This window comes from Lactuca saligna, chromosome 4, assembly GCF_052625555.1.
Source record: "Lactuca saligna cultivar CGN05327 chromosome 4, ASM5262555v1, whole genome shotgun sequence".
NCBI classification, from domain to species: Eukaryota; Viridiplantae; Streptophyta; class Magnoliopsida; order Asterales; family Asteraceae; genus Lactuca; species Lactuca saligna.
Genome location: NC_136420.1, coordinates 203006983 through 203079071, shown reverse-complemented (window position 1 = coordinate 203079071; position 72089 = coordinate 203006983). Strand labels below are relative to the sequence as shown.

Here is a 72089-nt window from a genome sequence, read left to right as displayed (position 1 = left end):
CGTATGTGCGTAAGGTGTATATTGGGGAACTCACTAAGCTTCGTGCTTACAGTGTTTTATGTATGTTGTTTCAGGTTATTTAGTAACGCGGGATGGCACCGGCTCGATTGTACACACCAGAGAAAGAGTTGTATTTTGGAGGATCCTGGTTTTCCATTCAAGTGAAAATGAAGCTATGTTTTGTAATTCAATTATGAATGAGATTTTAAACAAGTGTTTAATATTAAAAATGATTATTTTAAATGAAAATTTTGTCTTTAAATTTACGGTGTTACATTAACACTTAAAAGGGAGTTTACGGCCACACCATAAGATTTTACGGCCGTAAACTCACCCATGGCCAAGAAAAATGGATTTAAGCTACAAAGGACAATCACATGTGATTCTAGTTAATTTTCCAAGCCTTGTTATGAATTTAGAACACCATTAAACATACTTTAGGAGTATACGGCCTAGAGGCATGTTCAATGGCCGTAAACTCTCTTATACTCATGAAAAGTTAGTTTTTGATGCTTAAAAACAATCACATGTGATTCTAGAAATTTTTGCAAACCATTAGAGTGTATTTGATGCATCATTAACAAGGTTTTATGAGTTTACGGCCAAGGGTATGTTCCTAGGCCGTAAACTCCTATAAATGACATTTTTGATATGTTTCAAACCCTTAAACTATTTTTAGATGCATCTAGATTTTACCACAAGGCCACTGGTTGAGTTTCAAGGCATTTGAACATGTGTAAAGGCTCTTAATCCCCATTTAAGAGGAGTTTACGGCCCAAGAATGAGTCATGGCCATAAAATCTCTTATGTCCCATATAATTCATATTTAATGTGTTTCAAGTCCCAATTAGCAAGCCTTAATGTTATATCTAAGTCCCAACTATGATTTGGAAGGGTAATTTGGCTCAAAAACCCCATTTTGAGGAGTTTACGGCCCAAGCATGATCCTTGGCTGTAAACTCATATTCTTGGTCCCAAAACATAATTTAAACATCAATTTGAAGGCTAAAGAGGTTGAATAACAAGTTAGGGGTGTTACCTCTTTGATTGGAAACCTTAAATCTTTGTTTTGGACCTTTGATTATGGATGAGGAGAGAGGTTGGGAGAGTTTAATGAGAAATTGGCCAAAGGCTTCAATTGGAGTCTTAAAACACTTTATATAGTGTCTAAGTTTTGGACACGGTGGAATTCTACCCAATACCGGCGTTAGACGAGGTTTTTGGTCGTACCCGATTAGGTTCCCGTAACCTGATATGGTAAATTCTAGAAATATTCCGATCACTAAAGTTGGGTGTTAAAATGATTTCTAAATGTATTAAGACACCCATTATGTCATTTTAAATACATACCAGTTAATGACTTAATTAAACGGAAGATCGGAAATCGAATTTGGAAACGACGATTGGTTACGTGAATTGTACTATGAGAGAGTTACAAGGAATGATACGAAAATTGCGGGTTGATACAGTATTGATCTTTGAAGATGGAACAGACAGTAGGGACAGCGACCCCTGTACGGCATGTCACGCGAGTTCTTTGACCTATGGGACGGAGGACCGGCTGATCGAGCCCTTCCAATCGTGGTGAGACGGTTACGGAACACTGGAGACCTTGCTCAGGGAACTGCTGATCAGGTACGCCAGATGTGGACTAGGGTCGAGCGTGCAGAACAGGAGACACGTGACGTCCTTCGAGAGTTCCGCATGACGCAGGTTAGGTGGGAGTCTCGACTCCAGGATGCAGAACGACAGGTGGCTCGTCTTCAGGGAGCATCCACATCCTCAGCACCACCCCCAGACACAACTCATCGTGGTTAGGGGTAGACTTATCTTACTAGATCATTAGGAACTATGCTATGTACCTCGACTCTATGTTTAAGTGACTACACTACTCATAGAGCCCTTATACTGTCAAACTAGTGTCACTCATGTATGCTCTTACGAGCAAAATTTTCATGTATCAAATGCGGATAATATTAGTAAACTTTTACTTGTTTTGTTATGATATTACAAATTGGTATGCAATGCGAATATATGATTGTATGCTGAGTTGTAGAAGTACTTAAACTCGTACCATGCACCTAGTCAGTAGGATCACAACCTCACAGAAACCCCAAACACTCAACATCTTTCCGTTTCATGACAGAAAGATGCCTCACCGACCTACTCGCGGAAACCCTGGACCAACCCCACCCGAAGTTGACTCCACTGCATTCCAGGCGGCCGTATCTCCTGCGGTCACTGCAGCTATGGCACAAATTCACCAAGGGAACAACGGAGGAGGCAACGGGCAAGGCGCTGGGAGTTCGAACAACGGAATGAATCAAGGACCCACCAAAACGTGTACCTACAAGGACTTCACAAACGCCAATCCACGATCCTTTAATGGTACTGGAGGAGTGATCACCCTGAAGCGATGGATCAAGAAGGTGTAATCGGTATTCGAGATATGCGATTGTCCTGAGGGGATAAAGGTGAAGTTTGCAGCCTACACTTTTGTTGATCAAGCACTCACCTGGTGGAACGGACACGTGGAAGCCATGACACTTCCTGTAGGCAACTCCATGTCGTGGACAGAAATGAAAGAAATGCTGATGGCTGAGTACTGTCCTCGTGGTGAGATTCAGAAAATGGAACAATAACTGTGGAACCTCACTGTACGGAATGCTGATATCGATGCCTACATAGCAAGATTTAGTGAACTATCTCTGTTATGTCCGAGCATGATCACCTCGGAAGGAAAGAAGATCGAGCGATTCATCTAGGGACTAACCTCTCCGATCCAAGGAAATGTGATAGCTGCAGGTACCGAAACTTTCGACAGTGCCAAGAAATTGGCGAAGAAGCTGTACGACCACAACAACAAGAAGGGTGAGAGGCCAACGGAGACTGAGGCCAAGAAGGAAAATGATGGCAAGAAGGGGAAGAACAACAAAAGAAAGGCGCGTCAAGGCTCCGAGACATCCAAGAAGCAGCAGATAGTGGCGATCAATGTTGCCACCGCGCAAGTTCCAGCTACACCACATGCTCCAGCCTCAGCTGCTCCAAATGCTCCTACACCTTATTCCGTTAATCTTCCCAAGGGCAACAAGTGCGGTTTCCATCATAATGGAGAATGCAAGGAGCTACAGTGCACCAGTTGCAATTGGAAGGGGCACATGAAAAGGTACTGCAGGACTTACCCTCCTCAAAATCAACAATAGGGAAGCAATAACAACAACAACCGCAACAACAACAACACTAACGCTAGCGACAACAATGTCGAACCTAGCCACACCTGCTATGGTTGTGGAAGGACTGGGCATTTCCGTCGAAACTTCCCCAACAACAATAATCCCGAAAATGGAGGAACCGGAAGAGTGCTGGCTATGGGTCCGGGGGAGGCAATTTAGGATCCCGCTGTTGTTACCAGTACGTTTCCCCTAAACTACACATATGCATAAATCCTATTTGACACCGGAGCGGAGCGAAGTTTTGTGAGCAATAAGTTTAAGCATTTGTTAAAACAACAACCCCAGAAGCTCAATGAAACCTTTATGATGGAAATAGCCAATGGGAAAACCGAATCCACTGGGGAAATCTGCATCGGATGTACTCTAACTCTAAATCAACACGTATTTCAAACAGACTTGATGCCTGTTTCCATTAGGAGTTTCGATGTGATTATTGGCATGGACTGGTTAAGCCCCCACCATGCTGAAATTATGTGTCACGAGAAGGCCGTTCGCCTTCATCTTCCCAATCACAAAACCCTAGTTATTTAAGGAGACAAACCTAGCACGAACCTCCGCATCATCTCGTGCGTCCAGGCACAGAAATATCTACGAAAGAAATATTTGACATTTCTGGCTCACATAGTGGATAAAACCAAGGAAGAGACTAACATTCGAGATATTCCAGTAGCACGTGAATTCCCAGACGTATTTCCTGAAGATCTTCCTGGAGTACCCCCAGAGAGACAAGTTGATTTCCCAATTGACCTCGTTCCAGGAGCAACCCCTCTTGCTAAATCGCCCTACCGGCTAGCTCCTGCTGAAATGCAGGAATTGTTCAGTCAACTCAGCGATCTCCTGGGCAAGGGATTCATCCGACCTAGTTACTCGCTGTGGGGAGCTCCGGTTCTGTTTGTCAAAAAGAAGGACGGATCTTTTTGGATGTGCATCGATTACAGAGAGTTAAACAAACTCACTATCAAAAATCGCTATCCACTCCCACGAATCGACGATCTATTTGACCAGCTCCAAGGAGCTAGTTACTTCTCTAAGATAGATCTACGGTCCGGATACCATCAACTCCAAGTCCGGGAAGAGGATATTCCAAAAACCGCTTTCCGAACTCGTTACAAACGTTATGAATTTGTCGTAATGCCCTTTGGTCTAACAAATGCCCATGCCGCATTTATGGATCTGATGAACCGAATCTGTCGACCATTCCTCGACAACTTTGTTATCGTCTTCATTGATGACATCCTAGTCTATTCCCGAAGCAAAGAAGATCATGGTCAACATCTCCGACAAATTCTAGAAACTCTGCGATCGGAAAAGCTATACGCAAAACTCTCCAAGTGTGAGTTCCGGCTCCGTAGTGTGAATTTCCTAGGTCATGTTGTTAGCCAAGATGGAATTCATGTGGATCCCTCTAAGGTCAAAGTTGTCGAAGGATGGGCAGTCCCGACAACACCCACGAAAATCCGCCAATTTTTAGGTCTACCAGGCTATTATAGGAGGTTCATTCAAAACTTCTCTAAGATCGCCAAGCCACTTACCTCACTTACACAAAAGGGCATACCATTCAAATGGACGGACAAAAAAGAGATTGCGTTTCAAACCCTGAAGCAAGCCCTTTGTAGCGCCCCGATACTATCTCTACCGAAGGGAATGGAATATTTCGTGGTCTACTGTGACACTTCAAATCAGGGCTTAGGTTGTGTTCTCATGCAGTGTGGAAGGGTGATAGCTTATGTATCCCGCCAACTAAAGGCGCACGAAGTGAATTATACAACCCATGATTTGGAATTAGGAGCAGTAGCCTTTGCTCTGAAGATTTGGAGGCATTACCTTTATAGTACGAAGTGCACCCTCTTCACGGACCACAAAAGTCTCCAGCACATCTTGAACCGGAAAGAGTTGAACATGAGGCAACGAAGATGGGTTGAATTATTAAACGATTACGAGTGTGAAATCAAGTACCACCCAGGCAAGGCCAACGTGGTAGCTGATGCATTAATTCAGAAGGAGTAATCTAATCGTCGTGCGAAAACTATCTCAATAACCATCCAATCCCACCTAACCACTCAGATTGGGGTAGCCCAGTCGGAGGCCATGAAGACGGAAAACAGAGCAAGTGAAGCATTACGCGGAATGGAGAAGAATCTAGAGGCGAAAGAGGACAGAGTATACTATTTCATGAATCGTATTTGGGTCCCTAAACTCGGAGGATTTAGGGAGGTAGTCATGAAGGAAGCCCACAAGACGTGATACTCCATCTATCGCAGCTCAGACAAGATGTATTTGGATATTAAACAACACTATTGGTGGGCTAACATGAAGGCGGAAATTGCCACCTATGTTAGTAAGTGCCTTACTTGTGCCAAGGTAATGGTGGAGTACCAGAAGCCCTTAGGGTTATTACAGCAACCGGTAATCCCTGAGTGGAAATGGGAAGGGATTTCTATGGATTTCATGACCAAGCTACCCAAGACGTCGGATGGACTAGACACCATATGGGTAATAGTCGACCGAGTGATGAAATCTGCCCATTTCCTGCCAATAAAATAATCCTACAAGATGGAGAGATTGACACGTTTATACATTCGATAAATCATGAGACTCCACGGAGTACCAGTGTCTATTATCTCGGATAGAGAGAGTAGGTTCACTTCACGTTTTTGGTAATCACTCCAGAAAGCACTGGGAACTCATCTCGACATGAGCACCGCTTATCATCCACAAACGGATGGTCAAAGTGAACGAACCATTCAAACGCTCGAACACATGGTTGGCGCATGTGTGATAGACTTTGGGAACTCTTGGGATACACACTTACCTTTAGTCGAATTCTCGTATAACAACAGTTATCACTCGAGCATCAAGGTCGCTCCTTTTGAAGCACTATACGAACATTAGTGTAGATCACTGTTATGTTGGGCTGAGGTGGGCGACACCCAGCTAGCAAAAACACTCGCATCGCACAAGGCGCTAACGGGACCGTAGATCATTCGTGAAACCATGGAAAAGGTCATTCAAATCAGAGCTCGATTACAAGCATCGCGCGAGCGACAAAAGAGCTACGCCGACAAACGGCGAAAGCCGTTAGAATTTCAGGTCGGGGATCGAGTACTGTTAAAACTCTCACCTTGGAAAGGAGTCATTCATTTTGGGAAACGGGGAAAACTGAACCCACGATACATTGGACCTTTTGAAATCGTCGCCCAAATAGGTCCAATGGCATATAAACTGCAACTACCCGTAGTGCTAAACAGTGTACACCCCATGTTCCATGTCTCTAATCTAAAGAAGTGTCTACCGGATGAAACACTCATCATTCCCCTTGACGAGATTGAAATCAATGAGAATCTCCTGTTCATTGAAGAACCGGTTGAAATTATGAACAGGGAGGTGAAGCGTACTAAGCAAAGTCGCATCCCGATCGTGAAAGTACGGTGGAATGCGAAGCGTGGGCCAGAATTCACGTGGGAACGCGAAGATCAAATGAAGCAAAAGTACCCTCACCTATTCCAACATTCTCAAATCTAGATTTCAAACAGAATTTTGGGACGAAATTCCCTCTAACGGGGGGATGATGTCACAACTAGAAATTTTGTGCCTTGTAACTACAATACTTAAGTAAAAATTTTGAATCAAAAACTTAAGAGCATGTAAGATGCTTACTTTATGACAGCAAAATTTCAATCAAATACACCATACAAGCATTACAAATAGTCAACAAGTAATTGGAAACCCTCGAAGTTCTTGTTTAGGTCCATTTTGGACTAGGACTTCCTTATTGGGCCCAATGGACCAATAAGCTTCCAATTTGACTATCTTGGGCTTAGAATCCTTAAATGGGCTCTAACTGGACCCACTTCCATCTATTTCAACATTTTGGGCCATATTGGGCCTAAAATGAAATAAATTAAATATTATGAACCATTATGGACCATAATTAACCTAAACTAGCCTATTAAAGTATAAAAATCACACTTATATTTTATAGGGCCAATAATCATTCAACCTAACTCTAATATGGGCTTAGGGGCAATAAAGCCCAAACATCTCCTTTTTCATGTCCAAATCTCGGCCCAAGCCCAAACCCAAGGGATGAAGAGTTGACTTGTGACATTGCCACCTCATTTACACATCCTATACCTCCATGCATGGACCAACGTGCATCTAGGTTAGTCATCTCAACTCTCTCTCTCTCTCTCTCTTCTTCTTCTTCTTGATTCTCGGCCGAGAGCTCCCAAACACACATACTTCATCCACTTTTTGTGTAGCAAACTCTCTCAAGGAACACCCTCACCTTTCTTCATCAAATTTTCGAGACTTAAGAGCTTTTCAAAGAGATTTTCCACAAGAATCATCATCTAAGGTAAGTTTATACTTAAATATATGATCTAGGTTCCTTGTTATATCAAACATCTCATCTTAACTCATGTAAATTTATGGTCTAACTCCCTAGAACCATCTATGTTCGAAAACCTCCTCAAGAAGTTGCTAGAGCTGAAAACAGCATCAAACTTCTTCCAAACTCCTTCAAAACCGAAACCCAACTCAAGGTGAGCTTCATACGTCCTATTTTTTGGTTTTATAAGTTTTGTGGGGGGGGGGGGAGAATACAAGCAAATGTGTAGATGTATGTGTATATGTATGCTTTGTGTGATTTCTATGTTTATATTTATGTTCTTATGTGATTATGGTGTTGGATCTAGTCAAAAAGTCCTTAAAACCAAGATTTACATTAGGTTGTATGAAATTAGTATAAATGATATTATTACATACAAATCATTTCTAGAAAAATAACCAAGTTGTTAATATGAACTTCTTTGGACTAAAAACCCATTTTTGGACTCAAAATGTTAAAAATATAAAATTAAAGGGCCCAAAATGACAAAATATGAATTCTGATGGTTGAGATGGGACAAAACAGTTTCAACAAAGTATTTTCTGGAAATATACTTGTTTGAAGGATTAAAATGTAAAATTTTAAGCATAATGGGCCAAAAATGAACTTTTCGGCCCAATAAAGCCCAAATTGCGAGATTTTCAAAATTGAGGGGCTGAAACTGTACTTTTTTGTAAAAGAGGGGACTACTAGTGCTCCAAGTCCATTTCAAGGGTCAAAAATGCTTTTCATATATAAAAAGGACAAAAGATAGAAAAATTTTCTGTTGTGGGCCAAAAGTGTAAAAATTGCGAAAAATGAGGTTTCAACTGAGAAAATTTCATTTTGACGGACTAAAACTGTTTTTCAAATAAATTTGAGCTGAACAATACCTTTTCAACAAGTTTTGATACTAAAGTGTCAAGAAAAATGGTTTAAGGACTAAAATTGAAATTCTATTATACAAAGGGCCAATATTGTAATTTATCCAATAGAAAGGGGTGGCAAAAAGAAAAATTCTAGTGTTTTTAAACGATAAATCTGTTATGATAAAATACTAGTACCACAACTACCGGCGAAATATAATACAAATTCAACACCAAAATCGTTATCAAACGAACTAATTCGGTCTCGCATCAACAACGAATCCGAAATTAATAACACGACGATACTTCAATACACACGCGGAAAATTTCGGGAAGTCAACACATACGTAGGAATACACCAGACGTCGATACACCATCTTTGGGCCCGAAAGTTTCAAATCGTGCTTGTTGGGCCTAGCTAGCCCAATGACATGATCTTTAGGCCCGAAGGAAACTCGCTTACATGATGTTGGGTCTTATATGACCTAATTTCGTGTAAAAGGACTTTCAATGGCTTTTGTGCTGTTGGGTCCCAAGGGTCCTTTAGTGCTGCTAGTAAAGTCAAGAATTCACAAATGCGAGTCGAGCCAAGGGACCTTCGCATTCACGATAGCCTTGAACGACTTATGGAAATATCGGGGGCTTCGCACCCTCTTTTCTCCACGGTTGTGGGGCTATGGGAAGTTAGGGTGGTTGGATTAAGTGAATAGTACAGACGACGCCTAAGGGATTGTTTGTATAGTTGTAAACCAGTCGTTTTCATTAATGCGTGTTTATAACAATTCACAACCCATAATTAATCCAATGTCACCTGGAATTATCGAATACACACGTCGCAATCGGTATAACAACCATATAAAATGCCTAATTCAAAGTATTAGGAAAACTTCGGGTTTTCCTATGGTTTTCAATTCATACACCTACGAGATGCATACCAAGTACAACAATTCTTTTTACATTTACAGAAACAAACAAGCATACTTACGGATCTTCACACTTTTTATACAATACTCTTTTCAGAAAATATCGGATTTTCTGGTGGTTTTCAAAACAATACAAAACAATATATTTCAAACATTACTTATGAACTCACCAACATTTCATATGTTGACTTTTTTCAAAATGCTTGTATTCTCATGTAACGGGTAAATGGAAGGGAAAAATGTACTCAGTGATATCTTATTGTTTGTTTAACTAGTATTGAACAATCTACTTTTTGGGAATGTAATGTTTTGAAACAATATACTAAATGCAAACACTACCAGTTGTACTATTCCAATGCATGTTGATGAATGATGTTATGTTTCATGTATATTCACTGTGATGGTATTCAATTAAGTCACTACAGCCCTCAGACATTTCCGCTGTTTGGTTCGGGGGTGTGACACCATATATATGAGTTTATATGAGGAAGTTATGATTTTTCGAAGTTTCAAACGTAGCAGTAAACAACTAAAAACTCGAAATCGAGATCGAGTGGATTTTCGCCAACATGACCTAAACGAGAATCGAAGATCTCATCAATGGTATTACAACGGCAAAAAGTCTGGCTAAAACAGACATCAGATGAAGGTCTTATGGAATTTTAACGGACTTTACCTGTCCTGGCCTATTAAAAATATATTATTAAAAATAAATTCAAAATTAGCCTACAGAGTCAAAATGAAAGTTGTAAATCGTGGTCTCACCTACGCGTGGATATAAAGAACGTCAAAAATGGAGTTCGTATGAGGAAGATATGAATTTTTGAAGTTTCCTAAATAATTAAAATATAAATTTATTTCAAAATCCGGTATTATCCGAAGTAGGAGTCATCAGACCAATCCAGGTTACACCCAGCGTACCCTCATACTCGTATGCTAGGCTCCGGCTCGTCCACATCGCTCCGATGCTTCAACCGAGGATATGGTCATGCATAACGAATGAGTACGCCCCACGTACTCTCGTACGCCCAGCGTACCGAGGACCTCAAGCCACTATAAATAGAATGCGAGGATGCCGGCCATTTTGGCTCAATTCTTCCCTTTCTCGCATCAATGCTCTGCGTTTCAACCCTCGGATTCATCCTAATGTCCCGGTTTTCATATCTAAGTTTGGAAGGAAGTTTTACGCTCCCGAGAATCCCGAGAAATCCACTTTCTCGAGTAGAAGTTCATCTCGGTTTTCGTCTCGCTTTCTTCAATCTATCAAGTGAGTTTATACCCCTACAAACACACTTTAAATGCTTTTTAAATACTTTTAAGGGGTGGAATACAAGTAAACATACGATTAACCTTGTACAAAAAACATCAATCTTTTGCTATACTTGCTGTTAATTAATCAAGCATATGGGATTTATAACCAGTATACAAATGGAGTTACTACACATTTAGCAGTTTTACCAAACATATTACTTCAAATGATTTTTTTAAACATTTTTATATGTTTAAAACTCTTTATCAAACTGTCTTACACACTGTAAGTTCCTTTCAAACTCTGTTACAAAGGTGTTTTCAAAAAAAGGTTTTCCTTTTACTTAAACTGTCTTATCAAACAAAATACTTTCAACCGTTTTATAGACTAACATCAAGTCGACCTTTTCTTAGATATTAATCTTTTTCAATGATTTTACAAAACTTCTTTTATGTTTTTATATTATCAAATGCATGCCCATATATGTATAGTTATATAAGTAATGATTAAAGGACTTAGGGAGGCTAACTCAGTCTATTTCCTTTTCCTCGTTGGGATATGGCTATGGGATATCAGTTATCTGTCCGAATTTCATATGAATATTAGTTATATATCATGTGTACATATGTAGACATAAAAGTTTTCCTCAGTCAGTTCAGTACCTTTGGGTAGCAAAGGCATACTTCAGGTTATACACGTACATGTTAGTAACTATTATAGGTATAGTTAGGAGATACCACTTAATATTCCAAGTATAGGGAAATCACACAAGAGTCAGCTCATTCATGAGTCTATACTAGTACATTACATGATACATGAGTACATTACATGATACATGAGTACGTTTACATAGATACGCTTACATGAGTACTTTTAAATGAATACCTTTTACAGAAATACTTTTACATGGATACTATATGATAAGATACTATTACATATTATTAGTGTAGATATTATTAGATTAGATCTATCGATCCTAGTACCAAAGGATACTATAAGGGTTTAACCACTCCTAATCCCTCAGTTAGCTACAGAGGTAAATGCACATCTACCAATGTCTACGGTTGATACCATTACAGGTATACTTTAAGGGACTAACTATTCCTTCACCCAACTCTTAGCTACAGAGGTAAATATACATCTACGGATTTCTTAAGTTAACACTGTTAATTATCCTAGTACAAAAGGATAATACTTAGGTAATTATATTATTTTTTCCTTTACTTTGTGACACATTCACATGATCGACGAGGTAGGATATATCTGATATAGATAACTAATTACCTTATTACCTTTATAATGTGACTCATACACATAAACGATGAGGTATACTATAGTTTTATACTAATAGTTAAAACAGGGAAAAACCATCACATTTACAGAGATGCTGTGACAACCCGATATTTCATCTACATGTAAATGACCTAAAAAGTCAAGTATTGTAACCATGTTAGTTGTAATAAAATTAACTTTGAAAATAAAATTTCCAAAAATCACTAATTAAATTACCTATTATGTTAGAAGTCATTAAACCGTGATCGTACGTAAAAAGAACGCACAAATCCAACTTCATATAAGAAAGTTAGGAATTTTCAAGTTCGTCTTAACAACAGACGACTAAAAACTCGAATCAGAGATTGAGCGACTTTTGACTGGAATGACCTAAACGAGAATCGAAGGTCTCAACAATGGTATTTCAGCGGTAAAAAGTCTAGCAAAAATCGACGTCAGATAAAGAAGTTATGAATTTCTAAAGAAATTTTCTTACTGCGACCTTTTAAAAAAATAAAATAAATAAATAATAAAAATAATTTCGAAATTTGCCAACGGGATCTAAACGAAAGTTCTAGAGTATGGTCTCACCTTTGTGTGGATATAAAGAACATCGAAAACAGAGTTCGTATGAAGAAGATATGAAATTTTGAAGTGTGCTAAATAATTAATATATAAATTTAATTCAAAAATCGGTATTATCCGAAGGGTGAGTCACCGGGTCCATCCGAGTTACGTGCGGCGTATGCCCTACGTACTCAAGGCCTAGACTCAGGTGCGTCCACGTCGCCCCTATGCGAGACAACCCCGTCCCGTCCCATCCGAAGCCTAGGCAGTCGAGGACTCGTTCATGTATAACGCACGAGTACGCCCCGCGTACCGAGGCCTCTCAGCCCCTATAAAAGCGTTGCGAAGGTTCCGGGGAAACTTGCTCATTTTCTCTTGTTTTTCTTGCATTTTGCCTCGTTTTCCGTGCAATAATTATCCCGAAGCCCCGGTTCCCATACTCAAGCCCCGAAGGAAGTTTCACGCTCCCGAGATTCCCGAGAATTCCGAGAGAATCCGCTTTTTCAAGCCAAAGTTCTGCTCGGTTTCCGACACACATTCTTCAATCTATCAAGTGAGTTTATAGCCCTATAATTCACACTTTTAAATGTTTTATGAGTACTTTTACATGCTTTTAAGGGGGGAATACAAGTAAAACACTCGATTATTATCGTGTGTTATATAAACTTTCACTATACGCCTTTTATCAAAGGAATCATATGTGATTTAAAACTATTATAGGGAAACTTTCATATGCAAATTATACCACGACAACATTTTATCTTTTGAAATGAGAAACGATTTATGTATTTATATAAATCATATACTTTGCTTATACTACAATTCTGTGTGTCGGTTTTGGCACTACAAAAACTACACTTTTCATAACAAGTGAACATTTTCACTAAGGGTTTATTTTACAAACGAAACACACTTTTAGGAAACTATAATAGGTATAGTTTTACTAGAATACTATGAACTTTTACATACATGGAAATACTATTTCAAGAAGCTACTTTCATATACAATAATGAACAAACGTTTTCACACATAAATCTGTTTTATACTAAGTTTTGTGAGACATTAGCTTCACGGACATTCGAGTACACATTTCAAGTCCTATATTATATACCAGAATCCCTTGGAGGGGGAACATGGTGTTTGTGTACAGATCTATACGGGCTTGACAACCCGTGCCCTGACTGTTAGCTACATTCCACCATTTGGGGTGAAAAACGTCAGAACATTCCAACGCCTGAAGAACGTTGTGTATAGGCATTCCTTGTCAATAATATGGTAATAAAAAACTCACATAAGAGTATTAAAAACACAATGATTTACGGGGTTTTTCAGACGTATTGGAAATTTTATACATACATACATTTACTAGAAACAAACATTGGTCTTGAAAGAAGGCTACATTTAGTAGAAAATATAGGATTTTCTAGGAATAAACAAACAAGAACAAAAACATTTCATTTCATACAAACATTGTCATTAAATACTTATGAAACTCACCAGCTTAAATGCTAATCTACTCTTTCAAAACTACTTGTATGTCCCAGGGATTCAGTAATTACCGGTAACAAACAGGTTTTGGAGAAGGGACATTGCGGCGCTAGTTTAATTTCATATTTTGACATCATATTGTAATTGGTCTTGAACATGTACTCTTTTAAACAATAAAAACTTTCAATTATATATATGATGGTTGTATTGCTTTCTTTACTATGTATTCATTTGTTACGTTACCACATGAAGTCATCCGCCCCCGAACGTTTCCACCGTTCCGATTTGGGGGTGTGACAGATTGGTATCAGAGCAATGTTGATAGTGAACTAAGTATATCGAATCTCATAATATATACAAACTATAAATGCTTAGGGACTCAAAGTCTCTGACAAAAGTTTTCGTACCTAAAATCCTTATTTCATTTAAATAGATTATTTTAGGTCATGAAAAATCCAAAATACATACATACAACGACATATTTTCATGATGAGAACTATACAAAAGTATTAAGACAAGTTGGACACTACAATTAGTTGTCGAGATATGTAATCAAATTTGGGACGAATATAGCCTGATCAACTATGTTTATCCGAAATTAGACTAACGTATATCGAGGAATGATTGTAGTGAGCAACAAGTCAAAACTTACCAAAAATAGACATTAGTGTCAAACATACAATTTAAATTCTATAGGAGTATTTGGTGCATACAATAGATTAATTAGTATTACATGTCTCAAGTTTTGTTCAAATCTTATAACCCTATTCTTGTATAGTCAAATGGCTGGATTTCACCCACATGGGGACCCCTACTACCCGAACCTAGGCAACGGAGGATGGCTAGAGGAAGAACCAGAAGATGATCACCCAATCCCTTTAGATGACCACCAAGCTGAGGGTTTTTCCGATAGTTCAGACTCGGAGGCTGAAGTCAACAACCTACCCCTAGCTGCTCAAAACCCAAACCTGAACCCCCGTCCCGCATTTCAAGGACCCACACCTCTATGTGCCACAAAATTGAATACATGGAGCCAGGAACAAGGTCAACCCATTCCCTACAATGGAGATCGAAGTTTCTACAACCTCACTGAAGGAGGTTCTGCTGACAGAGTCCTACCAATCATGGTTCGTACGATTTCTCGAAACACGATAATGGCTCAAGCAACTATCAACCAAGTCTTGGAGGTTGATGACAACTCTGGCGTTAACATTGTCCGCATTCGCCAACTGGAGTCTGCTTACGAAAGAACTCTGGCCCGCATTATAGCTCTGCAGAGGGAACTTACTGAAACATGAGCTGAAGTTAGGGAACTTCGAGCTCAGTAATCAAGAACTGACAGGCTTATGACGGACATGGCACGTCTACTATCAGGATCAAGGACTCATGCTAGCAGCTCTCGTCGCCGATAGAATCTCATCGACTCATCTTTTGGATATAACCTAGTTTGGCTAAAAACTTTGGTCTAATTTCCTATCTTTGTAAATCTTAGACCTGTTAGGTCTTGATCTAGTCATAGTTCTGTCAAGAATTTTCCTATCTTGGTTGATGTAAGGCCTACTTGTAGGCCATTTTCCTGAACTTGTTACATCTGTAATCCCAGTATTATTGACAGATATCTAATCATATGGAAATTATTATCCAAATGTAGTCATCTTCATTTAGTCATACTATTCATTTTGTTGTTGGACTATGGGGAGTTAGTCCATGAGACACATTCATTATTCATTTATTCTTATCCATATCGTCATCTTTTAAACGTATAGTTAAAGATGCTGCCATGCAGGAATCCCAGGCATAACCCTAACAACGAAACACCGACACCACCACCTCCACCTCCTCAATTTGATGCTGTCATGTTCCAGACAGCAGTCACTGCAGCCGTGGCAGCTGCCATGTCACAGATCAATACCCCTATTACTACCGGTTCAGGAATTGGCATACATCCCTCCAACCATGGCGATAGTCATGGGCAACCCCGGGAGTGCACCTATAAAGACTTTATGAATGCTAAGCCCCAGATGTTTAATGGAACGGGTGGTGTGATGGTTTTAAGGCAGTGGATTGAAAGAACAGAATCAGTATTTGAAATCTGCTCCTGCCTCGAGCACAACAAAGTCAAGTTTGCAACTTACACATTTACTGATAGGGCTTTCACTTGGTGGAATGGCCACGTTAAGGTACTTACCCTGATAGTGGCAAACTCGATAAGCTGGGAGACCTTGAAGATCATGTTGATGAGAGAGTACTGTCCACGAGGAGAGATTCAAAAACTTGAGCACGAACTCTGGACTCTAGGAATCATTGGTACCGACATAGCAACTTATACCAATAGATTCTGCGAGCTGGCAATCCTTTGCCCAGATATGATTGCTCCCGAGAGCAAGAAAATAGAGCGATACATTTGGGGACTGTCGCCCCAAATTCAGTAAAGCGTGTTAGCTTCAAAACCTGACACTTTTTAAAGTGCCAAGGAGCTGGCACAATCGCTTATTAATCACAAAAATCATCAAAACTCAACAACTTTTGCACCAGAACCACACAAAGGAAACAACAATAACAACAACAACAACAAGAGAGGGTGGAATAAAGGGAAGGGTGGGTCTTCCCAACAATCCTCGAAGAAACAACAACTGGTTGCTGTAAATGTTGCGACGGTACCTACTACGGTTCCTACAAATCTCTACCCAACAAAGCCTTATGTGGGCAACCTTCCAAAGTGCACCAAGTGCAATTACCACTACCACGGACCTTGTCGGGAGATGCAGTGCTCCAACTGCAACAGAAAGTGGCACATTGTCCATTTCTGCAAGGCCCCTGCAAAACAAATCACTCAAGTTCCCGGTGCTGGTGTAGGCCAAGCATGCTACGGTTGTGGCGAGGTGGGCCACTACAAAAGAAACTGCCCAAAGGCAGCAAATACCGGCGGATTGGGACGAGTATTAGATATTGGTCACGAGGAAGCCGTAGCTGATCCTACAGTAGTTGCTGGTACGTTTCTTCTCGATAATTCATATGCATGCATCCTATTCGATAGCGGAGTAGAGAGAAGCTTTGTGAGCCAAAACTTTATTCACTTACTTAAACGTAAACCTAGCATGTTAGAAGAATCATTCACTGTAGAAATGGAAAATGGGAAAACGATGAACACTAATTGCATATACATGGGTTGTACATTAACTTTAAACGGTCACTCTTTCCCAATCAACCTTATGCCAGTCCAAATAAAAAGTTTCGACGTTATAGTTGGCATGGATTGGTTAAGTCCTCTTCGCGCCGACATCATGTGATTTGAAAAATACGTTCGTCTAAATCTCCCTAACCATGAAACATTAGTGATCTACGGCGACAAATCAAGTACAAACCTCCGCATCATTTCGTGCATCCAAGCTCGAAAGTGTTTGCGGAAGGATTATCAGGCATTTCTTGCACACATCGTCGATATGAGTCGGGAGGTAAAGGATATAAACAGCATCCCAGAGGTACGGGATTTCCCCGATATCTTCCCAAAAGAACTACCGGGATTACCACCACAACGCCAAGTCGAGTTCAGAATCGACTTAATCCCAGGGGCTACTCCTGTAGCAAAATCGCCTTATCGTCTGGAACCAGCAGAGATGCAAGAACTTTCTAGTCAGCTTTAACAAACTTCACCAAAAAGGATACATTAGACCAAGTGTCTCACCTTGGGGAGCACCGGTCTTTGTAAAGAAGAAAGGCGGATCGTTCCGGATGTGCATCGACTACCGAGAGCTGAACAAACTCACTGTCAAAATTCGTTACCCTCTACCCCGCATTGACGACCTATTTAATCAACTTCAAGGAGCGAGCCACTAATCGAAGATAGACCTACGATCCGGATATCACCAATTACGAGTGCTAGAGGAAGACGTTCCCAAGACAGCCTTCCGAACCCGTTATGGACACTACGAATTTGTAGTGACGCCGTTCGGATTAACCAACGCACCAACAGTATTCATGGACCAAATGAATAGAGTGTGCCGTCCTTACTTGGATCAATTCATCATCATATTCATCGATGATATACTTATCTACTCCCGAAGTAAGGAAGAACATAGTCAACACCTACTGAGGGTCTTAGAAACACTACGATCAGAGAAACTCTATGCGAAATTCTCTAAATGTGAATTTTGGATTCAAAGAGTCGAATTTTTGGGCCATGTTGTTAGCGGAAAAGGGATACACGTGTACCCCTCCAAAATTAAGGCCATTAAGAACTGGTCAGCACCAAAGACACCTATAGTGATTCATTAATTTCTAGGTCTAGATGGCTACTATCGCAGATTCATAAAGAACTTCTCTAGCATCGCGAAACCTCTTACTACATTAACCCAGAAAGGCATGGTCTTTAACTAGGAAGCAAAACAAGAGAAGGCGTTCCAAACTCTGAAACAAGCCTTATGCACCGCACCAATACTATCCCTCCTCGAAGGGATAGAAGATTTTGTAGTGTATTGCGATGCATCGAATCAGGGGCTTGGTTGTGTTCTTATGCAACGAGGGAAGGTTATTGCTTATGCCTCCCGTCAGCTTAAGACACACGAAGTAAACTATACGACACATGATCTCGATCTAGGAGCAGTGGTATTTGCTTTAAAGATCTGGAGACACTACCTGTACGGAACAAAGAGTACTATTTACACCGACCACAAGAGCCTTCAACACATTTTCGATAAGAAGGAGCCCAACATGCGACAACGACGATGGGTCGAGTTACTCAATGATTACGAATACGAGATTCATTATCATCCTGGCAAGGCCAATGTAGTAGGTGACGCCCTCAGTCGAAAAGAATACACTGGTCGGAGAGTCAAATCTCTGAATATGACCATCCATTCCAACTTATCCACACAAATTAAAGAGGCTCAACTGGAAGCTTTACAACCCAAGCATGCGACATACATAGCACATAAGACCTTCCGGTCAACTCATAATACCACTCTAGGTAACGTATAGTGAGAAGACTCACCTGGTGTAACTCGGTAACTCCGAAATCTTGGATTCCGTGAAATAGGATCTAGCCTACACCTAATCATATGAAAACAAACACTCGGCATCAACACATTTCCCAAGGCTAGACCATTCCCTCTGTTAGCACTCTTAGGAGGGTAAAAGACCATTTTACCCCTCTCAAGGCTCAACTACTCTAAAGTTGACCAAACCTTAAAAGTCAAAAAAAGTCAATAGGCAACCCTTTAACCAAACTCGTCGAGTGCACAATTGTGACTCGGCGAGTTGAGTCGTGAACTCACGTCCTCAAAATCCCCAATGACTCACTAAGTCACTTCCCAAACTCAGCGAGTTACCATCTGCATGATTTATGGGGGAAAAATCATCCGACTCGCCGAGTCTATTCTTGGACTCGGCGAGTTTAAGCCATGCTCAAACTCAAATGACCTCCTGAGGTCAGATCCGTTCCTCTAACCCATAGATCTGGCCTCCTTAAGCAAAATAAACGTGTAAAGTTTTGATCTTGATGCCCATGCGAAGACCAAATGGCTCTATTTGAAGAAATTGCCCCAATATGCCATCCCAAACTCTTATCTCCCAAAGACACTCATAAAGATCGAGGAGTTAAGGTATCTGGACCACTTTGGATCCAGATCCAAAGTCTCAACACAAGAAGGGACCAATTTCACCACAATCCATACTCGAAAGGGGCTAGAAACCCTAACTCTCAAAGATTAACACCAAACTGAAGAAGGATCGAAATCTATACCTCAAAACGAAGTCCCTAATCTCTGAAATCCACAGAATATCGCCCTCTTTAGTTCCCTCTTTCCTTGGCCACCTTCTTCTTACAAAAACACCCACACAAAGATCAAAAATGACCTCTTCTTCCTCACAAACGCTCTGGATCTCTTAGGGTTCCTCTCAGGGGTCTGGTAGCCGCAAATGATGGCTATAAGCCCCTTTAAGTAGGTCCCAAACCCCGGGGATTAGGGTTTCATTAAACAGCATCAACTCACCGAGTCCACGAATGGACTCGCCGATTCCACCATGAAATCAGTCCGACCATCCACGATCCTACTCGGCAAGTCTGAGCGCCTACTCGCTGAGTCACTCTCCAAAAACACAATATAATGCATAAAATAAGATACCTGGGGGTGCGGATGTTACATTGCCACTCTTTTCTAGACCAAGTTAGTGTGTCGGTTGACCACACACACTCCACTAACGACTCGAAAAAGTGCAATGTGCAATTTCATGGATTAGCATCAAATTCACATTTTCCTAAGGTAATTAAGATTGGGAATTTATAAAAACATTTGGTTACTTTCTATTTATCGTTATACATATTAATGAGAGAATTAATGTCCTATCCTACCTGTTCAGCTAACGACCCTCCACCAATCAGGGAAGCGGTGGGTAAGAGTAGACACCCATTCAACCGCCATTTTATATGCAGATTCGTTACAACCCCTTATAGATCGAGTTCATGAATGAGGACTACTAATGGTAATACTGGCTCCTCTTCTATGTGACAACCCGAAATTTCCATTCTATACAAACTATATCAAGTCAATAGAAGTTAGAATAGTTACAGTTATGTTCCAGACTCTTGAGTATAAGTTTGACAGTTCTTCAGGATTTACACTTAAGGAGATATCAGGAGAGTGGATGCACTAGGGTTTTGTGCAACACGTTTATTCCAAAACTCTGTGATATTAAATTTCATTACGGGAATAAAATATTTTCTGCCAAAAATCCCAGGACTATATATAGAAATCTGAACCATATTCAGTCATTAGTTACAATTCCAACTAGAGAAAATCCAAATACTCTCTCATAGATCTTCGAGTTTTCATCCCAAATTGTGAGTACTTCTATCTAGTTGTATTATATAGCTTAGATTGTGTTTAATAACATCAAAATCATAGCAAAACAACAACATTCGAGAGTTTACCGCGCAAGAGTACCTTGAGGAGTAAACTCTTTTATAAGGGCCAAAGTGTGCCCAATGTCCCTCCAAGCCTTGGAACTCAACCTAGAAACTACAATGACATGTTTAGACCACAAAATCATTAAGAAACAATGGCTAGAAGTGAGTTCACGACCAAGGATGTTCTTGGGCCGTGAACTCCATTTTTAGGTGCCAAAACACCCTAAAAGCCTTGCTTAAGCCAAGAGACTAGTTTAGACATGTACCCTAATGAGTTTAGGAACAGCAAACACCCTTAGAACACAAAGAGTAAGGTGTTCACGGCCCAAGAAGTTCCAGGGCCGTGAACTCCAAACAATAGTGCCGAATGGTGCTATAAACTCTTCTAAAGCCTTGTACAATAGCCTAGTTTAGTTCCTAGTTAAACTAGGGACTTGAAAACAACAAAAACACCCATCCAAAGGAGATTACGGCCGTAATCTCCATGGGATTTGGTCCTAGGGCCGTGAACTCCTAAAACGAGTTATAAAATGCCCTAAACTCTTCTAAAGACCAAGCCATTAAGTAGAATCGCTTATTAGGGTCTTATAGAGCCTCAAACATAAATTAGCCAAGTAAGTGTGAGCTTACAGCCGTAAACTCATGAGTTTACGACCGTAAACTCAATAATTGGTGACATTAGAGTCGTGAACTCCATAAGGGAGTTACCCTTTATCCCTACAGACACTAGCTTGTTCCTACACTTGATAAAGGTGTTTAGCATGTCCTAGGGCATCTTGACTTGTTTATTAGTTGTTTATAGACTAATTTTTTACATATATGTGATATTATATGTTAACTAGGATCATAGAGTGTGTTCAAGACTTCACTTGACACCTAGCAGTCCTACCTCTTCTGTTCATCCGTATCACCCACAACAGGTGAGTTCATACCCCTTAATCAATGTTTTAAATGTTTTATGGGGGGATACAAGTAGAATCATGCTAGTTATTATATCAATCACATGTGATTAATAAGCAGCATTCAAATGATTTACTACACATTAGTTGTTTTACCAAACAATTGTTATTCAAAGGATTTTCATATACGTTTTATATATTTAAAACTCCTGATTTTATTGTTCATTATACACTGTATGTTTCATTTAAAACTCATTTATAATTGTGTTTCAAAAAAATATTTCTTTGTATTTAAAACGGTTTTGTTAGATAAATACTTCCAACCCGTTTTATAGATTGACATCAAGTCAATCTTTTCTTAAATAAGAATCATGTTCAAAAGGTTTTACAAAACTTATTTTATGCGTTTATATTGTCAATTGCATGCCTATATATGTATGGTTTTATAATAAATGTTTAAAGAACTTAGGAAGGCTATTCACCCTTTTTCCTTTTCACGCTTGAGATGTGGTCTGGTGGGATATCGGGTATCCGTCCGAAGGTTGTTTAAATATTAGTTATATATCATGTGTACATATATAGTCATAAAGGTTCTTCCAGTTCAGTTCAATACCCTTGGGTAGGAAGGGTACACATCCATGTTCATACGTACCAGTTACATTACTAGTAAACTACCATATGGGTAGTTTAGGAAGATACTAGGACTATTACTAGAACGTGATATCATACAATGAGTCAGTTCATTCATGAGTCAATACTTGCTAGATAGAGAGAACATACATTTCGGCTAGTACACACAGTACATTACTATACATGCTAGATAGAGAGAGAACACATGTTAGAGCTAGCACACGCAGAATATCATAGTACATTACTATACTATTACATAGATATGTTTTACATGATTACGCTTACATGAGTACGTTTAGATATATACGTTTACATGAGTGCGGTTACATATACTTTGATAGGACAGACATCACTAGGTGCTATAGCATAAAACAAGTTCAGGATCTAACTATACCGATGAATCACAAAGCATTGTGATAGTTATATCGGGTATACATGATCATAGTAATGTGGATGTTCACGACTTGCATACAGGAAGGGGTCGTGTAAATGTCCCAAAATCCCTTTGACAGCGGAGCGTTTAGCCTGGGATCTAGCCATCATATTAGGCCTTATCCCTCAAATAAGGCAATAGGAGTACCAAGGTAGTCACTTATTACAAATATTGCAGTACTTACGAGATTACCCTAGACTTAAGGTAATTAGTACGGTTGTAGTTCAACACTACACCATAGTACTATTTCATTTTCCCATTACATTCACTTTGTGAACATTCACACGACGCACGGTAATGCAGAAACTATATTTTTGGTTAATGATAGTCAGATTTGGGAAAATACACACTCTTACAAGAGCCACACACACAAATACTAGATGCCTTAGTAGAAGGATACGATTAGTAGGAAACATAGGGCTTCCTAGGATCATTCATATACATACAAATTAAGACACTAAAATGCTTATGATCTCACCAGCTTTAAAGCTGATACTCGCTTTCAAAATAACTTGTATCCTCAGGTCAACCATAGACAGGTACCGATGCAAGGTTCAGAGAAGGTGGTGCTCGTTCAAGACTCATCTTTCATTTTGATTTATACTTTAGTGTCTATTATAATTTGACAGAACACACTTGTATTAAAATTATATTATTAATGCAATGGATTATGTTGTTGCTTGTTTACTACTTTTCATTGTTGTGATACTATACATGACGTCCTCCGCTCCAGAACGTTTCCGCCATTCATGGTTTTGGGGTGTGACAAATTGGTATTAGAGCATTGTTTATAGTGAATTAAGTATATCAACCCATAAAAGATATACATACTATAAATACAATGGGATTATATAATAAAATATTTAATTAAGTATATGTGTTGCATTCATACTAAAATTTGTGTCACTAGGATGGTACAAAAGAATTACGATTGTTGGGCAACACAGGTGGACTTAGAGACATATAGTCAAAACTTGGAAGATATAGCTTGATCAACTATATTATCCGAGGGTTGACTAGAATGTGCCTAAGTGTAGTTGTGTGGTTGCAACAAGTCTAAAATCTTACCAACAATACCACAATGAGAATAGTAGAACATAACATTAAACTTAAAATACTATAGGAGTATTTGGTGTTACTATAAGTACTTTACACATGAGAACTAAAACATGATCTTCATTACTAAGTTGATAGTTTTTAAGTGGATACACTAAGGCTGTATGTAATTAGGATGTTATAGACTTAGAATCTGTGAAAATTTTACTTTACCCCTATTCTGTGTGAATTTGGAATTAAGGTCACTTATTCAAAGGGCTATACTATTTTGATTACATATAACTGGTATGCACTTCAGAAATAGCAATGTAACTAATGAAGATTTTCTAATAATTATCTAGACAGTTCATCTAATAGTTATTTTCTTACCCTAATTATCATGTAGATAACGTGGTTGGACTCCATCCCTACGACAACCAGTACCTTCCGAATGAGGACATTGTTGGATGGTTTGAAGAACCAGTTAATGATCATCCTATCCCTTTGAATGATCACCATGATGAAAACCTTTCGGATGGTGCTAATTCCAAACCCGAGGTTGAGAACCTACCCCAGGCAACTCCCATTCCAATTCCTAACCCTCGTCCGGCTTTTCGTGGCCCGACGCCTCCATGGGTTGAATGTTTGGAAGCATGGAAAGAAGATCAAGATCAACCTAGGTCGTTTAATGGAGACCGAAGCTTTTACAACGTAAATGAAGGGAGCACAGCAGACAGAGATCTACCAATCCTGATCCGTAGAGTTGCCCGAAACGAAATTCAGGGCATGACAGCTCTACATCGTATCACGGAAGTTGACACCAATGGACAGATGCATATCCTTCGCACCAATAGCCTTGAACATGCTCGTGAGAGATCTGAGAGAGACCACGAAACCCTACTACAAGCACTATCTAAAACCCGAGCTGAAGTTATAGAGCTCTGAGTACGTCAGAGGGTATACGAAAGATACCTGCTTGATATGGAACGTCAACTGGCTGAACTGAAAGTTCACTAAAGGGATGACGGTCTCTAGTAGTAGATGTTGTACTTTATTTTTACTTCTTAAAAAGGAATCGTTTTTTTCTTCTATGCTCGATGTGGTATTTTCTATGAAACTATCTTGTACTGTAAGTACTTTTGGTTAGGTCTTTATGCTGTTAAGGACTATCTTCTCTGGATATGACGTAAGACCTTTGTACAAGGTCATTTTCTAGAATTTTACATCATGAATATCAAAGATATTGATACTCGGCTAGCTTCTGTGTCATTCTTTATTCAAGTACTCTTATCATACTTTCATTTGAGTCTATCTAAAACATGCTTTAGTCGAGTCATTGGACTATAGTAAGTTAGCTCCGGAGACATTTCCAAGTCTCTTTTAGTGGTTGGGTCATGTTATTCACAAACCATCGATAACTCGGCTTGAACGACGAACATCTTGAGACCATTCTACGAACTACTTCCACTCATTACTAGGACTGCATCATAGGGATGTAGGTCAACCCTTCAAGAACACACTTCCACTCAGTACTAAGACTCCATCATAAGGATGTAGGTCAAACCTTCGCGAACGTACTTCCATTTCGTACTAGGACTGCATCATAGGGATGTAGGTCAAACTTCCTAGAACATACTCTTACTCTTTTATTGAGCAATCGAAGTACATCTAGGATCAACCAAAATCGCTCACAAAATCCTTATCTTTCGTATTGCAGAATCATGCCTCCATCCGGAAATAGTCACCCGAACAACAAAACCCCTACCCTTTATATTGATGCAGCTACCTTTCTAGTCGCAGTCTTAACTGCCGTGGTAGCTATTCTGACCCACCTTAACACTAACAATGCAAATGTTAGCGGAATGGGTATCAACGATTCCAATCCAAGAGACAACCAAGTACACCCAGGAGCAACGAACTACCGCAACACTCCGAATCGTAAGCCGAAGAATAGCAAACGAAAGTTTAGGGATGGAGTCAAGGGAAAATCACACCAAGGGACGAGCAAAAGACAGCACCCAGTGACAGCCTTAATAGCCACGACATCTACACCTTCCACTGCCATTCTTTCTGGTATCCCAGTTAACCCAGTAAGACCTTATGCTGGAAAACTCCCAAAATGCATCAAATGCAATTACCACCACCATGGACTCTGTTAGGAAATGCAGTGCTTAAACTGCAACAAAAAGGGACATACCATCCGTTACTGCAATACTCTGATCCAACACATTACTTCAACCATAAATGTCGGAACTTCTCGGATATGCCATCTATGTGGTGTAATGGGACACCTCAAGAGGGAATTCCCATCAGAGAAGATGGTGCTCGTTTAAGACTCATCTTTCATTTTGATTTATACTTTAGTGTCTATTATAATTTGACAGAACACACTTGTATTAAAATTATATTATTAATGCAATGGATGATGTTGTTGCTTGTTTACTACTTTTCGTTGTTGTGATATTGTACATGATGTCCTCCGCTGTAGAACGTTTCCTCCGTTCATGGTTTTGGGGTCATCGGTATTAGAGAAGAACAACAGCGAATTTGGAGGAGTTTGACCTCAGAATGAAAAGAGGAAGTTAAGGACCCTACTATAGTATAGGTTCCCTTCCAATCGTTAGTATTTTGTATGTTTAAAACTAGTGCAAGTAGAATCTTACCTTCTGCGAGATCCTGTCGGTATAGGGATGCTCGTGCTGCGTATACTTGTCTTTTGTAGTATACCTCATTCGCAGCAATGGTCTTGTAGTAAGTCTAAAGTACTGTAACTCTATTGATGGTTGCACGGTTGTGTTTGTCTGTAATGCCTTATGTTCAGATATATTGTCTTTAATTTTCTTTATGATTCCGACATTATCATACAACTAGTTTCAATTTGATCCGCACCATACCAACTTCATAAGTACATCTCTTTCTCAGTAAACGTCTTTTAGCGAAGCCGTCATTTCAGAACACCGAATTACTCATGCATAGAGTAACTCATAGTTCTTTTCCTTCCGAAGAAATCCCCGAAGTACCACTCGTACAGTACGTCAAGTTCAAATTCAAAGATCCATACAATTGACCTGTTGCTGAAGAATGTATACATAAGGGTGATATATAATCAAGGTTCTACACGTTTAGAATTGATGATTCCGCTTTAACTTCTTTTTCCTCGATAGGATGTGAGCTTAAAGAAGAATTAGTTATTTGACTATCTTTTCAATCTTAATTATATACGACTCGTATACACGAGATTGTGATCGTTGAAACAAGTATGGATTCTAAAATGAACTTCAGGACAGAGAACTGCCCAAGACTACGAGTAATCGCATCCTCATGTGAACAAACTTAGAACCCAGTAAGACTTCTATAAACAGATTTCCCTTTAGTCTAAACACCTACGGAACTACAAGAACAGTCCGGAAAACATAGCAAACTAAACAGAAATATAATTGGAAGACTAGACTTCTCACCCTGGAGAACTCCGGTCTTATTCTTCCAGAGATCGATGGATTACATCATATGGTAAGAATGTTTATAAATTTATTGCTTTTTGAATTGGTGAATAGGCTTATAGATCTAGATATGAGTCATTATTTTATATATTTTAGTAGTCGGTTTAAAAAAACTGCTTATTGATTATAAAAGTAAAGCGATTGAATTTGCTTACATGTGAGTCATTTAAAAAATATTTGATGTTGGAATTGAGGTATTTTTCATTTTTAGTATTATTATGATATTATCACAATCTATATAACTCTTAGGATTTTTTTTCAATTTGCATTTATATCTTGAATTTTATCTATTTCGTAGGCCCTTCAAGCTCTTTCCATACAATATGGGGTATTCCAGTCAATTTACAGTTACTGGAAAGAAAAGGTATCTCATTTTTTTTTAACAATTAGTACTCTTAGTTTTATGTTTCTTAATTTTTGCTTGCAAATTTATCATCATGAAAGATGGCTTCAACCCATTCTACGCCGCCTATAGGTTAGTTTCCTCTTTCAAATGACCATTTTGCCCCTGAACGGTAAAAAACTTTTTTTTTCCTTTTTGTTGTTATTATAGCCACCCCCTGCAGTTAATGACACCAACTCATACAATGTATTTAGACCAAGGGAGAAAGCTCATAGACTTCATAAAAGATGGGTAAGTTTGTCAATTCTTCATATTTTTACATAATCTAAGGTATTAAAAAATATTTATATATTTTTAGATGCAAAGAAGAGAAAACAATGTCCAATCATTTGAAAAGCTTCGCCAGGTAAGCTTTTTCACCCATATATGCTCTCATTCTACTTCTTAATGTTACATTGTATTTTTCAATCAGGTGAGACACAACCTTGATCAAACCAAAAACTTACTAGAAGCTTTAATCAAGGTACCTTCATTCACACACACATTTCTTTTTATTTTTCATTTTTATTTTGGTAGTGATAATGACTAGATGAAGAATATGTGCAACAGAGAGAGAGGAGAAAAAGGGAGATATTTACCTTTTAAGAATCATCGTTCACAGAAGAACCTCATCCCTTTCAACTTTCAAATTTCACCTCTATGTTGGTTGGTTGAACACAAGTTTACCCTTGGAAACAATTGAATTTACTTTTAATCCGCAGCGATCTTTATATGTTTGTTTTCTGAAATATTGGATAAAATATATGGATTTTGTTTTTTAAAAGTGACATTTAATTTTTCATATTATAAATGTGAAGATTTATTTGCTTATTGTTGTTGTATTGTAAAAATTTATAGGATTGATTTTTCTTTTGTCTAATTGGATATTGTTATATTTCATATTAAAAATGACATTTGATATTTCAATAATTTCTTAATTACTGACCCCTTTTTTTGTCTAATATGATAAATCAGTGACGACCTGATATAGTCACTAATTAGATAAACCAGTGACCACTTTCTATGATCACTAATCGGATAAAACAATGACGACTTTTATTGGTCACTAAGTAGATAAAATAGTGACGACTTTCGTTGATTAGTGACAACATTTAGTGACGAAGTGGCTCATCACAGATTTAGCGACAAGTATATTTTAGTCACTGTTTAGTGACCATATTTATATTTGGTCACTAAATCGGTTTTGTGACGGACCTATAGTGACAAAAGTGACTACCGGAATTTTGATCACTAAATCGATTAGTAAGAACTCATTTTATTGTTAGTGACCATTTTGTTTTGGTCACTAATTGGCATTTTTTTATGGTGATATTATATATGACCATCTTAAATATCAAAATATTGTATATGCACATTTTAAATATTATAATGTCAATAGTTTCCATCTACAACATGATAATAATCAATATCAACAAAAACAAAACAATCAAAATATATACATTTTATAGAGAGGGTTGGAGATTAATAATTTTGTTTTGCCAAGAAGACATCATTCTAATAATTTAGTAGTTGACATTCCATTATCAAAGACATAACGATAATATGGTTAAATTTTTTTAATTATTATAATAACTTTAAGTATAAAAAATGATTATAAAATATTAAAAATATTATAAAAAATGATTTTGGCAAGTTTGATATTTTAAAGGTTTATGAAGAGTAATATGGACAAATATTATATTTTCAAGTTTAATAAGAGCATATATATATATATATATATATATATATATATATATATATATATATATATATATATATATATATATATATATATATATATATATATATCTTATAAAAGAAATCTCACTATTTCTAAAAATAGATTGAATATAATAATATTATTTTTTTAAGACGTTCAAAGCATTAAGCTAATAGTACAAATAGTCATCAATAAAATAATATTAAATTTTAACTTGTGTTTTGAATCCTTATATTTCTCAGCAAATTCTATATCCTTCCCTGAATTTCGGATAATTCAAAATTTGAAATCATCAGAAAATACATGTTGATTCAAATATCCCTCCTGCAGATGGCTCTTTCTTAATCCTTACTTGTAATTGATTTCATCATTTTTAACTTTTTGTATTTTTATCTTATAAATATATTGGGTGAAGACTTTATTATATCAGGTTTGTTCCTAAAAAGGTTTTTACTATATTTCTTTAATGTGTTGGCTTTGCAGGTTCAAAGAACTCAACCAAGGTTTTTACTATATTTCTTTATTGTTAGTGACCATTTTGTTTTGGTCACTAATTGGCATTTTTTTATGGTGATATTATATATGACCATCTTAAATATCAAAATATTGTATATGCACATTTTAAATATTATAATGTCAATAGTTTCCATCTACAACATGATAATAATCAATATCAACAAAAACAAAACAATCAAAATATATACATTTTATAGAGAGGGTTGGAGATTAATAATTTTGTTTTGCCAAGAAGACATCATTCTAATAATTTAGTAGTTGACATTCCATTATCAAAGACATAACGATAATATGGTTAAATTTTTTTAATTATTATAATAACTTTAAGTATAAAAAATGATTATAAAATATTAAAAATATTATAAAAAATGATTTTGGCAAGTTTGATATTTTAAAGGTTTATGAAGAGTAATATGGACAAATATTATATTTTCAAGTTTAATAAGAGCATATATATATATATATATATATATATATATATATATATATATATATATATATATATATATATATATATATATATATATCTTATAAAAGAAATCTCACTATTTCTAAAAATAGATTGAATATAATAATATTATTTTTTTAAGACGTTCAAAGCATTAAGCTAATAGTACAAATAGTCATCAATAAAATAATATTAAATTTTAACTTGTGTTTTGAATCCTTATATTTCTCAGCAAATTCTATATCCTTCCCTGAATTTCGGATAATTCAAAATTTGAAATCATCAGGAAATACATGTTGATTCAAATATCCCTCCTGCAGATGACTCTTTCTTAATCCTTACTTGTAATTGATTTCATCATTTTTAACTTTTTGTATTTTTATCTTATAAATATATTGGGTGAAGACTTTATTATATCAGGTTTGTTCCTAAAAAGGTTTTTACTATATTTCTTTAATGTGTTGGCTTTGCAGGTTCAAAGAACTCAACCAAGATGGCCAGTTAAAGCATTGTATTATCATTAGTTTGTATATTTTGGCATCTTACTTTTGCAATAAAGAACGGTTAAAAACAAGATTTGACATGATTAAGGTAGTTTGTATATTTTTCATCTTGTTTAGTCTAAAAATGAACCTTTTTCATCATTGGTCCTTATAATATCAAGTTTCATCACATCGATTTCCTGATTACGGTGATTATTGTCCTTATTATAAGGTTCTATATAGATTTTATTCAATATTTTAAGGTTTCGAGAACCTAAATCAATATGAATCCTTGAATTAGATACCATCGTTGAAAATGTTTTAATTTGTGATAAAACTTGGTTTAAAATCACAGTTAACAAGTTGACACCTAAGTATTTTGGCCTTCTCAAAGACCTATTTATCGACTTTTGAATCACAACACTTAATATTCTAAAAGTTTATTTTTATAAACTATTATTATATATTTTAGCATTTTACTTAGTAGGACATTAAATTAATAAAGGAATTAAGGAAAAAAAAAAAAAAAAAAAAAGACAATAAACAGTACAAGTGGTTTGAGTATGTATAAATGGAAGTAATAACTATTTAGGGGGTGTTTGACAAAAAAGTTTATTGCTTATTAGTTTATTAGCTTATAAGTTAATAAGTAAGTGTATGGTAACTTATGAAAAAAATGATGTATTAAAGGTTCCCCACCGGAATCAGTTATTTTAATATAAATATTTTTTTAACTTATAGTGATGTGGAACCTAATAAGTTGTTTTAAAAAAAAGCTTAGTCAAACACCCCCTTAATATGGTATGGTAATGCTCTTAAAAAGTAGATGTCATTTAATATTCATTTTCTCGAAGTGAACGCAAAATGGTTTTAACTCTAAAGAGATCAAATTATTCGTCATCCGCCGCTTTATGCGGGTAGACGGCTAGTGTGTATATATATATATATATATATATATATATATATATATATATATATATATATATATATATATATATATATATATAGACATATATATAGACATATATATATATATATATATATATATATATATATATATATATATATATATATATATATATATATATATATATATATAATTTTCTTTTAGAATGAAAATCACCTACGCTTTATCCATTCGAAGGAGATATATGGTAGTGCACATTACAAAAATATATTGAAAAGATCGGTTGCTTAATGAGTAATAATTGACTATATCCCTATATCAATAATAGCCTCCTTATAAAGGATTTTCATTTGCCTATAAATAAAAAAAGGTTTTCACTTTGCACATTAAAAACAATCCAATTTTAGTGCACATTAAACAAATATATTGAAAAGATTTGATTGCTTGATGAGTAATAATCGACTATATCCCTATATCAATAATAGCTCCCTTATTATACATTTTCAGTTTGCCTATAAATAGAAAAGGTTTGCTCATAAATATAATTACACATCCATTTCGCTCACTCAGCCATGCAGTTCTACCTCATAGTATCAACGATTGTTGCAACAATCTTTTCTATTCTTGTATACCGTTTATTACTCCACAAAAAGAGTGTAAAGACAGCGAAGAACCAAAAACCACCGCAAGCAAATGGGGCATGGCCGATAATCGGACACTTACACCTTTTAGGTGGACCTGAACTACATCAGAAGGTTTTCGGTGACATGGCAGACAAACATGGCCCTATTTTCACCATCAAGCTCGGTGTGCATGAAGCTTTGGTGGTGAACGATGCAGCGATAGCTAAGGAATGCTTTACTACCAACGACAAAGCCTTTGCAAGTCGACCAAAAGCGGAGGCAGCAAAAATCTTGGGCTATAACTATGCTGCATTTGGCCTGGCTCCATATGGTGAATATTGGCGAAAAGTACGCAAGATGGTGGTGTCGGAGGTTCTTTCTCAACGAAGAGTTGAGATGCTTGGACATATTCGAGCTTCAGAAGTTAGAGCATCCCTTAAAGATTTATATGATGGTTGGGTAAAGAACAAACTTGGTAAAAATTCAGAGATGGTGATGGTGGATATGCAGAAATGGTTTGCGAACTTGATTGTAAACAATATGGTTATGGTAATTATAGGAAAAAGGTTTTCGCCAAATGATAAAGAAGGACTTCAATTTCAGGCTGCGACAAGAAAATTATTTGAATTATTGGGAGCATTTGTGCTTACTGATTTTATACCTTATCTCAGCTATTTCGATGTGGGCGGATACAAAAAGGCAATGAAGACTACTCGGAAGGATTTGGACAAAATATTTGACCGATTTGTAAAGGAGCACAGAGAGGAGAGTAAAACTATACAACACGAAGGGAACCAAGACTTCATGCATGTGCTAATTTCCATTATTCAAGGTGTTTTTGAAGAGGAATTAAACGGTGTTGATCATGACACGATTATCAAGGCGACATGTTTAGTAAGCTCAATACTTTTATCTAATTGTTTCTTGATTCGTTTAAATGTTAGTAAGCTCAATACTTTTATCTAATTATTTCTTGATTCATTTAAATATTAGTAAGCTCAATACTTTTATCTAATTTGTTTTAAATTCCTATGCGTAGCAACTACTACTAGCAGGCACCGACACGACACATTTGACATTAACGTGGGCTTTATCGTTGTTACTCAACAACCCAAAAGCATTAGAAACTGTACAAGATGAAATTGATGAGCATGTTGGAAGGGATAGACTTGTAAAGGAATCGGACTTGAAGAACTTAGTCTACCTCAATGCCATCATTAAAGAAACTTTTCGCTTATACCCAGCTGGACCTCTCGCTGTTCCTCATGAGTCACTTGAAGAGTGTAATGTGGGTGGCTACAATATTCCGAAAGGAACTCGTCTGTTGTTAAATATTTGGAAGATTCAACGTGACCCAAATATTTGGTCAGATCCTGACGAATTCAAGCCTGAGAGATTCTTGACAAGTGACAAGGATATCGATGTCAAGGGAAACCATTATGAATTGCTTCCTTTTGGTAGTGGAAGGAGAATGTGCCCTGGTGTTTCCTTTGCACTGCAGGCTTTGGGTTTAACGTTAGCTAGTTTGCTACAACAGTTTACGATCAAAAAACCATCAGACGACGTTGTTGATATGACGGAAAGCATGGGTATGACTAACGGTAAAGCAACACCACTTGTTGTCCTTTTGGGCCCTCGTTTATCCACTAATATGTATGAAAGTGGTCCATGATATAGCAAGTTTCAATTATGGTTATCTCATTCAAATAATCACTGCCATGTGTTTTTAATTTCTTCACATTTGTCATGGAGTTGTGGTCTATCATTTTAGTTTTCTTTAAGTTCATGTTTTTTTTTTTGTATTTTTTTTTTTTTTTTTGTATTTAAGCATTGTAATTTCTCAGTTTCAAGTGGTGGCATTTAAATAAACAATGTTTATTTAAAACATTATATCAAGTTATATATTGAGCATAATCCAGGTTTTGGTCCGCTTCTTTCTTTATCAAGCAAAAGAAAAAGAAAGAAGGTTTTTTGAAGCGGCAAATACAAATATTATAATCTACTCCTAAACTAACAGCTAATTCCACTTATGTCTATTACGGGACTTGAACCCTTAACCTCAAGGAAGAAGAGCACCACCTGATACCGATGGGCTAGAAACTCTTTGGTTATTTATTAAAGGAAACACGAGAGAGAGATATAGTTAGCGCAATCAACATTACCTAACTTTTATTAAAACAGTCGTCAAATTTTATTTACAAAACTGGTTGCCCCTACCGCAACACTCGACGGCAAAATAGTAGTTAATGATTATAATAAAAATGATTAACTAATACACAAAATTAATACTAACTGTGGTGATATTAATAATTATAATAAAAATGATTAACATTAATACACAAAATCACATACCTAGTTTGTTGCCTTCTCCCAATAATAAAAAGTTTGTTAATCTATGTCAACTCCCTCATTCTGTTTCATAGATTAGATTATATGTAAACTTTAAGTTAAGTTCCCTACTTTTTACCATGAATCAAGCTGTTAATAGGCATATACATAAATTATACACATTGAACCTTATGGTTATTACCTCTTGTGACTTTGCTGGGTAGTTCTTTCTTGTTGTAGTCATGCTAACTTTTCAATGGTTCAGGTAATTGGCCATTGGAAAGAAGAAACCCGACTACTGCCATTATTTATAATTCTAGAATAGGATTGAACGACAAAATTTCGGGAAAGATCTAGATCATTCTATCATTTAGATAACAAATTTCATTGGTTACAAAAGTTTAAATGAAGATTGGAATGCATTACCAATAAAATTATAAAACAAAATATGAATCCTACTTATGGTGAAGGTCAACTCTAAACTGTGAAAAGATCTGATAGTTGGATGTAGAAAGGTGACCCCTTGGGCCCTCTTCTTTTTGCCATTGTTTTGCTTCCACTTGTGCACAAGATTAGAGACACTTGTAAGCCTGCTCTCCATGCTTAATTGGTATCTAGATTATGGGACTGTAATTGGGGATTCAGAGGAGGAGACTAGAGTGTTGGACATTATGCGGGTGAATGGTTTAGGTTTGGGTCTTGAGTTGAACATCAAGAAAAGGAAGATTTTTTGGCCCTCATGCGATGGTAAGAAGCTTCGCGACGATTTATTCCCAACGGATATATGAAGACCATCTTTGGGGGTGAAGCTCCTTGGGGGGGGGGGGGGGGGGGGGTGTTAGCAGAAACGCAACGTTTATTAGCGGGTGGGCCATGAAGAGAGCGGTCAATGCTGGTGATTTGATGGGTTTTCTTCCACAACTATGTGACCCGCATAGTGAGCTCCTTTTGCTTCGATCATGTATGTGTATCACAAAACTTTTCATTAGTTTAAGGACATGTCAGCCGGTGCACATAGAAGAGACAACTTTGTTCTTTGACAAAGGATTGTGCAGGTCTATCAAGGATATGGCGGTATGTGGAGGCCCCTTCTTCGGAGACATCCAGTGGCGTCTGGCTTCCTTACCTATTCGTTCGGTGGTTTGTGTTTGTACTCGGCATACGAGGTTTCCTCTACGCATTTTTAGTCTCGAGGGCCCAATCATGGGCATTAGAAGACCATATATTACATGATAGTGGCATATGTGGTATGAACTCTGATTACCTATGTGCTATGACGCCGTTTCGCAATACGATTCCGAGATTCAGCTGTAGCAGTTTCAATAATAAGGGCAACCCCCCCTCCCCCCCTAAATCCCAAAAAAGCATTGGCGTGTGCCATTTTTAGCAAAACCGTCAAAGATATGGAAGTCGATTTCGACATGACTGTTAGACAGAAAGTAGTTTTTTAGTGTCCTTGGGAACCTCATGCTTAGGATTTTCTGCTAACTATCCCTATTGAGGGCCTCAGCCAGCATATGTCTCCTGTAGAGTATCAAACTATCCACCGCTACCGCCTCATAATTCTTCTAGTCCCAACTGACGAGATATACCGAGTTTGCCATAAGGCATGTTTGGACACTTTTAGGAAACATGCGGTTCATTGTAAAGAGCTTCCTGATTTCAAGTACCGACATGATGTGGTTATGGATGTTATCTTTTATGTTTGTTGGCGTGTTGGTATATCTGCGAAAACAGAAGCGCCCGTGAACTTTTTGACGGACCCGCATGATGGAAGATCTACCCATAGGCCGACTGACATTTTGGTCTTTGGATGGGTAGGAGGGAATCACGCGTGTGTGTATCTTACATAGGCCTCTCCTCTCGTTGGTTTGAGGTGTGGGGGTTTCACAGCAGGGCACGCTACTTTGAAAGTCGTTGCATACAAAATGGAAAAGCAAGAGAATGCATGTATAAAAAATCAACATGTGTTTGTACCTTTTGTATTTGATACATATGGTTTTCTCGCACTAGAGGCCGTTGAGCTACTCAAAAAAATTAGTTTTGACATCCAGAAAGGGCTAGCAGCATAGCTTGTTGCCCGTTTTCCTTCCATCGATATGTATTGACCGTTATTTAGTTAAATTATATGACTTCAATTTTCCATTTAGAAAGGAAAGAAAATGTAGTTGGAATAAACGCACCAACGTAGTTAAACATAAACATCATTACTTTATAAGCTTCTATAGTAACTATGGTCAATATAAAGTATTAATCGCAACAATACCCATAGCTTTCAAAAGCATTGATGACCGGAAAAATAATCTTATTTATGATTTTGTCTTGCTGCTACTTTCCAAGTTTCTGTGTTCAATTTAGCCACTGCATACTCCATCCTATATTAGAAAAAAAACATATTTAACCTTAGATCAATCGATTCATACTGAAAAAGGCCAAAACTCGATAGAGCCAGAGTTTACCTAACAACTGAAATTAAAGAACACACGATGTACTCACCTTCACACTCTTTATGTGTTTTTGTCGTCCCAGATTGTTTAAAGATAGAAACGGCGATGAATTGTTCTTTTTCCTATCACTGGAAACACACACAAACAATTGACGACTTCTAATCAAAGGTGAAGAAGAAGTTTTATTTAAGGGTTGAATGGATTCAAATTTATGATTTAAGGGTTATATCGATCCAGGGGTTCAATACCCATTTGCTCAAAACACACACAATCGAATGTATGTGTGTAATCTCTTTGTTGAATATAGTTGGTCCCCTTGATTTCATCCGACAACGAAAGGCGGTGGAAATGGAGACCAAAATTGACAAGCACTACAAAATATTGGCAAATTTCTGAAAAAGAAAATATACATTGAATAAAAAGTTAGGGAAACTAAGAGCAAAAATGCACTCTTCATAAAAGGGTAGGGAAAGATTATATAATAATAATAATAATAATAATAATAATAATAATAATAATGAATATTGTTATTAACATTAATAATTATAATAGAAAGAAATTTCATTTAATCTATTTAAATTATAAAAAAAAAAGTTTTAAAATAAGCAAACTTTACGCATTACCAATAGATTTTTTGAATTATTATAGTTGGCCGATAATCATCTAAATTATTTAAAAGAAAACTTTCTAATTTACCCATAAATTAGTACGAATTTAAAATTGCTAAAATAAGTTGCTAATCCAGTAAAAAAAATAAAAAAAAATTGGATCATAACTGTAGTTTTATATTTGTCAGTAACCAATCCGTCTCGGACCGAATATTTGTAAAGTTCTATCAATAACAAGGGCTTGTGTGGTAGTGATATTTATGATAAACTAGGCGAATTCAAGCCACGAAGATCAAAAATATATTGTTAAAATATTGAAAAATATATGTTTAAAATGGTTATGTTATTGATATTAACTTTGAGATGATATTTTTACACTAATATATATATATATATATATATATATATATATATATATATATATATATATATATATATATATATATATATATATATATATATAATCTCTATTATTTTAAACAATAATATTCATTGACATCAACCCACATTCCTCATTAATAGAATTAAATATAATTATCTATTTATTATTTTTTTAACCATTATTATTATTGATTAATTGTATTTTTAGTTATGCGATCATTTTCTAATTTCAATAATGATGCTCATTTAAAATACAATTTATTTATAGCTAAATGTAATTTATAATTTGATGTTATTATCATTTAAAATTGTTATTCATTAGTTTTAAACCACTTATTATTAATAATAAGTTAAAGAATGCTTTTAAGAAACACTTAATATTATTATTATTAAAATGTGAAAAATACACTAAATAATAAAGTAATAAGATAGACAGTTTGCATTTCAAAAGAGACTTGCATGGATAATATGATATATCCATGTAATTTAATTTTATTATTTATAATTATTGCTTATTAATTATAAAAACCACTTGTTATTATTAATAAGTGAAGGAAACTTTTAAAAAACACTTATTGTTATAATTAAAATGTTAAACATATACGAAAATATAAAGTGATAATATAGAAAATTTGCATTTTTAAAAAAAAGCTTACATGGATAATATGACATATCAATGAATTTTAATTAATTATTGTTTTGAAGCAACATGAACATACAAACATATATATAATAGTTAATTAAATATTATATATATCATCTTCCTTAACATATGATCAATAACATGAATCTAATCTAATTTACATTAAAATTTCAACCACAACATACAATGATATTCATAAAAGAATACTTAAATCAAGAAAATACAAAAAAGAATTAGTATATAACAAACTTACTAATTAAAAACATTAACATAATAACATGACTCGAAAAATTGTTCAAATCCTTCAAACCAACACAAAAAACTTTAAACTCTTTTTCTTTGTGAATTTGGTATGTGATTTGTATATGTATGTCTATTCAAAAAGATTGATATTTTTATAGTAGAGTATCTATTAATTGTTTATTAAATATATTATATAAGTTATAAAACCTTTGAATTATTAATCATTATTAAGAGACTTTGGAGTGGTATTCATTAAAATAGAAAGCTTCAAATGCATGAGGTGTTTGCAAATTTTTATGGGGGTTTCAAATGCATAAGGTTCAAGAAAAAATGTTAACTTTATAAGTATGTATGATTAACAATATATATATATATATATATATATATATATATATATATATATATATATATATATATATAAGTTGTAAAATTTATGTCATTTGATGAATTTTGATCAACCGAAACAAAAATGGAAGATGAACTTGACATGATTAAAATCGAGAATAGAAAGAACAAAAAAAATAGGAATAGATGATTGAAATTGGGGAAACAATCAGAGTATGAGAATCGGAAGATGCTATGATACCATATTTGCTTTTAGAATTTTAGATGATGAAATGTTTGAGAGGTTCATTTCATTATTGGAAACAGAAAAACAATGAGTTTATATACATGGGTATGAGCTTAACCTACACACATTAAGCTAAAAAGAGCTTAACGGAAAATGATTAAAAAGAATAAAAAATTTATATCTTTTGTTTTAAGTTTTACTAACTTAATTATTAGGGTGGAGGGAGTGATGTCACCGAAACCGTACTCTCATCACTGCCAAATATGTGTCACATCACCTTTTCCACACAAGTATGGTTATTGTCACACCCAACAGGTGGTGCCACGTTTTTCTTTGTTTTTTTTGTTTTTTTTAAAATAATTTAATTTAATAAAACTTCTTTTTTAATTAAAAAAAAACTTAATTTTTTATTCCTTCAAAATTAAAAAACATTACATTGCATTACTAAAAAAAAAAGACATACGTGACATTTTTAAAAATGCTATAAAGTTAAAAAATACACATCATACGTTTGTTCTGTTGTTTGAGCATAATCAATAACAGCATAAAAAATAACTTGAAACTCCTTAGAAAATGAAGAAGGTGATATGTTCTATTAATTTTAAGAGAGAAAGCAATAGATAGATATAAAAGTTAGGTTTTGCTTTGAACAAATTAAATAGATGATTTAATTTATATGAAAGAAAGAAAAATATAATAATAATAATTCTTAACATTTTTAACCGTGCAACGGTCACTTTACCATTAACCAATCAAAATATGCAGTCAAAAAATGGTGAGGTTCGGTCTAACCCCACTCGAAACCACAAAAGGAACACCGCATAAGGGAAGAGTGTTCCCATGCCTATGTAGCAAAAAATATAGTAGAAATCACACCACTTCCTTTGAGTTTTACCCTCAAGAGTAAATATGTCCAACAAAGTGATGTAGATGTAGATATAAATCGATAGGATCCACTTTATTGTTAAAGGTTGACATGATTGACCTTTTAAGGATCACCATAAGGATTTACTGCTATTATCTCTCGGTTACAAAAACAATATCTTAGCTTTTTAGGTTCGCAAATAAATACAACCACGCATTCAATTTGCTCACTCAGCCATGGAGTTCTACTTCTTAGTATCAACTATTGTTGCAACAATCTTTGTCTCTCTTCTTGTACACCGTTTACTACTCCCTATCCTCCACAGAAAGAAGGAAAACGCAGGGATGAACCTAAAGCCACCACATGCAAAAGGAGCATGGCCGATAATCGGACACTTACACCTTTTAGGTGGACCTGAACTACCTCACAAGGTTTTAGGTGACATGGCAGAAAAACATGGCCCTATCTTCACCATCAAGCTTGGTGTTCATCAAGCTTTGGTGGTGAGTGATGCAGCCATCGCTAAGGACTGCTTTACTACTAACGACAAGGCTTTTGCAAGTCGACCGAAAATGGAGGCATCAAAACTCATGGCCTATAATTATGCCGTGTTTGGCCGTGCTCCATATGGGGACTATTGGCGAAAAATGCGTAAGATGGTCGTGTTGGAGGTTCTTTCTCAACGAAGAGTTGAGATGCTTGGACATATTCGAGCTTCAGAAGTTAGAGCATCAGTTAAAGATTTATATGATTGGTGGGTAGTGAATAAACCTACTGAAAGTTCAGAGTCACAGGCAAAGATGGTAAAGGTGGAGATGAGTCGATGGTTTGGGAACTTGCTTTTAAACATTATGGTTAGGATTATTACAGGAAAGAGGTTTTCGCCAAATGATGAAGAAGGGGTTCGATTTCACGCTGTGGCAGGGAAATACTTTGAGTTGTTTGGGGCATTTTTGGTTGCTGATTTTATACCTTATCTCAACTGGTTGGATGTGGGTGGATACAAAAAATTGATGAAGAATACTGGGAAAGATTTGGACAGTATCTTTGACAGATGGTTAAAGGAGCACAAGCAGGAGAATAAGCAGCAACATGAAGGGAACCAAGACTTTATTCATGTGCTAATTTCCATCCTTCGAGGTGCTTCTAAAGAGGAATTCCCGGGTTTTGACCATGATACAATTATCAAAGCGACAAGTCTAGTAAACTCAACCTTTTTATCTCATTATTTCGTCATTACATTAAATATTTCTTAAGCCTTTTAAATATATAACCTAATCCACGAGTGTTTAATTGGTGTAAGTTCCTGTTCACAGCAAGTCCTAGTAGCAGGCGTTGAGACGACATCTGTGACATTAACGTGGGCTTTAGCATTGTTGCTCAACAACCCAAAAGCATTAGAAACTGCCCAAGATGAAATTGATGAGCATGTTGGAAGGGACAGGCTGGTAGAGGAGTCAGATTTGAAGAACTTAGTCTACCTGGATGCCATCATCAAAGAGACTTTGCGCTTATACCCAGCAGGACCTCTCTCTGTTCCTCACGAGTCAGTGGAGGACTGCATTGTGGGTGGCTACAACGTTCGAAAAGGAACTCGTCTGGTGGTTAATCTTTGGAAGTTGCAACGTGACCCAAACATATGGTCAGATCCCACAGAATTCAAGCCTGAGAGATTCTTGACCAGTCACAAGGATATTGATGTCAAGGGAAACCATTATGAATTGCTTACTTTTGGTAGTGGTAGAAGAATGTGCCCTGGTGTTTTATTTGCCCTTCAGGTTTTGGGTTTAACGCTAGCTCGTTTGATACAACAGTTTGTGCTCAAAAAACCAACAAACGAACCTATTGATATGACTGAAAGCATGGGAGCGACTAATGGCAAAGCAACACCACTTGACGTTCTTTTGGGCCCTCGTTTAGCCACTGATATGTATAAAGTTGGTTAGTGACATATCAACTTCAAATCGCCTACAAATCCCACTCCAAGCAATAAATTATAATGGGGCGAGCAAATTAACCCAATTGGTACAGCCAATATGGAACGTGATCGATCTTAAGTATTGTTTTCGAATACTCCTATTAGTTATATAGTTAATAAAAGCTTCATAATTATTATATAATGAAGCCTCTCATCTTTATATGTTGTGTGTTGAAAAGTAACCTAGATTGTTAGTTGGTATGTTAATGTCCGTTAAATATGTTAGTTACTGTTAGTATTTTATGTTAGTTCCGTTAAGAATGGCCGTTACATGTGAACCATTGTATTGGTTCATGAAACGTTGTGATGGGTGGGTTATACCCAACTGTTTCTGGTATTGTATATATATAAGTCAATGTATTGATTAGGTTGTTGATGAATGTATTATCATATATAAATAAAAGATTTAACTTTGGTGTATCATGTTTTCCATTTCAAACACTACTAGAAAATTTGTACAATAGTTACATCACAATTCATAGCTATTCCGTAGCTATAAGAGGATAACTACGAAATTGCTATGGAAAATTGGTTGTAACATAATGGTCCGTGGTTAAATTATAGTTACGGATTAGCTACAGAATCACTACGGAATAGCTAAGGAATTTTCCGTAGCAACTGTAGCTACGGAATAGCTACGGATTTCCTATAGAATAGTTACGGAAGTGAATAGTTACGGAACTAAATAGCTACGGAATAGCTACGGATCCAAATAACTATGGAATAGCTACGGAAATCCGTAGCTATTCCGTAGCTAACTTCATTTTATTTATAAAAAACGTCCTTAATACCAAGTTCAATACATTCCATTCAATTGTCCAAAATACCATACAAAAGTAAGAAGTAACAATACACACAAACAATACCAAATGTTTACAAAATCAATTGTTCCAAATACCATACAAACTAAGCACTAGCAAAACAAACAAACAATATCAACTACAAATTCAATTGTTTCAGAATACTTTTCAATCGTCCTCGGGTGGATTATCGGGGGACCACGAGATTAATTTCTAGACATATCCATCATCCTCGACCATTTCCATTTGTTGTTGTTCCATGGTAGAAACTTGCATACGCAATCTATCGACCTAAAAAATAGTAAAACAATTCTATACTTAAACAATAATAACAATGTACTTTAGTTTATTATAACAATGTATTTTAGTTTATAATTATAGCAATACACTTAACTTTAAATCCGTAATTGCAATGTACTTTTGTTTAATATCAATTTAATCTATAAAAACAACATACAACTTAACTTTAATCCATAACTTTAAAACCATAATAACAAAGAGATTATGCTAACCTTCAAAAAGTCAAGCTTCCTTCTATTGTGCCAATTAACCCATTAGCCCCTGCTCAAACATAATCACATCATCAAAATAAACAAAAACAAAAACAAAAAATCAATAGTCAATAATCAAGAAGCCAATAATACAGAAGCAATAATCACATAAACCATTTTCCAGCCAAGCTTCATTCTACTCTACAACCAATAATCAAGAAGCAAGTTACACAAACCGAAAATCAATCATTTGCTGGATTATATTATCAAATTGAACCAAAAATCAGATACACTTAGACCTAGTCTAAGCTTGCACTCGAAATCTTCAAAGTAAGAAGAGAACGAAAAGAGATATTTTTTTTTGCTGAATTTCAAGTCCCCTGAATTGTATTATTCATTGCTTTAAATGAACCTCAAAAAAAAAAAAAAAAAAAAAAAAAAAAAAAAAAAACTAGTCACGCATGAAGCCGAAATCTAGAAACACTCAAAACAGACAAAACAATCGGTGATCACGATAAATGAATCCTAACCCAAAACGAAAACCTAAGTGAAATTAAACCAAATAAAAACTTACTTGAAAGATTAATGATGATGGCGATGACAAGTAGATGACAGCGACGGGAAGGAGATGCTATCGACAGCAAAGATATGATGGCGATGTAACTCTAGCGGTGGTAGAAAGAACAAACTCCGATAAGAAAATGACAGCGAGCAAAAGAGAAGATCGAAGGCGAGGGTGTGAATGGGAGGTGCGACCGTCCGAGTTATAGAGAAGAGGGAAACCAAATGAAAGAAATGAGCAGGATATTAAAAAAAAATCGGCGTTTGAATCCGCTTAATGGAGGCAGAGGCGGACAAAAAAATGGAACCCTAAATTGCAGAAGGCCAGAAAAATATGAAAAAAAAGGATGGGGTAAGACGGCGACTGCGAATATAACCAACAACACTACCACTTGGCCACGAATGCCACATCCTTATTCTAGAATTGCTTTTGTCCACTTCCATTATTATTATTATTATTATTATTATGATTCGACTATTATTTTATTTTATTTTTGATAAATTTTCTGACATATTTAAGACACGAACAATTAACTTTCTAAAAAGGGTCAGCTCGATTCCAGCCAGGGTGTGACAACCCGAAGTTGTTCCATCGCCACAACCCGTTCCGTCCGTAAAACCCGTCTTAAGCGAACTATTCCGTTTCGTTTTTGGATTAAGTCAATTAAATTAAGACTTTTGTTTTTACCTTGTAAGTATCCAAACATGTTAGAAACACAAGAAAACGTCTGAAACTAGTAATTAGAAAAATTTTAGTTTTGACCATATCAGATGACGACAGCTTAATCGGGTGCGATCAAAAGCTTCGATATCAGTATCTGGTAGAATTTCACCGTGTCTCAAAAACCAAACCATATTTAAAGTGGTCTAAGCCTCATTTGAACACTTTTTCACTCTCTCTAACCTCTCTCCTCAATCCAAGATCTTGGTCCAAAAATCACTCATTTTAAGCTTCAAATCACCAAGGTAACTATCCTAGCTTCTAGTATAACATCCTTAACCTTCATTTTCGTGTTCAAATCATTTGTTAGGACCATAAACATGTGTTTACGGCGTTGGAACACTCTTGGGCCGTGAACACATATAAAAGGGGTTTTTGAGCCTCAAAACCCTTCCAAACCAACATTGGAGCTTAGATATGGCTTAAGGACTTATTGTACTGGACTTAGAACACCTTGAAACGAGTTTTTGGGGAGTAAACATGAGTTTACTGCCCAAGAACATGCTTGGGCCGTAAACTCACCTTCATGGGGAGTAAACTCATATTTGAGTGTTTAAAAGCCACTTAAACACACTAATAGCCTTGGATTAAATTCTAGAATCAACCACCAACAAGTTAGGGACCTTAAACTCAATTAAAACAACTCCATAAGGAGTTCACGGCTGTAAACCCCTCAAGAATGGGTTCGTGGGCTGTAAACTCCTATAAAGAGGTTAAATGGTGCCCTAAATTCACCCCTTAACTTGTAAAAATGAGTAGAATCATTTGTGATTAACCTATGACCTTCAAAACACTTAAGGAATGAGTGGGTGAGAGTTTACGGCTGTAAACTCATAGTTTACTACCGTAAACTCATCAAATGGTCCATATATTTGATTTAGTCCCTTTCTAATGCCCTAGAACAAAACCTAGCATCATCCTTCAATTGGTAAAAGGCCATTTAGCACTTAAGAACACCACCCATGAGTTTACGACCGTAAACTCATGGGGATGAGGTGTTTAGGGCCGAAATCTCTTCTAAGAGTTTACTCTTGAAGAGTAAACTCCTTATCCAAGCCATACATGCCCATAAATGTCACCCGGGTCACTCCAAACACTTGAATTGAAGTGTTATCGCAACTAGAAGTGTATATCCTCTATTAATTAGTGATTTAAATCTAATTAGATACAATTGTGTATCATTTAATATTACGTAGGAACCTCGCACGCTTTCAAGCCTCAATCTGACGTTTAACAACCTAGTTGACACATTCCTTGTCTGGTGAGTTCATACCCCTTAAAGAACCTTATGTTTTTACATGTTTATTTATTTATTTATTTATTTATTTTGGGGGGGGAGGGGGGATACAAGTACAATAGTACATGTTTTATTATCAAAATCATATGTGATTTACAATCTATCATCAAAAAGGGATCTCTCTACACTTTTAGATACTTATCAATAAAATTGTTTTAACTAATTATCAATTGCGCTTTTAAGGTTAAATTGTTGTTAAACTATTTTCAAAACTATGTTTCAACTACTTTCCTTTTTAAAAAAATATATATATACACTAATATATTTATATAAGTAAGACTTGAAGGACTTAGGACCGATAACTCGCCTTATTTCCTGTTCTTGTTTGATGTGGTTTTAGGGTATTGGTTGTCCGTCCGACTGTCGTTGAATTCTTAGTTATATATCATATATATTTGTGTTAGATATACAAGTTTTCATCTTATTCATTACCTTTGTTGGTCAGAGGCAGGAATTCACATACTCTAGTTAACTATAATAGGTATAGTTAAGACTACTGCTCGTTACCTCTACTACTACTATACTCACTATAACTGTTAATATTACATGCTAATGCGAGTATAAGAGAACACTCTACTTACTATACTAAAATTCTACCATACTAAAGCATAAGAGAATTCACTAATACAAAGTATATCACACTATCTCTCTATAAGGCACTCTACTGCACTTACACCATGTGACCGGGGCTTCCCGAAAGGAAAGCAACACTATATGTATAGATCTATACGGAACTGACATTGTTACACCCCGATTGTTAACTACAGTCCAAGCGGACTAGGCCCTGGGGTGGCACTACATTCCTTCACTACGCATGACCGGGAAGGTCATCGGGCACTCTATTACTTTAAAGTTGGTCACATGAGAAGTTACACTTATATCCAAATAAATACGCTAAGACTTAAAGTCTAAACTAATATCCCGAAGTAATTAAAGATCTATTACTAACTAAAGTTACAACACTACTACTTTTAGCAGGCGTAACATTTCTTCAGCCATATTACTCACTTGAGGACTATTACTACACTTATACAATTGATGGTTTCAAAGATAACACTTTTACTCACTCAAAGGATTGACTTACAAATGTACTTTTCTGGAAAATATTGGATTTTCTAGGGATTTCTACTACTGTTAACTACAGTCCGAGCCGACTAGGCCCAGGGTGGCACTACATTACTTCACTACGCATGACCAGGAAGGTCATCGGGCACTCTACTACTTTACAGTTGGTCACATGAGAAGTTACACTTATATCCAAATAAATACACTAAGACTTAAAGTCTAAACTAATATCCCAAAGTAATTAAAGATCTATTACAAACTAAAGTTGCAACACTACTACTTTTAGCAGGCGTAACATTTCTTCAGTCATATTACTCACTTGAGGACTATTACTACACTTATACAATTGATGGTTTCAAAGATAACACTTTCACACACTCAAAGGATTGACTTACAAATGTACTTTTATACACTCACCCGATCCCTTTGGATGATCACCATGTTGAAGGCTTCTCGGATAGCTCCAGCTCTGAGCTAGAAGTTAATAACCTACCCCCTGTAGCTCCAAATCCTAACCCCCGTCCAGTGTTTCAAGGCTCTACTCCCACGTGGGCAATAACCCTGAACCGATGGAGCGATGAGCAGGGTCAGTCGGTACCTTTTGGTGGAGACCGAAGATTCTACAATATAAGCGAAGGAGGATCACCAGAACGAGTCTTGCTCATTATGGTCCGAAGGATTGCCAGGAATGTCGAGCAAGGTCAAGCAGTAATTGGCTGAGTTGTGGAGGTTGATGCCAGCTCCAGCCTCAACACTACTCGCATTCGCCAAGTGGAAGAAGCTATGGATAGGACAAGGAGGACCAACGAGGCTCTACAGCAACAACTAGCTACATCCCGAGTGGAAGTTAGGGAACTCCGAGCACGTCAGAGGACTCATGAACGACAACTTCAGGAAGTTATGCGCCAACTAGCAGATCTAAGGGTTCATCCAATGGGTGCCCGTCGCCAATAGAAGATGCCAAAACATCTCACTCTTTTGTTTAAGGACTAGCCTTTCTATTTCTATGCTCGGTAGAGAATTTGTTTTTAAACATTCCTAACTTTGAAAGTACTCTAATTAGGTCTCTAGACTGCCAACATTTTTCCTTTTTTTTTTGGTTTGATGTAAAACCTACTGTTAGGTAACTTTTCTCGAACTTGTATTACATCATTTCTACCAGTAATTGGCAGTTAACTACTCTATAGCTATGAGTCCCTATCTAAATATGGACTATGTTGATTTAATCCATAAAACACTCTTATCATACTTGCGATAGACTTTTACTATTGTCACTATCTCTATGAACTTTCAGTAAAAGATGCCTCCCCGCAAGCGCCCGACCAGAGGCATACCGCCAGCTCAAACTCCACCTCCACCACCCCCTCCTCCACAGATTGATCCTGTGGTATTCCAAACAGCTGTAACCACAACTCTAACGGCCGCTTTGCGCCAAATGAACTCCGGCGATGCTAGTGGAGCCGGAATGGGCACCAACTCCAGACATGGTGAAAATCCCCCTCGTGCACAGGGCTGTACTTATAAAGATTTCATGAGCTGTAAACCAACATTCTTCAATGGGATCGGAGGAATCCTTGTTCTATCCCAATGGATCGAAAGAGCCGAAGCTGTTTTCGAAATGTGCTCATGCCCCGAAGAGAGCAAAATCAAGTTCGCTGCTGCCACCTTCACTAAAAGGGCCTTGACATGGTGGAATGGCCATGTCAATGCACTCTCCTTAGTAACAGCCAATGCCATGGGCTGGGACACACTAAAGGACCTACTGAGGAAGGAGTACTACCCTAGAGGTGAGGTTCAAAAGCTTGAAGAGGAATTCTGGAACCTCAAGATGAAGGGGAAAGATATAGTGGCTTATATGGCCAGGTTCTGCGACCTACTGGCTATGTGCCCTAACATGATCCCTTCTAAAAGCAAGAAAATTGAACTATACATCTGGGGTTTAGTGCCCCCATATCAAGGAAATGTCCTATCTTCACATCCTGTAACCTTCGACAGTGCCAAGGAGTTGGCCCACATATTGATTGATCATGAAACTCCTCCACTCCAGCAACAACTACAACTACCACTGTACCAGCCAAATCATCTGACAACAAGAGGGAGCGTGGGGATCAGAAGAAGGACAAAAGAACTCAATCTTCTTCCAAAAACCAACAAATCGTGGTTGTCCATGCTGCCACCACTCCTGCTACTCCTGCACCGGCAAAAGCTTATGTTGGGAACCTGCCCAAGTGTCCCAAGTGCCCCTTCCATCATAACGGCCCCTTTCGTGAATTGCAATGCACCAACTGCGGCCGGAAGGGCCATACTGTTTGATTTTGCAGAGCCCCACCCAGACCCATTTCGCAAGTCCCTAGTTCGGGAGTGACCCATGCCTGTTATGGTTGCGATGAAGCGGGCCACTTCAAGAAAAACTGTCCGAGGTCCGGGAATACGGGAGGAACCGGAAGACTACTCGCTATTGGCAACAATGAAGCAGTAGTGGACCCTACAGTAGTCACGGGTACGTTCCTTCTCAACAACTCTTATGCCTGTGTTTTATTCGATAGTGGTGCAGAAAGAAGCTTCATAAACCAAAACTTTAAACACTTACTTAAACAATCCCCGCAACCACTAAAAGAAACATTTGTCGTAAAAATGGCTAACTGAAAGACCGAAAGCTCTAATGAAATTTACATAGGTTGTACCCTCACATTAGACGATCATTCATTCCAAATCGATATCATAACGGTCTCGATCAAGAGTTTCGATGTCATTGTTGGCATGGACTGGTTAAGTCTTCATCATGCTGATATTCTATGCTTCAACAAAGCCATCCGCCTAAATCCACCGAATCACGGAACTCTATTAATCTACGGAGACAAACCCGGTACGAGCCTTTGTATCGTCTCAAGTATTCAAACCCAGAAATACTTGCGCAAGGAATATCGCGCCTTCCTTGCACACGTCGTCGACACAAGCCAGAAAGCGAGAGATCCAAAAGACATCCCTGTTGTATGCCATTTCCCGGATGTCTTTCCAGAGGAGCTTCCAGGTTTACCTCCTAAACGTTAGGTTGAGTTCAGAATCAACCTAGTCCCAGGAGCTACCCGTGTAGCTAAGTCACCCTATCGTTTAGCCCCTACCGAGATGCAAGAAATATCCGGTCAACTTAATGAGCTGCTCAGCAAGGGCTTTATAAGACCGAGCATCTCACCCTGGGGAGCTCTGGTCTTGTTCGTGAAGAAGAAAGACGGATCGTTCCGTATGTACATCGATTATAGGGAGCTCAACAAACTCACGATCAAAAAACGCTACTCTCTTCCTCATATAGACGACCTATTCGACCAGCTACAAGGATCGAATTACTTTTCCAAGATTGATCTTAGGTCCGGGTATCACCGGTTACGAGTCCTTGAGGAGGATGTTCCGAAGACAACCTTCTGAAATCGTTACGGGCACTACGAGTTCGTAGTGATGCCCTTCGGGCTGACTAACGCACCCGCAGTGTTCATGGACTTGATGAATAGGGTGTGTTGTCCATACTTAGATCAGTTCGTCATCGTCTTTATTGATGATATACTCGTCTACTCTAGGAGTGAGGAATAGCACAGGAATCATCTACGATGAGTCTTGGAAACCCTACGATCGGAGAAGTTTTACATAAAGTTCTCTAAGTGCGAATTTTGGATCCGAAGGGTTGAATTCCTAGGACACGTGGTTAGTGAGGAAGGAATCCACGTCGACCCATCCAAGATTAAATCTATCAAGAACTGGTCAGCACCAAAGACGCCTACAGAAATTCGTCAATTTCTAGGCCTCGCTGGCTAGTACCGCAGATTCATTCAGAACTTCTCTCGGATTGCGAAACCTCTCACTACGTTAACACAGAAAGGCGTACCATTTGTCTGGGAAAAGAAATAGGAGAAGGAATTCCAGACCCTGAAGCGATCCCTATGCACCTCACCGGTGTTATCCCTTCCCGAAGGAACAAAAGATTTTGTGGTATACTGCGATGCATCGAAACAAGGGCTCGGTTGTGTCTTGATGCAATGAGGTAAGTTCATCGCCTATGACTCAAGACAGCTGAAGACACATGAGATCAACTACACCACGCACGACCTCGAGTTAGGGTCGGTTGTATTCGCTCTGAAGATCTGGAGACATTACCTGTATGGAACGAAGAGCACAATATACATTGACCACAAAAGCCTCCAACACATATTGAACCAACGAAGCTCAATATGAGGCAATGACGGTGGGTCGAACTACTCAATGATTACGACTGCTAGATTCGCTATCACCTGGGAAAAGCCAATGTAGTAGCAGACACGCTAAGTAGAAAAGAGTATTCTGGCCGAAGAGTCAAGTCACTAACAAAGACTATCCGTTCACATCTATCCGCACAGATTAAGGAGACTCAGCTCGAAGTCTTAAAGCCTGAGAATATGGCAGGAGAATCCTTACGTGGAATGGATAAGAACTTGGAGGTCAAGGCTGATGGAGCCTATTATCTCATGGACCAAATCTAGACCCCGCGCCACGGTGGTTTCAGAGACTTGGTCATGAAGGAAGAACACAACACTCGATACTCCGTTCACCCAGGTTTAGATAAAATGTATCTGGATCTCAAAAAGCTATACTGGTGGCCTAATATGAAAGCAGAGATTGCTACCTTCGTGAGTAAATGCCTTACCTGCGCGAAGGTCAAGGTCGAATACCAGAAGCCATCAGGTCTTCTACAACAACCGGAGATACCGGAGTGGAAGTGGGAGAGGATCACTATGGACTTCATAACTAAGCTACCCAAGACAACGGCTGGGTGGGATACCATATGGGTCATCGTCGATAGATTGACCAAGTCCGCGTACTTCATACCCATCAAATAGACAGACAAGATGGAGAAAATCACAAGAACATACATAAAGAAGATAGTTCGACTGCATTGTGTCCCTGTATCTATTATCTTGTATTGAGATAGTAGGTTTACTTCGCGATTTTGGCAATCACTGCAAAAAGCATTAGGGACGAGGCTGAACATGAGTACAACCTACCATCCGCAGACTGACGGACAAAGTGAGAGGACGATCCAAACCTTAGAGGATATGTCGTGAGCCTGGGTGAATGACTTTGGTAAGGCATAGGATACACACCTACCCCTTGTTGAGTTTTCCTACAACAATAGTTATCATACGAGCATCAAGGCAGCTCCATTTGAAGCCCTCTACGGTCGGAAGTGCAGATCCCCTCTGTGCTGGGCTGAGGTGGGTGACACTCAGTTAGCTAAAGGACGAGTTCCTGACAGCACTCTCACGGGTCCAGAAATCATCCGAGAAACGACCAAGAATATTGTACAGATTCGCGAATGATTAAAATCCACTCGGGACCGAAAGAAAAGCTATGCAGACAAACGAACAAAACCTTTGGAATTCAAGATGGGAGACCGCGTCCTGTTGAAGGTCTCACCCTGGAAGGTCACGACACGCTTTGGAAAGCGTGGAATGTTGAACCCAAGGTACATAGGGCCTTTCGAGATTCTCGCTATAATCGGCCCCGTAGCTTACAAACTCAACCTACCCCACGAGCTAAGTAACATACGCTCTACCTTCCACGTCTCGAACCTGAAAAAGTACTTATCTGACGAAACCGTGGTGATCCCACTAGATGAGATCGAGATCAATGAAAGCCTCAACTTCGTAGAAGAACCAGCGGAAATCATGGATCGGGAGGTCAAACGAACGAAACTAAGCCACATTCCGATTGTGAAAGTTCGATGGAATGCCAAGTGAGGGCCAGAATTTACTTGGGAACGCGAGGATCAAATGAAGCTTAAGTATCACCATCTTTTCACTTATTTATCTTGTAATAACATTATTATTTGAACTCTAATTTCAGGATGAAATTCCCTCTAACGGGGGGATAATGTGACAAACCCGAAGTTGTTCCATCGCCACAACCTGTTCCGTCTGTAAAACTCGTCTTTTAGCGAATTATTCCGTTTTCGTTTTTGGATTAAGTCTATTAAATTAAGACTTTTATTTTGACCTTGTAAGTATCCAAACATGTTAGAAACACAAGCAAACGTCTCAAACTAGTAATTAGAAAAATTTTAGTTTTGACCATATCGGGTGACGACAACTTAATCGCGTGCGACCAAAAGCCTCGGTAAACATCAGTACCGGGTAGAATTCCACCGTGTCTCAAATACAAACCATCTTTAAAGTGGTTTAAGCCTCATTTGAACACTTTTTCACTCTCTCTCTAACCTCTCTCCTCAATCCAAGATCTAGGTTCAAAAATCACTCATTTTAAGCTTCAAATCACCAAGGTAACTATCCTAGCTTATAGTATAACATCCTTAGCCTTTATTTTCGTAGTCAAATCATGTTTTAGGACCATAAACATGTGTTTATGGCCCTGGAACAGTCTTGGGCCGTGAACACATATAGAAGGGGTTTTTGAGCCTCAAAACCCTTCCAAACCACCTTTGGAGCTTAGATATGGCTTAAGGACTTATTGTACTGGACTTAGAACACCTTGAAACAAGTTTTTGGGGAGTAAACATGAGTTTACTACCCAAGAACATGCTTGGGCTGTAAACTCACCTTCATGGGGAGTAAACTCATATTTGAGTGTTTAAAAGCCATTTAAACACACCAATAGCCTTGGATTAAATTCTAGAATCAACCACCAACAAGTTTTGGACCTTAAACTCAATTAAAACAACACTATAAGGAGTTCACGGCCATAAACCCCTCAAGAATGGGTTCCTGGGCCGTAAACTCCTATAAAGGGGTTAAATGGTGCACTAAACTCACCCCTTGACTTGTAAAAATGAGTAGAATCACTTGTGATTAATCTATGACTTGTAAAAATGAGTAGTACCTTTCTAATGCCCTAGAACAAAACCTAGCATCATCCCTCAATTGGTAAAAGGACATTTAGCATTTAAGAACACCACCCATGAGTTTACGGCCGTAAACTCATGTGGATGAGGTGTTTAGGGCCGAAATCTCTTCTACGAGTTTACTCTTGAAGAGTAAACTCCTTATCCAAGCCATACATGCCCATAAATGTCAGTCGGGTCACTCCAAACACTTGAATTGAAGTGTTATCACGACTAGAAGTGTATATCCTCTATTAATTAGTGATTTAAATCTAATTAGATACAATTGTGTATCATTTAATATTACGTAGGAACCTCGCAGGCTTTCAAGCCTCGATCTGACGTTTAACAACCTAGTTGACACATTCCTCGTCTGGTGAGTTCATACCCCTTAAAGAACCTTTTAAATGTTTTTACATGTTTTAGGGGGGGGGGGGGATACAAGCACAATACTACATGTTTTATTATGAAATCATATGTGATTTACAATCTAACATCATAAAGGGATTTCTCTACACTTTTAGATACTTATCAATAAAACTGTTTTAACAAATTATCAATTGCGCTTTTAAGGTTAAATTGTTGTTAAACTATTTTCAAAACTATGTTTCAACTACTTTCCCTTTTAAATATATATATATATATATATATATACACACACTAATATATTTATATAAGTAAGACTTGAAGGACTTAGGACCGATACCTCGCCTTATTTCTTGTTCTCGTTTGATGTGGTCTTAGGGTATTGGTTGTCCGTCTGATTGTCGAATTCTTAGTTATATATCATATATATTTGTGTTAGATATAAAAGTTTTCATCTTATTCATTACCTTTGTTGGTTAGAGGTAGGAATTCACATACTCTAGTTAACTATAATAGGTATAGTTAAGACTACTGCTCGTTACCTCTACAACTACTATACTCACTATAACTGTTAATATTACAAGCTAATGCGAGTATAAGAGAACACTCTAATTACTATACTAAAAGTCTACCATACTAAAGCATAAGAGAATTCACTAATACAAAGTATATCACACTATCTCTCTATAAGGGACTCTACTGCACTTACACCATGTGACCAGGGCTTTCCGAAAGGAAAGCAACACTATATGTATAGATCTATACGGAACTGACATTGTTACACCCCAACTGTTAACTACAGTCCGAGCCGACTAGGCCCAGGGTGGCACTACATTACTTCACTACGCATGACAGGGAAGGTCATCGGGCACTCTACTACTTTACAGTTGGTCACATGAGAAGTTACACTTATATCCAAATAAATACAGTAAGACTTAAAGTGTAAACTAATATCCCGAAGTAATTAAAGATCTATTACTAACTAAAGTTACAACACTACTACTTTTAGCAGGCGTAACATTTCTTCAGCCATATTACTCACTTGAGGACTATTACTACACTTATACAATTGATGGTTTCAAAGATAACACTTTCACACACTCAAAGGATTGACTTACAAATGTAATTTTCTTGAAAATATAGGATTTTCTAGGGATTTATACTACTCATAAATACAAAATTTAGCTCTTATATTGTCACACCCCGAAAACCGAAGGCGGAAACATTTCTGGGGCGGACACCACGTTGAGTATCAAATCCAATGTACATAGTAACACAATAAACACAAAACATTACATTACATAGTATTGTTTACATCTGTTTGAAAGAAAAGTTATTCAAGTGTTATATACATATCATATGAACAAAACAAAGAAGAGTCTTTTAACGCTCCGTCTTCTCCAAAAGGTGGTGGTGTACCTGTCTAATGCTGACCTGAGAATACAAGCATTTTGAAAATCAGCATAAAGCTGGTGAGTTCATAAGCGGTTTTGATTTGTGAAAATGTATGAGTTTCCTTTTTGGTTTCTGAAAATGTTACGACCCAAGAAAATCCCATATTTTCTTATGTAAAAACAGTTTAGTTATCATTTCGTTACTTAATTCGTTTACGAGTTGTTACGTTATTCCAGGAAAATCCCATATTTTCCTAAGTGTTTAGCTATGCTTTTGATACTTAATTAGTAGTTTAGATTTCGAAGTACTAGTAACTACCTTACTTATAGTATTAGTTAAGTATTCTGATATCTTAGTTATCCTACATTCGTATTGTTGATTTATCTACTATACTTAGAGGTATTTTCGAATATTTGGATTCACTCAGAAGCATACATTAACAGTATTTTCGAAGTTCTAGTGATTTCTAAAAGAGTACCTTAGACGTATTTTCGAAGCTCTGTCAACAGTTGATGTCCAGAGGCGTACTGTCAAATTAATTTCGAAACTATGGTGACACTCAAGGGGTACACTAGTTGTATATTAGAAGTCTTGGTGTCATCGAAAGGCGTTATTTCATATTCATATTCGTATTCCTAATCAAATTCCTACTCCTATTCGTATTCTTATTTGTATTCGCATTCGTATTCGTATTCGTTCTATCCTATTAGTTATATACGTATTCGTATTTGTATTCGTTCTATCCTATTAGTTATATTCGTATTCGTATTCGTTCTATCCTATTAGTTATATTCATATTCATACTATCCTACTAGTATTAATCTTAGTTTATGATTAGTATGATTCCTTATACAAAACATAATATGAAACTTAGATTATAACATCTATTAAAGGAATCTACATTTAGTTTGACAATTCACTCTGCAAATTGAACCAATGGATAGTATGATTTTCGGTATTAAAAGTATTCAAAATATGAAACAATTATATAGAAAATAATAAATTTAAGTACATGTTTTCCTTGTACTTTTGCTTGTATCCCCCCTGAAAACATTTGAAAAAGGGTAGGGGTATGAACTCATCGGTTTGGATCCTAAACATCACTTATGGGTTTGCAAATGCACAAGATTCCTATGTTATATGAAAAGATACACATTTGTATCTAATTAGGACTTGAATAATTTATTTGTTAGGGACAAACACTTCTAATCGCGAAAACACTCCATTACAAGCGTTTGGAGGGACCCGGGTGGTATTTGAGGACACATAAGGCTTGGATATATAGTTTACTCTTCAAGAGTAAACTCATACTAGATTTTTCGGCCCTAATGTCCCATTCCCCATGAGTTTAGTGCCATAAAATCATGGTGGGGTGGTTTTGGTTGCTAAATGGCTTCATATCACTTGAGGGAAAATTCTAGGGTTAGATTCAAGGCATGGAAAAGTGGTTTAAACAATTTAGGGACCATTAGAGGAGTTTACGGTAGTAAACTATATGTTTACGGTCATAAACTCTTGTACACATGCTCAAAATGTTTCTTGGTGGTCCTCCCTTAACCACAAGTGATTTTAACCTACTACACAAGCCTTGGAAGGAATTAAAGGTGTCATTTGGACATGATTTGGGAGTTTACGGCCCAGGAACCCCTTTTGGGAGGGTTTACGGCCTTGAACTCCTAAGGGAGGTGTTTTTATTGAGTTTAAGGCTTCCAATACGTTTGTGGTTGATTCTAGAATTTATTCCAAGACTATTGGTGTGTTTAAATGGAAATTTAACACCTTAGAAGGAGTTTACTCTCCATGTTAATGAGTGTACGGCCTAAGCATGTTCTTGGGTAGTAAACTAATGTTTACTCCTCTAAATTGATGTTCAAGGTGTTCCAAGTCCAATTCCATAATTGTATAAGTCATATCTAAGCCTCAATGGTGTTTTGGAAGGGTTTAAAGGCATAAAAACCCCCCTTTATGTGTGTTTACGGCCAAAGAATTCTCTAGGGCTGTAAACACATGAACAAGGTCCTAATTCTTAGATAAATCCTGAATTTGAAGGCTAAGGATGATATACAAGGAGTTAGGGAAGATACCTTGAAGATTTGGGGCTTGAAATTGATGTTTTTGGACCCTAATCTTGAGTTAGAGGAGAGAGGTTAGAGAGAGTAGTGAGAGAGAGGAAAGGCTTCAAATGAAGTCTTTTGAACTTTAAATAGGTCCTAAGTTCGGGACACAGTGGAATTCTACCCGATACCGACGTTAAACAGGGCTTTTGGTCGCACCCGATTAAGCTATAGTAATCCGGCGGGATAGAATTTAGAAATTATCAATTTAATGATTTTGGGCCATTTTCATGAGTTTCTAAGGGATTTGAGCACTCATAAGATTAAAACAAACTTATAAGTTTAAATAACTTAGACCAAAAATGGAAATCGGAACGAGTCGCTATAGACGGGTTCTTCGGACGAAATGGGTTTCGGCGATGGACAACTTCGGGTTGTTACATATACTATAAGTTTGCAAACACTTTTATACTAAAACGACACTAGATTCTTATGAACTCACCAGCTTTATGCTGATACTCATTTTCAAAATAACTTGTATCCTCAGGTCAAAGATAGACAGGTACAGGGCAGCTTTTGGAGAAGATGGAGCATATACAAGACTCATCTTTTATTTTTGTTATACTTTTGGTGTCTATTAACTGTGCAGAACACAATTGTAATTATTATCACTACATATATATATATATATATATATATATATATATATATATATATATATATATATATATATATATTTATATACATATATATATATATATATATATATATATATATATATATGAAATTGTTATTGTTTCTTGTTTTCACTATTATGCAATTGTAATGATATTGTACATGACGTCCTCCACCCCAGAACGTATTCCGCCATTCTCGGTTTTGGGGTGTAACACAGGGGCTCTGCCCCTTGGACCCCGCTAGGGGCGCTGCCCCTGGACCCCCATTCGTTTAGGGGCTTCTCCCCTAAATAAAAATGTACTTTGAGTATTGAAAAACTTAAACAAGTGTGCACTCCTACACCATCCTTCAAACATCTTTCCTTAAACACTCTCAAGCAGTCTTCTCCTTCTTCCTCCAAAATCTCGAAATTCTGCTTATGTTTCAAGAGGATTTGCACAAGAATATCATCATTTCTTTGTAAGTTTGTACATATCCAATATTATATAACTCTTTTCTCATGTTAGATCACTTCTCGTAAACATTTTTGGTGATCATACTCTTATAAAACCCCCATAAGCTCAAGATCTACATCAAGGGTGTGCTAAGACCAAAAATCTCTTCCACTTCTTCTTCAAAAACTGAAACATCAAGCAGAGGTGAGTTTATACGCCCTTGTTTTCGGTTTTCATATGATTTTTGGGGGATAATGCAAGTAAAATGTGTAGATCTATGTGTTATATGCATGTCTTGTGTGATTTCTTAGCTTATTTGGTAAAAATGTGTTATAAGACAGAAAATATTGAATTTTTTGGGAAAAATATTCATATACATTTATCACTTATTCATGATACAATGAATTTAAACTACACTTATATACGTTATAACTATGAAATTCACACATGCAATCATACTTGATTTTCCCATCATTTTCAGACAACTTACAAAAAATATCGGATTTTCAGGGATTTTACGAAAGATACAAAGATTTTTATTCAACCGTACTTATGAACTCACCAACATTATATATGTTGACCGTTTTCAAAATAACTTGTATTCTCAAGTAATCGTTAAGCTGGAAGATTTGCAAGTGTGTATGGTTTTGTTGTATGTAACATCACTTATCGTACATTTAACGGTTAGAACTTATGTATTTTTAACAATGTACATGATGCAAACAATGCTGGTTGTATTATGTAATGTTGGTGATGAATGTGTTATGTGTCATGTATATTTATTATGATGATTATTCAATTGTAAGTCACACGAGCCCTCGGACGTTTCCATTATCTGGTTTGAGGGTGTGACAATGAAGATGATGATGGTGATGATGATGATCATGATGATGATGATGATGATGATGATGACTATTAATGGTGGTGATGATGATGATGATGATGGTGATGGTGGTGGTGATGGTGATGGTGGTGATGGTGATTGTGGTGATGATGATTGTGGTTGTGATGGTAGTGATGATGATGGTGGTGTGATGGTGATGGTGGTGATGGTGGTGTGATGGTGATGGTGGTGATGGTGGTGATGGTGGTGATGGTGATGATGATGATGATGGTTGTGGTGATGATAATGGTTGTGGTGAAAATATAGATAATCATGTATAATAGAGGTGTGAAAAAAAAAACGACGTTTGGTGCCCAAAAAATCAAAAATAAGAAAAATCCATAGCTAATATGTAGCTAATTAGCTACAGATTGGCTATAGAATTCTAATGGAAAGCATATTCTGTAGCTAATCCAGAGCTAATTAGCTACGGATTAGCTACAGATATTTCTTATTTTCCATTTTTCATACACCAAACGTAGTTTTTCTTTTGCTCCATTTTTTTTCACACCTCTATGATATATGATTATCTATATTTTCACCAATTTATAGCTATTAATATCAATTATAAAGTCGGGTGCACATACGGGATCTATTGCTCGTTTAATGGTTTAACACGATAATGCTTATGAATACGTACACATACATCTCACAAACACGTATACATACACATATACACGTACACATATACCATAACTCATATATGTGTATAAATATATATAAAAACATAATCCATCACAAGTTGGTGAAAGTAGTATAGACATTACAATGTTAAACTGTGAAACGAGTACTTGACCCCGAAGGGGCACATGACTTGATGAAGGATATTCATAGCTACAAGTTGGTGAAAATATAGATAATCATGTATAGTAAAAGTGTAAAAAAACGAACCGAAAAAAAACGATGTTTGGTGCCCAAAAAATTGAAAATAAATAAATAAAAAAAATATGTAGCTAATCTATAACTAATTAGCTACGGATTAGCTACAAAATTTATTTATTTTTGATTTTTCAGGCATCGAACTTCATTTTTTCCACTCCGTTTTTTTCACACCTCTATTATACATGATTATCTATATTTTCACCAACTTATAGCTATTAATATTATTCATAAAGTTGTGTGCACATACAGGATCCATTACTCGTTTAGTGGTTTAAAATTATAATGCTTATGAATACATTCACATACATGTCACAAACACATACACATATACCATAACTCATTCATGTGTATAAATATACATATACAAACATAATCCATCACAAGTTGGTGAAAAGTATATGCATTACAATGTTAAACTGTGAAACGAATATTTGATCTCGAAGGGGCACACGACTTTATGAAGGACATTAATAACTACAAGTTGGTGAAAATATAGATATTCATATATAGTAAAAGTGTGGAAAAAAACGTAGTGAAAAAAAACGATGTTTTGTGCCCAAAAATCGAAAATAAGAAAAATCCATAGCTAATTAGCTACGGAATTTTCTTATTTTTTATTTTTCGGGCACCAAACTTCATTTTTTCGACTACGTTTTTTTCACACCTCTATTATACATGATTATCTATATTTTCACCAACTTATAGCTATTAATATCATTCATAAGGTTGTGTGCACATACTGGATCTATTACTTGTTTAGTGGATTAACAATATAATGCTTATGAATACGTTCACATACATGTCACAAACACGTACACATCTACCATAACTCATTCATGTGTATAAATATACATATACAAACATAATCCGTCACAAGTTGGTGAAAAGTATATGCATAACAATGTTAAACTGTGAAACGATTACTTGATCCTGAAGGGGCACACGACTTTATGAATGATATTAATAGCTACATGTAAAACCCCGTTTATTTATTAAATAAATATATAAATTAATGAATAAATGGTAGTCCTAAAATAAATAATTATGTATGAAAGGATGGTCTCGAGGAGCTAATTGTTAGGATTTTAGATGATAGGGGTTGTTTGGTAAAAGTTGGGACTTAATTTGAAAGGGGTTTTCGAGTTCATGGTTTAAATGGTAACTATGGGGGGTTTATTTTGAAAGAAAAGGGAATGGAGGGACTAAAGATGGTATTATGGAAAGTAGCAAAGGGGACCGGGTATATAAACCCGTCATCCATTCTTGAACCCTAACCCTAGCGGCCTTTATCAGTCGCCACTTCGCTTCTACGATCTCCGGCCGCCGCTCTGATCCCTCTCCGACTTACAGTGTCGTGTCACCACCTATATTGAGGTCTTCAACCACCGGGCGCCACCGCAATGTTGCTGCCGTTGCTGTAGAAGAAGGGTCGTCGACCATATGAGATCTCCCCAGCCGCCGTTGCATCCTCGGGGTCCGATTGCCACCTTTTGGCTACCGCTTCTTCATTGTCGAGGTCACAGATTGTTGGAGGAGCACCGGAATATTCCGACATCGTGTGCTCTAAGCCCCCAAGCGAACACCGAGCATCCACCACCCTCCTTCCCCTTCTCCTTCTTAGGTTGCGCTGTTGTCGCCATCTCGAAGGTTCTGCCGTCGCCGCCATGCGTGACATGGTGGCTGTGGGTGTGTTTATGGGTGGCTGTGGGTGTGTTCATGGGTGTGTATGTGTGTTTCCGGTCTTGGGTGTGTTGTGTGTGATCTATTGTTGGCTGGAAATCCTAGGGCCGCCATTGCCACCACCATGAGATGGTGGCTGCTGCCATGTACCATCATGGGTGGGTGTATTTAGTGTGTGTGTGTGCGTTGCTTTTAGTATTTTCTTTGTAATTGTAAATGGAATAATGCAAGGAATTCCACCACCTTAAGGTGGTGGTTGCCGCCTCCTGCCGCCACCGGCCGCCATGTCGGGTGGTGGTGTCTGTTGCCTCGCCAAGTGTGATTGGTTTGGGGTGCTTGAAACCCTAATGGGCTTTGTTAGGCTAATGGGCCCAACGTAGCCAAATGGGCTTAGTGAAAACCCTAATGAGTCTAATGGACTCTAATTGACCCAATAAAACCCTAGTTGGCTTAATGACATTCTAGTGGGCCTAGTAGGCCCAATAAAGCCCTAATGGACCTAAAAGCCCAACAAATTGATAAAGGGACTAATATTTGGTTGGAAAAACCATAATGCAAATAAAACCCAAATTTGTGGAAATTGCTTGCGACACACACGAGAATTAATTATTAAATCTTAAATAATAATTAATAATCATTGGCAAACTAGCATAAGACATAATAGACTTAATGGATTAAGTCCTGAATGGGTTAAGAAAGAAACATTGAACCTTAATCAACATTTCATGTGAAAACTACAATTTGGGATTATGGGCTTGGACTTGTTGGGACCCACAGTTGGGCCATTGGAATGGAATTGTGTGATTAAGCCCAATCACACCATATGACTTATTTAGAAGAATGGACTTAATGGATTAAGTCCTTAAAGGAATAATTCCTTAATGGGTTAAGTAGGAAATTTAACCCTAATCGGCATTTTATGTGAAACCCTAACTTCACTTGGGTTTATTGTTGGGTCTTTCTATTTGGCCTTGATGATTCGATTATTAATGGGCCATCCAAGAATAATTATATGGACTAAAATAATTTAATAGGCCTAAGGTAAGTCCCATGTAAGGGGTTGGGCCCAATTTGGAAAATTAGGCCATAACTTGAGCCTTAAAGATTATATCATATTGGACCATTAGACTGTCAAAGGTTAGACTGGACTTTTGGTTGGGCCTTAGAATGACACCATGTAGAGGTTTGGGCCTAATTTGGAAAATTAGGCCATATGTTGGGCTTTGATCCCTAGTTGACTTTGGGCCTATCGATTGGGCCTTGGGCTTATATAAGCCAAGCCTGGGGTAATGAAGTAATTATCCAAGTATGTATTATGGTTATGTGTTGGGACCCAATTATTAATTGGGTGTTATTTTGGTGTTGACAATTCGGGAATCTGTCAACCAACAGCTGGGGTTCAGCCTGCGGGACTTCAGCAGTGTTGGATTGTGTCTACGGGACTTCAGCAGTGTGAGGTGAGTTACCTTCCAGTAGCGGTGGGTCTACAGCCACAATGTCGGCCCACCAGTAGGAGTTGTATCTTAGATGATTGTGTTTGCGATATCATCTAGGTTTGCTACTATCTGATATGTTATATGCTGGCATGATATGTTATATGTGATAGTGGTAGTAGGAGGGGAATAGTCCCTAAGTTCGGATGTTAGGACCGAAGGGTAGTTCGGACACCCCACGTATGTCTGAAAGTATGTTTGTGTTATGATATTTATGATAGTAGATGAGTGTGGGCAAGGCCCGTATCTCAGAGATAGTGGATTGTAGGCGAGGCCCGTATCTCTTAACTGTTTAGTATATGATTGTATATACTTGTATGTTATGGTTTAGTAGCTGAGTGTGGGCGAGGCCCGTATCTCAGAGATAGTGGAGTGTGGACGAGGCTCGTATCTCCCAGCTAGCAGAGTGTGGGTGAGGCCCATACCTCCATGAGTGTGGGCGAGTCCCGTATCTCCTAGTTGTTCATTATATGATCGTATGGTATGTGGTATGATGGGGGAACTCACTAAGCTTCGTGCTTACGGTTTTCAGTTTTGGTTTCAGGTACTTCGTGTTTAAAGGAAAGGAGCCAGTTTGATCAACCCGCATCACACTATGGTTTTCCGCACATGAGATCTTTGGGTTTACACTCTGATATTGTTTTATGATAACACATTTGATTATGTATACGTGGTTTTGACATGACATGGTATTACAGATGTTTTATCACACTATTGGTTTTATAATGACCTATTTAAAAATAAAAATTTTGGCCAGTATTTTGGGATGTTACAAGTTGGTATCAGAGCCTTGGTTTGAGGGATTCGGACATACTCTCGAGTGTGTCTGAACTCAAACTAAGGACTTGGTATGAAAATTTTCAAAAGTAAAATCATTTTATAAAAGAAGTTTGAAAATAGAAAAGAACTTTGAAAAGAACAAGGTGTGTGATGCGTGCAATCAGCCGAGCTCAAGTAAGTCTTCCCCAAGATATCGATACAAGTTATGAGATGTTATGATATGATATGCTTATGAGAACTGCATGCTAGATTAGGGCTAAGGATCTAGGAGGATGCCTTATATGCCTATTATATGTGCTTGTAGACTTGCATGCTAGTATAGATCAGTCAGCGATAGGATAGCCTGTTTAGGTTATGCCTGATTGTATGAGCCTTTTAATTGCATGTACAAATTCTTGATTAGAGGATAGAATGATCTGATTGGAATATGATGGTTAGATTTCCCATTGTCTGAATGCTGCTTGCTCTGTGCTTTGTGGGACTCTTAGTAATGTGAGTTAACTATTAAGTGAATATGCTACGTTACATGGGACACAGGCCAGATAATCTCAGAGTGCGAGACTTGACCCTATTGCGCAGCTCTTGTCCAAGTCCAACTGTTTTAGGGATGGGTCTTTCACTCGAAGGATTATCTTATCTCTGTTGCATGTGGCTATATTCATGAGGTGGCTAGTTGACATTACTGGGAATCTTTCAGTAGCTGAGGACCGGGTGAGTTCAGCATCCTAGGAAAGCCTAGGATATATTTCAGTGAGTTAGTAGCGAGGTTCGGTGAGACTTGGTGTACCAGTTTGAGGAAGTGACTTGGAGGATTTGGGAGGATTGCTGAGGAAAGTATGGATAGGTGTGGAAGGTAGTATTGGGCCCGTACTACTGAAAGCACAGGATCCATACTCGAATCAGTGAGAGTCTTAGAGAATCCAAGAAGCTTCGGGGAAGAGTTTGTGACCCAGTTTGAGGACAGAGGATGTTCCCGTTGTTGCAGCTTAGCCATTGGCAAGCGAGCCAGTGCATGTGACAGGGTGTCAGACCCTTAAGGATATGATTTCCAAGGGTTGCAGATGCGGGATCGATATGGGAGCACCCTGGAAAGAGAGGTGTGTGCCATGTGCGTATAGTAGAGGGTCCCGAGAAGAGACCCATGACTTCTGATCATCAGGTGAAAGGCTAGTACGGCCTGAGTCAGTGCAGTGCGTACGAGAAAGTACACAAGGGAGTTTGTCACCCAAGGGTTTAGGCTGCTAAAGGTAGCAGGATTGGTCATATCAGCAAAAGGGGGTCAGTATTCCTCTAGATGTTGCGGGTATGTTATCTTCTATGATATTTGGTGGATGTTTGGATTACGTACTGCTTTGGAATTGTGAGTGAATTTGGATAAGTCAGACCTCGGGTCGGTTTTTCTGCTAGTGTTTCGGTTACCAAGGATCATATATGCCATCCTGCATGCCGAAAGGTCCTTGATGAACCCAAAGAGGGACGCGTCTTGCAGAGTGGGTTCCGTGCATACCGTTATCATTTTGGATCTTTGTTGGGATCTATGTAGGAGTATTATTTAGAGGATACTCGATCAGGGTTGGAGTGATTGTTATCCGATGAAGTCAGCGTTCAGAGGTTCTATCATTGTTCAGGTATGGTCGGTAATTGTTTATGGATGAACTTTGGAGTTCAAGGCACTACCATTGCTAGGACAGAAATGGTGACAGGAAGAGCGTAGTGTCAGTCGCGGGTATTAGATGCATAAGTGGTTGGTCATCACATGTTCAGGATAATTATGTGTTCGCATGGGCTGTGTTCGGTTAGAGTTCAATGGTAGTGCAAGATTGGGAGTGGGAACAAGGATTTTTCAGCTAGAGTGATGATTAAGGTCTTCAATCGACAGCATGTTAGATGGATTGAGGTGTCAGAGTGGACAAGATTTCAAGAGTACTCTTCAAAATTTTAGAGGATGGGCGATCTTAAGGTTTGTTTGGTGATGGATCGCTAGCACTGGTAAGTGCAAGTAGTCATCAAGGGAATACTAGGAAGCGAGAAGGATTCGAAATCCTTCAATTCTTGCGTACAGTGAAGACTTAGTCGACTCTAAGTGGGGGGGGAGACTTTTTATAAAGTTCTCCGAATGTGAGTTCTTGTTGCGCGGGGTGTAATCTCTTGGGCACCTTGTCAACCAGAAGGGTATTCTAGTTGATCTAGCCAAGATAGAGGCATGATGCAGTGGGATATTCCGAGGTCTCCATCTGAGATTCGGAGTTTCCTGGGTCTAGCAAGTTATTACCGGAGATTTACATGGGACTTCTTTGAGATTGAGGTCCCTTTGAACTGACTGACCAAGAAGTCGGTGGCCTTTTGTTGGGGGCCTGAGTAGCAGGCAACCTTATAGACTCTCAGACTGCGGTTGTGCGATGCACTTATTCTCACCATGCCAGAGGGTGTGGGTGATCCCGCGGGGTACTATGTCGCTTTGATCATGGGCATGGGTGTGGTACTGATACAGCGGGGTCACGTGATAGCAGGTTTCGGGAACCAGGTTAGAGTTCCGCTTAGGATTCAAGCTTAGTTGTGTGTCAGGTCGAGTGCGTTTTCGACCCGTATGGAAAGTCTTGTAAGACTACGGGGGTAACTGTAGCTTTCACTAGCGATCAGAAAGTATGGAAAGTGTTGTAAGACTATGGGGGTAGCCGTAGCATTCACTAATGGTCAGTTAGCATGGGAAGTGTTGTAAGACTGCGGGTGTAGCCGTAGCATTCACTAGTGGTCAGATAGTGATAGAGTGTTGTGAGACTGCAGGTGTAGCGGCAACATTCACTAGGTTAGTAGATAAGTGTGAGGGTGTTGTTAGGACGCAGAAAGAACAATAGTACCCACCAGTTGGGGTGTAGCAGTAAGGATAAGGACATCCACGGATTGGATTTCGGAGTTACCCAGATGGATTAGATCTGGTTGAGCCAAAGATACGACAGTTGGGACGTCACTGCAGTTATGAGATCAGGGAAGCAATGGATTGCTTACGTTCATATATGATATAAGGCTACCATCGGTTAGGTGGCAATCACTTTTAGCCTTGGATTTGATGATGACAGGATTCGACGCATGGACGCGATCAGTTAGATCAGAAGGATGTTTGAGCCACAGAGGCATGATAACTAGTGGCGACTAGTTCCAGAGAGGGATTCCGTTTAGAAGACGTCTGAGGCGACTAAGTGGGAGTCCTTTGGCTCCGCAGCCGGGCCGGAACCCGGCATTTCAGATGATTGGTGCACATTTAGAGACTAGGGAGGTCTTGTTAGATTTTGGAAAACAACCATGTGGCAACATTCTGCTTCAGGCAGTTCAGTGTTCGGGCAGTTTTAGCGTTTGGGTAGCATTAGTATTTACATTTCATGTTGCAAATACAGACGAAATAGCTGGTTGATTTGGGGAAGTGGTAAGTCACTTACAATGGGAAGCATAGGGATAAGTGGAACTGTGATTCTGTTTTTCTACTAGGAGCCCTTGTTATCAGAACTTGAGTAGTCAGTTGAGGGATAAACATACTAGATTCAATGATAATGATTTAGTATGAGTGGTCTGTCAGGGATTCAGACCATCTCGAGATAGTAGATTTCGGATAGATTACGTGTGGTCTTGTTGCAAGGAATTCGTTCACCAACGGATTGTAGGGCTTTGCGAAGATTGGTCACGGCTACCCTGGGAAGGCTAGGGCGTGCCCAGGATGATGACTATGTTACTAGAGTGGCTTGGTATGTAAGGATCGGTAAGGAATGATTTCGAGGACGAAATCTAATTTAAGTGGGGGAGAGTTGTAAAACCCTGTTTATATATTAAATAAATAAATTAATTAATGAATAAATGGTAGTCCTACAATAAATAATTATGTATGAAAGGATGATCCCGAGGAGCTAATTGTAAAGATTTTAGAAGATGGGGGTTGTTTGGTAAAAGATGGGACTTAATTTGAAAGGGGTATTCGAGTTCAGGGTTCAAATGGTAACTATGGGGGGTTTATTTTGAAAGAAAAGGGAATGGAGGGACTAAATATGGTATTATGGAGAGTAGCTAAGGGGACCGGGTATATAAACCCGTCACCCATTCTTGAACCCTAACCCTAGCGGCCTTTATCAGCCGCCACTTTGCTTCTACGATCTTCAGTCGCCGCTCTCATCCCTCTCCGACTTACAGTGTCGTGTCACCACCTCTGTTGAGGTCTTCAACCACTGGGCGCCACCGCAATGTTGTTGTCGTTGCTGTAGAAGAACGGTCGTTGACCATATGAGATCTCCCCATCCGCCGTTGCATCCTCGGGGTCCGATTGCCACCTTTTGGCCAACGCTTCTTCATTGTCGAGGTCACAGATTGTCGGAGGAGCACCGGAATATTCGGACGTCGTGTACTCTAAGCCACTAAGCGAACACCGAGCATCCACCACCCTCCTTCCCCTTCTCCTTCTTAGGCTGCGCTGTTGTCGCCATCTCGAAGGTTCTGTCGTCGCCGCCATGCGAAACATGGTGGTTGTGGGTGTGTTTATGGGTGAATGTTCATGTGAAATTGCTGCTACCAGTTCCGATAGGGTGTGTATGTGTGTTTCTGGTCTTGAGTGTTTTGTGTGTGATCTATTATTGGCTGGAAATCCAAGGGTCGCCACTGCCACCACCATGAGGTGGTGGCTACCGCCATGTACCATCATGGGTGGGTGTATTTAGTGTGTGTGTGTGTGTTGCTTTTAGTATTTTCTTTGTAATTGTAAATGGAATAATGAAAGGAATTCCACCACCTTAGGGTGGTGGTTGTCGCCTCCTGCCGCCACCGGCCTCCGTGTCGGGTGGCGGTGTCTCTTGCCTCGTCAAGTGTGATTAGTTTGGGTTGCTTGAAACCCTAATGGGCCTTGTTAGGCTAATGTGCCCAATGTAGCCAAATGGGCTTAGTGAAAACCCTAATGAGTCTAATGGACTCTAATTGACCCAATAAAACCCTAGTGGGCTTAATGACATTCTAGTGGGCCTAGTAGGCCCAATAAAGCCCTAATGGACCTAAAAGCCCAACAAATTGATAAAGGGACTAATATTTGGTTGGAAAAACCATAATGCAAATAAAACCCTAATTTGTGGAAATTGCTTGCGACACACACGAGAATTAATTATTAAATCTTAAATAATAATTAATAATCATTGGCAAACTAGCATAAGGCATAATGGACTTAATGGATTAAGTCCTTAATGGGTTAAGAAAAAAACATTTAACCTTAATCAACATTTCATGTGAAAACTATAATTTGGGATTATGGGCTTGGATTTGTATGGACCCACATTTGGGCCATTGGAATGGAATTGTGTGATTAAGCCCAATCACACCATATGAGTTATTTAGAAGAATGGACTTAATGGATTAAGTCCTTAAAGGAATAATTCCTTAATGGGTTAAGTAGGAAACTTAACCATAATCGGCATTTTCTGTGAAACCCTAACTTCACTTAGGTTTATTGTTGGGTCTTTCTATTGGGCCTTGATGATTGGATTATTAATGGGCCATCCAAGAATAATTATATGGATTAAAATAATTTAATAGGCCTAAGGTAAGTCCCAGGTAAAGGGTTGGGCCCAATTTGGAAAATTAGGCCATAGCTTGAGCCTTAAAGATTATATCATATTGGACCATTAGACTGTCAAAGGTTATACTGGACTTTTGGTTGGGCCTTAGAATGACACCATGCAGAGGTTTGGGCCTAATTTGGTAAATTAGGCCATATGTTGGGCTTTGATCCCTAGTTGACTTTGGGCATATCGATTGGGCCTTGGGCTTATATAAGCCAAGCCTGGGGTAATGAAGTAATTATCCAAGTATGTATTATGGTTATGTATTGGGACCCAATTATTAATTGGGTGTTATTTTGGTGTTGACACTTCGGGAATCTGTCAACCAACAGCTGGGGTTCAGTCTGCGGGACTTCAGCAGTGTGGGATTGTGTCTACGGGACTTCAGCAGTGTGAGGTGAGTTACCTTCCAGTAGTGGTGTGTCTACGACCACAATGTCGGCCCACCAGTATGATGAACATGATGAGTTCTAAGGCTTGGGACTCAAGTGTTTACCTCTAATAAGCTTGAAGATGTACTAGATCACAAATATGAGGTCTTCAAGGTGTTCTTGGTTCAAGATTTTAGAGAGAGAAAGTAGGGAGAGAGAGTTAGGAGTATCCAAATGAATGAATGAAGAAGGTACCCAGCTATATATATGTTTGGGTGTGAGGCTGGAGGGTGTGTGGTTGGGTGTGCGGCCGCACACATGGATGTGTGGCCGTTCACACAAAAGTGTGGCCGCACACACCTCTTTTGGTGTGTTTAATTCGATTTCATGATGTAAAACACATTCCAACACCTCCTAAGACCCATAACTAGACTATATTGTGTCCAAAACGCATTCAAAACTACAAGATTTCCAAAGGGTGATGGATTTAAGATTCCAAGACAATATGTGGACCAATTACATAGGATGAAAGTTTCGGGTTGTCACACCAGGTATGTCTGATAGTATGTTTGTGTTATGATATTTGTGATAGTAGTTGAGTGTGCGCAAGGCCCATATCTTAGAGATAGTGGAGTGTGGGCGAGGCCCGTATCTCCTAGATGTTTAGTATATGATTGTATATACTTGTATGTTATGGTTTAGTAGCTGAGTGTGGGCGAGGCCCATATCTCAGAGATAGTGGAGTGTGGGCGAGGCTCGTATCTCCCAGCTAGCGGAGTGTGGGCGAGGCTCGTACCTCCATGGGTGTGGGCGAGGCCCGTATCTCCTAGCTGTTTAATATATGATGGTATGGTATGTGGTATGATGGGGGAACTCACTAAGCTTGGTGCTTACGGTTTACAGTTTTGGTTTCAGGTACTTCGTGTTTAAAGGAAAGGAGCCGGTTTGATCACAGCGCATCACACTATGGTTTTCCACACATGAGATCTTTGGGATTACACTCTGATATTGTTTTATGATAACACATTTGATTATTTCTACTCGGTTTTGACATGACATGGTATTACAGATGTTTTATCACACTGTTGGTTTTATAATGACCTATTTAAAAATAAAAAATTTGGCCTGTATTTTTGGGATGTTACACTACAAGTTGGTGGAAATACAGATAATCATATATA

At 37.8% G+C, this 72089-nt stretch overlaps 2 protein-coding genes and 1 long non-coding RNA gene across 3 annotated transcripts; 2 read left to right on the top strand and 1 right to left on the bottom strand.

Moving 5' to 3' along the window:
- The first annotated feature begins 32348 nt into the window (after positions 1-32348).
- On the top strand, positions 32349-34336 carry LOC145043261 (demethylepipodophyllotoxin synthase-like). The gene is made up of 2 exons (XM_078991864.1): positions 32349-33340; positions 33486-34336. Exons 1-2 carry the CDS (start codon positions 32396-32398, stop codon positions 34116-34118), a joined length of 1578 nt encoding a protein of 525 aa, XP_078847990.1. The 5' UTR covers positions 32349-32395; the 3' UTR covers positions 34119-34336.
- A 6359-nt stretch (positions 34337-40695) lies between these two features.
- On the top strand, positions 40696-42930 carry LOC145043260 (cytochrome P450 82A4-like). Its single transcript, XM_078991862.1, has 2 exons — positions 40696-41734; positions 41849-42930. Exons 1-2 carry the CDS (start codon positions 40769-40771, stop codon positions 42476-42478), a joined length of 1596 nt encoding a protein of 531 aa, XP_078847988.1. The 5' UTR covers positions 40696-40768; the 3' UTR covers positions 42479-42930.
- Positions 42931-43298: 368 nt separating this feature from the next.
- LOC145039002 (uncharacterized) lies at positions 43299-44696 on the bottom strand. Its single transcript, XR_013679678.1, has 3 exons — positions 44376-44696; positions 43823-43871; positions 43299-43601 (listed from the first exon to the last, which is right to left on the bottom strand). It is a non-coding gene; the product is annotated as an uncharacterized LOC145039002 (long non-coding RNA).
- Positions 44697-72089: the final 27393 nt, after the last annotated feature.

Excerpts from the sequence above, each read along its gene's own strand:
- LOC145043261 (XM_078991864.1), top strand. The coding sequence starts at position 32,396 with ATGCAGTTCTACCTCATAGTATCAACGATTGTTGCAACAATCTTTTCT. Across the intron at positions 33,341-33,485 it reads TTATCAAGGCGACATGTTTA|CAACTACTACTAGCAGGCAC; the intron begins GTAAGCTCAATA and ends TCCTATGCGTAG.
- LOC145043260 (XM_078991862.1), top strand. The coding sequence starts at position 40,769 with ATGGAGTTCTACTTCTTAGTATCAACTATTGTTGCAACAATCTTTGTC. Across the intron at positions 41,735-41,848 it reads TTATCAAAGCGACAAGTCTA|CAAGTCCTAGTAGCAGGCGT; the intron begins GTAAACTCAACC and ends TCCTGTTCACAG.